Raw genomic sequence first — 60,848 nt, forward strand, 5'->3', positions numbered from 1 at the left:
ATTTAAAATTTAGTTTTTGAACCTTTTAAGAAAAACTGTAGAATTAAAAAAATCAGGGGTATTAAAAAACACCCAAAACGCAGAAATAATAAATTTTGTTTCTTGGACCCATTTAAAAAACTCCAGAATTGTATTTTTTTTTAATATTTTTATTTTTGATTTTTTGAAACTTTTAAATTTTGAATTTCCAATGCTATTTTTTTATTTTTTTTTTGATGTTATAAATTTTTTGAGTTACTGATTTTTTAGTTTTTTATTTTTAAATTTTTCAAGTTTGTTTTTCAATTTTGAAATCCTGGTTTTAAATATTTTTTTAATTTGCTAATTTGTGGATCTCTAACACATTTGTTTCAAATTTGTTTAGTTTCCGATTTATTTTCTATTTTTTCTGTCAGCAAATGTAGGGGCAGGGGGGGCAGAATGGCCCGCCTAAGTAAAATGCGCAAAAAACCATAGATAAACATGCAAATTTATGAATTCAGTGTAGTAGGCTTATGCTTTGGGATGTTCCCTTCAATGTTGTATACTGGGTTAATGAAAATTTTTAGATTAAAACTATTTTTGGTGCACTTTAAAAAAAAAGTTTTTTCGACTACTTTCCAGGGTGCGGGGCAGAATGGACCACCCTGCGGGGCAGAATGGGCCACCTTAGAAAACAAGCCATTTCGTCTAATACAACGTTGAAGGGAGATAAGAAATGACTTAAGGAACCTTTCTAACATAGTTTCCATGAAGTTAGACCACTTTCATAAAAATAGTCACTTACCAAAACAAACATTTTTGAAAATAGTGTTAATATGTTGTAATAAGACATTATTTTTTAAAAAAAAGCATCAAAACAACTAAAAAATCAACTAATGTTGCATTAAACGTGATTTGTGAAGCTACCAGGAGCGAAATAATCCAATTAGCTCGAATTTCGTAACTTTTGATTGTTTTTATAAGGCAGAAAAAGGGTGGTCTATTCTGCCCCCAAGTGGATTTTAATTTAACACTTCCACCACCAAGCCTCTAAATGATTTGAAGGTTCCGTTGTTGTTTGCATACCTTGGTAGTAACATGTAGTAACATTATTAGCATTGTACAAACTTTTTCAAACAATCCAACTTTTCAGAAAGCTTATTTAAAAACCTCGAAAAGAACAACATTTGCGTGGTTTTGTCAATAATTTACATTTTTGCTCATAATTCGAAAAATACAATGAATTCAAACGTCGTTTTCAGTATGGTGATGTTATTTGACGTCCTTTATAAGACCCTTGCCTTACGTTTGGTCTAAATACATTCTAAAGCCCAAAACCAAGGGTGGCCCATTCTGCCCCCATGGGCCATTCTGCCCCCCCTGCCCCTAATGATAATTTTCAGGCTTGCTTTATTTAATTTCGAGCAAAAAACAAAATCTGTCCTTTTGATTTCAGGATTCTTTGCTTTGTGAGTTGGTATTATAAGGCAAATTTGCAACGGCCTTGAAATGCATTCAAAATATTGCGTCGTTTGATACCCATTACCCAATTGTTGGTGTTAAAAAAGAAAATGCTGTGTTTTATGGAACTTCAAGTATCTTAAACTCAAAGCACGTATGCTATAATTTTTTTTTTTATTTGAGTTATAAAAATAACTATTCAAGGAAAAATATTAAATACAAATTCATTTGATTTTGGGAAGAGATTTTACAGTGTAAAAGGCCATTGTTTGAATAAGTTTTATTAATAGATTGTATTTATAGAATTATCCTGAATTTTTCTTTTCGTTCTTCGATAATGTTACGTATCATTGAAGAATGTTACAATTAGTGAACTCTCTGGTTTGTGATATTTGACTTTCCTGTATATTGAAATTGAAAAAGAGAAAAACAATTTTTTTGCGTAATATCATTTCAACTGTATTGTCAAAAGTTGCAAAGGTTAAAACTAAAACATTAGGAATGTCGTAAAGAGTCCAGAACGGGAACAGATCTTTGAAAGCTTTGAGGATTAAAATTTGGAAACATTTTGCGTAACAATATCACTTGAAAACGTGGAATGATCATCCCTACAACTACACACTAGATTTGTAGTATCAGTCCGGCTCCGGAGATATTATCGCCCGCTCCGGCCGTTTGCTTGGCCACCTTACAGATCAGCACTGGTGCCACGCAGATTTCGACCTCCACCTCGTGCTGCTCGTTGATTGTGATGGTTTCGTCCCAGCAGGACACCGGATCCTTCACGGCGAACGGAATTCTCCGAGACCCTTCCTGCGTGGAAGTGGCAAAGCTGTCATCCAGCAGCCGGTACGAAGCGTCCGGATTTACGATCGAGGTCGCACACACGTGCCGATGGGCCGTCAAGGACGCTTTTGCAGCCGCATTTTTCGTGTGCTTCCAGCTGCTGCCCTTGGCCACCAGAATGGCCTGGTAGGCGAGGGTGTGCAGATGGATGCGGGAGATCATCCGGCGGTGAGGATCCTCTAATCGGTGCCGGAAGAAATCGTCGTTCAGCATCCGGAACACGGTTCTTGCTTGGTCGAGCGATGCCGCCACTCGGGGATTGCAATCGGCCACCAAGCTGATCTTGCAAGTTTGCAGCACCTGTCCGAGATTGTCCAACTCCTGCTCGTTCATCCCCAAAGAATCGCTGAACGGAATAACGTTCTTGAGCAACTGCTGTAGCAACTCCAGCTCAACGAAGCTGGCCATCTCAAAGTGGACCAGCGTTTCCCTCGACTGGGCTTGTATTTGGTGGCGAACCTTCATGATGCGACCCTCGCGAATGCCAGCTTCGTACTCGTAATTGTCCATCATCTGGAGGCCACTAACGATAAACAAGTGAGGATTGAAGTTGGGCAGGGCCTGTTCAAACTCCTCCAGCGAAGTGATGAACGGATTGTGGTAGTCGCTGTGCAGGATGTAGCGGTTGGCTCGCGGCGATTCGAGCGTTCCCCATCGGTCGCCGGTCTTGTACTCCAGGATCAGATGGATGTCATCTTCCTCGATGAGGCTACCGGTTAGGCGGACGTCCGGCCGCAGGTGGGTCTTCAACCTGGAAGAAGTGGGATTGTTAATTTAGGCTGGTACAAATTTTATTTGATGTTTTTGTGTTGAGACTATGGCTTGTTATTTCAATTTTTATATTTTTTTGTTTTGCTTTCCTTTCGACCCCGGCCAGAGCCGAGGGACAAAAACTTTGAAAAATATTAGCATCGGCCTAATGTAGACTAAAAAATCGAAACCCATCTAGAATTTTGGCTCGAGCCTCGAGTCGATTTGGCTCGAATTCGCAGATACTCAAAAAAGTGTCCACGTGGTTTATGGATGGTCCCAACTTGAGAATGTTACATTCTATGGTACAGTCCAGCCTTGGAAAAAAAAAATCTTTTTTCGTTATCTAATTTTTGATTGTCGAGCTTAAGTATGACCCCTAAACTACGCTAAATTGATTTTTATTTTTTTTGGGAGGGTGATCCAGCCGCACATCGTTGATGTCGAAACCTCTAAACTGGGCCCTCGTCCTGTCACGTCCGTCAGTAGTCTTGTCGTACATTACAACTAGAATCAGATCTGCCAATGAATAAGTACACTTCGACCAAATAAACACTGACGCTGTATGGATCTGACTCTAGAATAAATGCACAGTTATGTGTTATTCATAAGTCCAAAATGTTCAATTATTCATATAAGTCCAAATATTCATTCGCGGATAACTACCTAACTTGAATTAAGGGTGCACAGCAACGAAGGAAGTTGTTGTCTTGTTATTCCAAAATTTTCAAACTTACGGACCCAATCCTGCAACAACGGAATTGTAAAATTAGTCAAACTTTGTTGTAAATTACTTTGTGGACAGTACTTTAGGGGATGAATAAAAAAATATTTCGGTAGTACCCGTAATTTTGAAGATACTAAAATGTCTGTAATAAAAATCTGGGTGCAAAAGCTGTGGTTGATGTGCACCGTTAAATACAAAATTTAAAGCAACCTATCAGAAACCTACTCTTATCTAAAATCTCCGAAATTTAAATTTTAAGCCAAAAATTCTAGTACGTACCTCTTAAAACCTGTCTGGCTTCTTTTAAAAACAAAAAAAAAAATAGATTAACAGGTCATATTTTAAAAGTCGCTAATTGAAAAAGAGACGACTATTTGATCGTTAGAATTCCGGTAGATCCTCGATTCGCAACAATGGTCGATACAATCATAATCCGACAACCGTTAGTTCAACAGATCAACGAATTTAGTCCGATATCATTTCACTATTGATTGATCGAGACTCTATGGAAATTTTGAAAAATCATAATGGTTTTTTTTGCTACTTGAATGAAAATCACCAATTCTGATAGAATTACTAAATTCACTATTCCTAATTTTGTCCCTAAATAACTAAATGCAAAGTATAAAAAGTGGATATTTATAGTTAAAATCCTAAATTAGACAAAAACTATTTTTTTAAAAACCCGCATCCTAACCTGACACCCACATTAAGATAGGGAAAAATCACATTTATACAAATGTGATATTTCCACTATCGGAGAACCTCCTTGTCTCGATGACAGCTTACCGGCCATCGATAAAGCCCTGAGACTGCGTCAAAGTGGGTTCTCGTAGCATGAAGTGGTGTCCATGTGTAAAAATGGAAGCTTCAGCAATAAACTGAAAACTTCGATTTTAATTCCACATCAGATCAAATCATACTCTTTACCAAACAAGCATCAAACCTATGATACTCATTATGACAAAGCCCAGGGCCCTAAACTACGCTAAAGTGATTTAAAATTTTTAAACTCCTAAAAGGCGGCCAATATGGCGGTGGCGAAGTATGGAAAAAAAATATTATTATTTATTAGGCAATCAGCTAGAGGTGGGCAAAAAAAGAGCGAGCCGCTAAAAGAGCCGGTTCACTTAAAAGAGCGAAAGAACCGTGGCTCACAAAAAAAAAGAACCACGGTTCTTTTTTAAACTTCGGTCTTTCGAAAGAACCGGCTCAAGATGGCATGATTTTTGTTATAAATATAATGCATTGAATCTCAAAAAAAAATTTGGTCTAAATTTGTTTTTGAGAGTTGAAAATGCAATTTTAAATATTTAAATCTTTATAAAAATCAATCCCAAAAGTAAATGATTTTTTAAAACAATATGAAAAAAAAACTTTTTACTTTACAACTGATTGAACATTAAAATATTACCGGAATACAAATTTGAGAATTTCAAATTTCATAGTTTGTGAAATATTTCCAAAAATCTACTGAATAGTTTAGAGATTTCGGAAAAAATAAATCCTTTTGTCCGATTAAACTTTAGCGTTTATAGACTTTATCGATTCAATCAGAATGTAGGATAGAGTTCAAAGAATGTTTTCTCCAAATAAAATATCAGCAGTAGTTCAGTTCTTGCAGAAATAAACGCAATTTTAAAATTAATAGATTTAAGTTTGGATGCCATTCAATTACTCGAATGTTTAGTTTCGAGTAGAAATCTTGACATAGAGACCGCCAAGACCTATGGTGTTCAAGGACAACTTCTCGTTTTCAGTTTTATTTTTTTTATCAAATAATTTGTAAAAGTCCAATGTGAAATAACTTATAAAATCACACGAATCTTAAAAAAAACCTTTTTAACCAAATTTTGAAAAAGAGCGAAAGAGCCGTTCAAAAAAGCGGCTCTTTTTTATGAGCGAACGAAAATGAGCGGCTCCTAAAAAAGAGCGGTTTTGCCCACCTCTACAATCAGCTATTCAAATTTGACCAAAACAGGGTCGCAGAACTCGCATTTGATGTTTAAACATTAAACAAGAAAAAGAAAACGATTTGAAAAATATTTGATTATTCGAAGTCTCATACAAACCTTCGGATAATCGAACCTTCGGATAATCGATGCTTCCGATAATCGAGTCTGGACAGTAATGATTTAAGCTTAATGATTTTTTTTTAAATTTTTGCCCGGTTTTTAGGACATTTTCAAAATACATATTTTTTTTACAAAAAATCCTATCTCCGGAACCAAATTTAGCATTATCATGCACTATGACTTCTTTATCATGGCCAAGTCCTACCAAGACGGGGGTACACAGAAAAAAATATTGAATTTTGGAATGTTGAAAATTTGGTAGGTTGAATATTACCTCTTTTTTTTGAGTAATATTACATACAAAATGTGTAAAAATGTGAACCTGATGAATATTCATCAAAATCTGATGAAAATTCATCATTTTCTGGGGTAAAATTAATCTTTTTTTTTGTCACGGGACCATCCACAAACCACGTGGACAATTTTTTTGGTAATCGCAACCCCCCCCCCCCCTCGTGGACAATTGTCCATACAAAAAAAATCTTTTATGTATGGAGCGTGGACAATCGCCATACCCCCTAAAGTGTCCACGTGGTTTATGGATGGTCCCCACAAAATCTGTCACCATTTCCTGATGAATATTACCATCATTTTTTTTTTTCTGTGATATTTATATATCCATTTTGTATGACTATCGAGAAATTAAAAATGAGAGTGTGTGCGTGCAACATGGAGTTAAACTTTTTGAAGTGCCATGGGAACCTTCACAGCAACTGCACAGAAAGTTTAACTCCATGTTGCACACACTCTCACTTTTAATTTCTCGATAGCTCCTTAAATTGTATGGAGACTTGCATGGAAAAAATAATAATAATGATGCAAAGTGACTTCTTTTGACAAGAACGAAGTTTCATCCAAATCAAAAAATACAAAGAAAAGTTGATTTGCAAAAATGAAGGAAACTACTCTTTTGTGAAAGTTTCTGCTATTTTTATAAAAAAAATCGAAATTTAAAAATCTAGCCTACGATTTTAGAAACGTAAAAAAAGCGTTTTTAACCCTTTCAAAAGGTTACTCTTGAGAATTTTAATTAGGTACAGAAACAGGCAATCAACGCAACCGCCCGTCCGCACGCACCGTCATTTGCTCGGAATTTGATTCTGAGTCGATATGTATACGTTAAGGTTAGAGAGCCTGGAGCTTATTAGAGAACGGACATCTCAAACCAAAAGTACCAATCGAAGCACGAGAACTGTCAAACGGAGGTACCAATCGAGCATAAGACAAAAGATTTTGCTCGATTGGTACCTCCGTTTGACAGTTCTCGTGCTTCGATTGGTACTTTTGGTTTGAGATTTTCGTTCTCTAATAAGCTCCAGGCTCTCTAGTTAAGGTGGGTCCACGAGGCCTATTTAAGAAGTTCATTTTCGAGTGATTTTAAAGCCTTTCCTCAGTGAGGTAAGGAAGACAAAAATATCACAAGGAAGAAAAACATTTGTTAAACTCAATTAAAGAGACATCTCGTCTCTTTGTTTTCACAGTAATGCAGACCCGTGCAGCTAGTGAACTGTTCCCTTTTTCATCTTCCCTATTTTCCCCCATACTCACTTGGACGACATCTTCGCTGCGAGCACCACTTCGGCTCCTTCCGCAGCCAGACGGGATCCGATGACCGGCGCATTACCTCCCAGTGCCCATCGCGGTTCGGCCGCTGGATGCTTTTTCGCCACCCGAACCAGCTTCTGGAATAGCTCCTTGTTGCCGGTGAACCTCCTGAAATACAAGATTCGGATAAAATAACATTCTTGGACTTTAATTGAAGATGTTATACTCTGCGGCGGCTCCTCGCTGAAAGTAGTACGCAAAGCTCTGCAGGAACTCGTCCTCGGTGGTGATGTCGTCCACGTTGAAGGGCGTCGTCTGGTCCAGCGAGCGCTGCAACGCCTCCGTAAAGTTCAGGAAGTCGACGGCCTTCACGTACAGATCGCTGCACGAGCCGTAACCGATGGCGACGCGCGGTTTCGACACCTGCACAGCAAACTCAAGGTGGTTCAGATTCTTCAGGATGTCGGTGAGGCTTCGCAGGTCCAGCGAGGCCAGGTAGCCCTGGTAGATGATGGCAAACAGGGCCGCAAATACGCTGAGTACGGTCAGCAGCGAAAAGTACGAGGACAGCGAGCCCATCGCGAACCAATTCAGAACTAAACCAACCGAACTAGAAACTACTGGAATGCATTAGATTGCGACGAGAGAACGGTCGCGACAGTCAATTAAGAGTATTGATTAACGTTTAAGCCGGTTTTTCGGGCGCAGAGAGACCACCGAAACGAAGTGAGTGTGATAGGAGAAGATGACAAAACGAGACTGAATGCATACGTAGAGAGTTTTTCTGTTTATGTTTTGAACTTGGCAGAGGAGGCATGAATGGATCTCTACCTCTGCAATCGTTGTCGTCGTCGTCGTTGCCGGTATATGGGCATCATGGGCAATGTCCGCAGAGAATGTTCCCTACCATCGCCGGGTGTTATGAATGGTTACGACGTTAGCCCTGATTGAAATGTTTCCAATATGATAGGGTTGTTCATTTTTGAAGAAGATCGTTTTAGGGCTCTGTATGGGGTAGCAATCCAAAATTTCGCAAAGTGAAATGAAACGCCTGAAGATGAAACACCCTTTCCCATCTCGGGACGTCAAGTATCTAAAGTTCTTCGTCATGATGGTTATTCTTGTAGCATTAACACGGCACCTTTTTTGAGTTAACAATTCAAGGTTTAGGTAAAGGAAAACAAACTGCGCAAACTGCGGTGGAAATCATAATTTCAATTGGGTCCTAAAATGAAGCTTAGATTGCTGATATTATTGTTTACAGCGAACAAGCTTATTTTTCTGAGTACAATGACCCTTTGTACGACCACAAAGAGTTTAAAATGTAAAATGTAAATGGATTTTTAAATCAATTTGGAAAAATTGACCTCGCGGTCCTTCTTGACAGAAAAGCTCCTACTTGACAGCTCGTTCCAAGGGGACCATATTTGATCCATCGAAAAAATGTTGTCTTGTCAATATTTTTTTTTGCATTAAAATGAGAAAAACTGATCAGAAATGGTTTTTAATCGTGTTTTTTACCGTTGTACATACAAATTTACATAGGGCTTTAGTACTCAATTACTGTGAATAATGTGATAATGAGGAAAAGCAAGTACATAGTGGATTTGTTCGAAAAAGCACTCAAACGTCAAATTCAGTTGTCAACCGATCATAGATATTTCAACCACATTATTCGATGAGTTTCGAGTACCTACGTGGTTTCATGCTTTTGGCAGCTGTCAGACTTTGCTATACAGTCCAGACTCGATTATCCGAAGTTATTGGATTTCAAATAATCTATAAATCAGGAACAAAAAAAAGTTTTTTTTATTTTCTTACTTTTAACATAAAATTCGAGTTATACAAGGTAATTTTAGTCAAATTTAAATTGTCGATTGCCAATTAAATTACAAATGCATTACCGTAAACTGGGGTCAATCGGGACACATGGGGCGAATTGGGACAGCAGTTTTAACCATGTTGGAGCACAATATTTTGATTTTTCTGGTTGATTTCGGTTAAAACAGACTCAGGCCAACAAAATGTGTACATCCATTTCCAAATTTAAATGCTTTAAGTGCTCTGAAAACTGCTGTCCCTATTCAGACTGTAGTCCCGATTCACCCCAGATTACGGTATTTAAATATTTCATCCCCGCCATATTAGCCGCCAACTTGGATTTAATAATTCTAAATCACTTAAGCTCGACAATCGAACATAAGACCGCGAAAAAAAATATTTTTTATATATTTTTGCGGGATTCGATTATCCGAAGTGATATATTTTCCTAAACCTTCGGATAATCGAGTCTGGACTGTAATAAATAAAGAATTCACTTTGTAATAAATATAGTTTAAATGTTGTTTCATGCTCCTTAGGGAGTTTTAAATGATTAAAAAATTCCATGAATAAAAAAATGAGTTTAAGAGATTTGAAAATCTGTACAATCCAGACTCGATTATCCGAAGTTCGATTATTGGAAGGTTTGTATGGGACTTTGAACAATCGAAACATGAACAAAATCTTATTTTTTCTTGATTTCTTTTTTTACTTTAAAAATCCAATTCGAGTTCTTGAGAAATAAAAATCGTGATTCGTTGATCCGAAGTGATTTTTTTTTCCGATGCCTTCAGATAATCGAGTCTGGGCTGTATCTTGAAAAAAATTCTGATCCATTTGGTGTTTTCGTAAATGTTGAAAAGAAAAAAGGAACACAAAAAAACCTAAATTGCCAAATTTATTTCTTTTGAGTTTTTTTTATGTTTAAGTTGAACAAAAATGCAGGCCAAGGATTGATACCTCAGAGCATGCAATGGTATTGACCTTGTTGCGTGCTCTTCGGTTGACGTCCACGTAAGGAACATCCTGGAAGGAGCGTAACTAACTACATCCGTAGTTCTGTTAGATCTTCCGAATTATCTTGATCAGAACAGTATAGCTCTGGTTCCTTGCGAGTGTCCTATTTTCTTACCTCCACGTTGGCTTGGTTTTCATGATGACCTAGCTGGTGGCCTGTGGAAACGGATCGTAAACCTTTGACCACCGCGGGTCAGAGTCGAGACGGCTAAAAGAAAGGGGCGCGACAATGTGGGAAAGGGAAGTAATTTGTGATTGTAGACGGTATTGTTTCGATTCGCAGTATGTTGAGTCAACTGCTGTGGATGTACCTGAAACATCGCACAACGGGGTTTCTATTCTCTTCATTCTCAGCTACCACCTATCTTTTTTTTTTTTTTTTTTTCTTTTTGCTCTACTGATTCGTACTTCTTCACTAATTCTTCTGTTTACCATTTTGGTTTTGATTTATTAACTCTTGATTCTCGTATCTCTCAATGCTTGCACTCTTTTTTCCAAATAATGCTGCTTTAACAAACTGTGTGTTTTCTTTAAAATAAACCTTCCCCTAATGTACTAGTAATACCAAGTCTATTTATCATTTGCCTATTCTTTGTTGATTTACTTCTTTATTTATTTATTTGATAAATTTTTTATCTAGTCCATCATAACAATAATCTAAGCTTGTTTGTTATCTCTATTTATTAACTATTGCCTATTTCTAGATCTACTACATCAAGCTTATACTTTTTACTTTTTTACATACAATTATGATTCTCTTACTATTGATTCTTTACAAAGTATATTTCCTTCACTGTCCATTGTTTTGTAACTTCACCTTTTTCTTAAGCAAGTGTGGTTCGAGCCCTTACTCAATTTAAGGAATGATTAAAGTATTAACACAAATACTACTATTGTACTTTTGGTAAACTTTTGAATAACATGCTTAGGTCCAAAAAATTGTAACAAAACACCGTGACATAAGAAATATCAACAGATAACACGACTTAACATTAGGGAAGATTTCAGGAGAAAACAATACACAGTTAGTAACAATTAGTTTTTGAATTCAAACTAAAAATAAAACAGTTTTTGCTTTAATGAACGTTGATAGGCACACTATAAATGGTTAGGCGCTTGTACTTACATCAAACCCTACGTAATGTACCACCCCGGCCGAGTTAAAATGCGTAACCGGAAAAGAAGGTGTGCATGCCTGGCACGAACACTCAAAGCGTGTTCTAGCGTGCTGCTCGTACTGACTCAGAGCAACGGTGAGATGTAGGTGTAAGGGCAGTGCGTGTTCGTCGGGAACCTGGTGCATAAGATCGGTCAAGGCCCGTTCTTACACTGAAAATTGCGAATTGCGAATGTTTAAGTTGAACAAAAATGAATATTTCAAAGCTGCATGACGATTTTGACAATTAAAGTGAAAAGTGAAAATGAAGAAAATTAATATCAATAACAAATCCAAACTACCAAAAATTTAAAGATCAGTATGATAAATAATGAAGATTCATCTGACTAAATAGTATTTTTGAATTATAATTTAATAACAAGAAAATGGCGCATTCATACATGCTGTTGATAAGGGAAACACTACTAGATAGTCGAAGCCTATGATCAGTAGTGCTGAAAGGATATTACGGTTCTGTTCAGCAACGGAGGGGCAACCATGGGTGATCTCTCATGCTCATGCTCATGCTATAATTTAATAACAAGAAAATGGTGCACGTTATCAAAAAGCTAGAATAATTTTCGTTTACAAGTTTGAATTGTCATCAAGAAAAAATACTTTTTTTATCTTTTATTTGTTTGTTATGCATTTTACAATCCTGCAAATTTCACAAAATCAACAGGGGAGGAAAGATGCGTGGACATACCGTAGCTAACACTACGCAAACATACGCAAATAACACTGACCAACTGCACAAGCTCAACTCGAGGGGAAGCATGAACTTTGAGGTCCCCAGAAACACGTGCACTTTGATTTTTTCCAAAATATTTAGACAGGGCCGAATGGTTTATCTCCGAAACTTGTATAGAGAATTAGGGCGGTTCGTCGCTGTTACATACATGCAAAAATTGCGCATGCAATATGTGGGAGTAGCGAACAGCACTAATTCTCCGTACAAACTTTGGAGAAAATCCATTCGGGTCTCAAAGTTCATGCTTCCCCTCGAGTTGAGCTTGCGCAGAAATTTTGTTGGTCGGTGTAATTATATTCAATATATTTGTACAAATTTGGGAAATATTAATTGGTGAAAGGGAAGATATGGAAGGGATTTTAATTTGATTATGAGAATATAATATGAATATGAAATATGAATTATAAAGCAAATAATTATGGAAAGCTCTCACCAAAAATATGAAATCTTTAACAAAAAGCTCCAACCTTTAATAAAATAAAAAAATCACATTAAAAAAATAATAACGCTGCAAATATTTTTAAAAATGTATGCGCGTCCACCCCCCCTTCAATATTGGCTAAAAATCAGGCGGAGACTGTGATTTTTAACTTCAAAATTTCAATGAAAATAGACGTGCAATGAACTTAAGCAATTTAAACTGCATTTAATTGCATCGATGACCATTTTAAGCATGATATACATATTTTCAGTAAATTATTTTTGCCTTCCTCACCTTACTGAGGAAAGGCTATAAAATTACTCGAAAACTGAACTTCTCAATTAGACCTCCTAGACCCACCTTCATGTATACATATCGACTCAGAATCAAATTCTGAGTAAATGTCTGTGTGTGTGGTGGGATGTTGATCAAAAAATTGTCACTCGATTATCTCGACATTGGCTTAACCGATTTTGTCCGTTTTGGCGTCATTTGATCCGTCTTGGGGTCCCATAAGTCGCTATTAAAAATTACGCAGTTTAGTTAAGTACTTCAAAAGTTATGCTAAAAAAAACGATTTTTACAAAAGTCTGTAAGATTGTAAAAAGGGTGGTTTTTGTAAGAAATGTTTCCAATCTTTCCAATCTTTCCAACGCGTCTAAAACATTGAAAATCTGACAGTTATATCAAAAGTTACAAGCACTTAAGTGTTATTCATACACTTTTTCGAAGCCGGATCTCAGATATTTTGATGAAAACGTTGTCCGGAACTATCATGCGATCTGTCGTTGGATAAAAATCAAAAGACCTTTCCAACGCGTTCAAAATATTGAAGATCTGACAACCCTATCAAAAGTTATACGCACTTAAGTCTTATTTTTACACTTTTTGGGGGCCAGATCTCAGATATTTTGATGAAAACGTTGTCCAAATATATCATGCGACCTATCTTTGGATAGGTAAGACCTTTCCAACGAGCACGAATTAAATTGGAGATTTGACTACCCTATCATAAGTTGTAAGCACATAAGTGCCCTGAAATATGAAGATCTGATTACCTAATCTGATGGTACTAATAATGAGTCCAATTGATGGAACACTGAAAGGTCCGCCCTATTGTGTCTATTTTGGATAGCACCCTTTAAATGTGAGGGAGGCACCAACCACCTAAGGGTGGATTAAGTAACGTTTTTTTTTGTTAAATTGTGATGTCCCAACAATTTAATCAGCTATCCGAAGTGAATTTTTTTCCAAGGTTTTCGGATAATCGAGGATTTACTGTACACAAATATATACATTTTTTAATCGCGAAAAAATGCGAAAAGGTTGGAAGTTGCTCTATATGGACTTACAAATTTGTTAATGACAAGGTTTCTCACATTTCTAAATGATAACGTTTTTCATAATAAAACAATAATTTTAAAAACTATCGAAGTATCATGTTTATTTTTCTGAATCCATAAACAATAAGTTTTCTATTGACCTACCTTATTGAGCAGTATTTATTCCAAGTCTTATTTTTAAAGAACAATTTATTGATGAATAGCTACCTTTTTACTGAAAATGTACGCTCTAACATTTCCCAAGCGTGATTGTTTGCCGTCGATGATTGAACCCCCTTAACTTTAAACTGACCTAAGCTGACTTACATTTAAACGGCAAAATGACAGTCTCTTGATAGGATTGCTATTGCACTAAGTTTGCATTTATAACCTGACCTCCCTATTCCCCTTTTCAACTTCGCAGCTTAGAAGTCACTCTCATTTCACCTCTATCACAGATTGTTCACTGAAAATAATTGATTGCCCCGAGGTTTCCCCCCTCCTAACTGTTACCCCTGGTGCGAATGTACGGCATTTCCGGCGTGGGACAGATGAAGCGCGCAAATTCCTGCTCCCAGTCGTGGGCCTTCCGTCCGACCGGTTCGAACATGTTGTTCCAGAGGGCGTTCGCCGACCGGGCGTAACCCTTCTGGCTCAGGTGGAAGCAGTCGTAGGACATGTAGCTAAAGTCGGTGTCCCCGTTCGGCTTCTTCGGGAAGCTCAGATCGTTGATGAAGGGCTGCACTACGACGCTAAAGTCCGGCTTGCTGTGGAACTCGGTCCGGTTGGCAATGTCCTCCTGCAGCCGGTTCCAGCGCTCGATGATCTTGATGTACCGCTGGCGCTGGCTTGCGAACCGCGTGGCCATGAAGCAGGGACATTCGAGGACGTGCAGCGTGACGCACTCTTGCGGCTTGCCCCGGAACTGGGTCAGGATGTCGACGTCTGTTGGAGGGAGGGAAGTTGATTGTAAGTGTTTTGATATTCAAGCAAAAAGCGATTACAAACTCACTTGGACTGGCGACGATGTTAACCAGGGTTCGTGGTAGATACTCGCGGAAAATACGCAACACGGCAAGCAAATTTTGCTCGTGATATTTGAGGGCCTTCTCCGGTGGGTTCAGATAGCACATGTTGGAGCAAAAGTCGTTTCCTCCAATCAGCAGCGTGATTAGCTTCCAGTGGTTCTGGATGTCCACTTTGGGATCCGAGAGCATGCGCTTCACCAGGTTCTTTGCCATAGTGGGGATATCCTGGCTCATGCCACCGGCCTCGGCGGCGTTGAAGCTGAAATGATGATTAGTTTGAATGTTGAGCTGTTTTGGTGATTTTTTAATGTTTGTATTTTTTCATAAGAAAAATTAACAATGTTTTAAAATATTGCTATCATGACTCGAAAAGCAACAAAAATCGCATTTTCGCATTTCTAATTCTTCTAATCTAAACTAACCCTATTGCAGCCATCCTTTCGGAAGCATCCTGGAGAATGTTGGGGCTATTACTTCCAAAATCCTTTTTTTCTAAACGGCCAGGCCAACTGTGTAAAGTTAACCCTCTACTGCCCAAATTTTTTTTCGAAAATATTTATTTTTCCCGTGTTCAGGAGGTTATTTTGAGCAACTTTTGTTCTACGAAAAACTTTACTTCTCTTGTTTTATGTTTTTCTTGTTTTATTTTTAGTATTTTAATTTGCATTTATCTTGTTTAGTTTATGTTTGTTTTTGGTAGTATTTGGCCTATTCTACCATCTAATATAATTACATTTTGCCTATCTAATTTTTTCACGTTTTTACAGTCATTTTTTCAATTTTTTGCATGTTTTTCACATTTTCTGCTATAGAATGGCACCATCATCATTTAAATTGCGAAAAAATGCGTAGAGGCATAGTCTGGGACACTTCTTTTTACTGAAAGTATAGGAAATGTTAGTATAAACCAAAGTTGACCCCTAAAAAAATGTCATTTTTAAAAATAATGCCTAAGTCACATAAAACAAGTTAAACTCCCAACCCTGAAATTTTCTAAAATTTTAAGAGTTCTTCTTTCCAATGCTTTTTAAAGATCAAAAATCGGTTGGAAAATGGATTTTTGGCGATTTTTTAGATTTAAGCCCGTCTAGAGGCGGGGTTAGGTTGTAGAGGGTTAACCGTAAAGATGATTCGTTGAAGTGGATTGAGTCACACAACAACACAATTCTGAATGTACTGGAATGGAAGAAACGTGGGGATCCCCTTTTCACGTTCCTGTTTGTTTGAGCAATGAATCCTTTTTTTTTTTTTTTTTTTTGGAATCTGGCTTGTAGTGCGCGCTTGTTGTGCCTCGATACGGCTCCGCGAAAGTATCCTCAAAACCACGGTTACTCGGTTTTATCGCGACCCAAAGTGATACTAATCAACGCGGGAAGGTGCCGGGAATCAGTGCAGTGAATTATATTTCGATCGCGGTGTGTCGAGAGTGCAATTTTTCTGAGAAAAAAAGTGGTAAAAGTTTTTGAAATTGTTGAAAATTTAGAAAGTGATTTCGGTAGCGCAAAAGCACACAAGCACAAAGCAGTGTATTTATGTTTTGCTGCTACGTTCTCTTCCGGATATGAAGACCGTTAGGCTTCGAGACAAAAGCCCCCGTTACGGTATCGAGAGAAAACCGGAGCTAAGTCTCGGTAGCTCGTAGGCGACCTCGTCGCCCCGAGGCTAGGTAGCGCGGCCCTGATAAGGCTGCCTACCGAAAAGAGGATCGCGAATGGCAAGAAGATTGGAAATCCGGAGCAAACGGCAGAAGCCCATTAAAAGCAGATCACCAATTGGCGACTCGGTTCTTGGAACTGCAGATCCCTGAACTTTTGGGTTTCCAGTTCGCATTGGCGAATGAGTTGCAACCTCGCAACTTCGATGTTGTGGCACTGCAGGAGGTGTGCTTGGAGGAGGAGCAGGTGCTCGACTGGCCAGGTCGGCAGACCGATTCCCGTTTTTTTCTGAGCGGCGGCAAGGACAAGAAGCTGGGTACCGGCTTTATTGTGCGGGGCAAGATGCAGGATCGCGTGTTCGGCTTCACGGTGATCAGCGAGCGGATGTGCAAGTTGAGGATAAGAGGCCGTTTCTTTAACTACAGCATAATCAACGTGCACTGCCCCCACGAGGAAAAGTCCGATGATGAAAAGGAAGCATTCTACGCGACGCTGGAGGAGGTGTATGACGGCTGTCCGCGGCAGGATGTGAAAGTCATCATTGGGGATATGAACGCTCGGTTTGGGAGGGAGGAAATGTATCGGCCGACAATAGGCCCAGAAAGCCTGCACTCGGTCACGAACGACAACGGCCAACGCTGCATTGACTTTGCAGCCTCCCGAGGAATGGTGGTCAGGAGCACCTACTTCCCTCGCAAGGACATCCACAAAGCCACCTGGACATCACCTGACCAACGGACGAAAACGCAAATCGACCACGTCCTGATCGACGGCCGATTCTTCTCGGACGTAACGCACGTGCGCACCTTTCGCGGTGCGAATATTGACTCGGACCACTACCTAGTTGGAGTTGACATGCGCTCAAAGCTGTCGACGGTGTTCAACCAACGCCGAAGCCGGCGGGCCCCTCCGTTCAACACCGCATGTCTGCAGAACGGGGAAGTGGCCCACAGTTACGCGCAGCAGCTGGAAGCGAATCTGCCAGGTGAGGAGGAACTTGGCGCAGCCTCGCTCGAAGATGGTTGGAGCCGTATTCGCTCAGCCATCGGCAGTGCAGCGGAAGCCACACTGGGTAGTGCGATCCGAGTCAGCCGAAACGATTGGTACGACGACGAGTGCCAACGGATTACCGCCGAGAAGAAGGTAGCTTACGACAGGAAGCTGCACAAGGCGACGAGAGGGAACGTGGAACGATACAGGCAGGCTCGGAATCGGCAGGTCGCGGTCTTCAAGCTCAAGAAGCGCCAGCAGGAAGACCGGGATTGTGCAGAAATGGAGCAGCTATTCCGAGCTAACGAGTCGCGAAAGTTTTATGAGAAGGTGAACCGGTCCCGCAAAGGCTTCGTGCCGCGAGCCGATGTGTGCAGGGACAACGAGGGAAACCTGATCGTGAACAAAAGCGAGGTGTTGGACAGGTGGAAGCAGTACTTCAACGAGCACCTCAACGGCGATGAAGCGGACGGAGACGGCGTTGGAGTCAACCTTGGAGCGCCCGCAGCTGATGAACAGTTCCCGGCGCCTGATCTAGAAACGGTGAAGAGGAGATCAGGAAGCTGAAGAACAACAGAGCTGCCGGCAAGGATCGGTTACCCGGTGAGCTCTTCAAATATGGAGGAGAGAAACTGGCGAGGGCGCTTTACTGTGTAATCTCCAAGATCTGGGAGGAGGAGAAGCTACCGGAGGAGTGGATGGATGGTGTCGTGTGCCCCATCTACAAAAAGGGCGATAAGCTGGACTGCGGCAACTACCGCGGCATTACGCTTATCAACGCGGCCTACAAAATCCTCTCCCAGATCCTCTGCCGCCAGCTGTCACCCCATGCAAGGAGGTTCGTGGGGCCCTACCAAGCGGGCTTCACTGGCGCGCGCGCCACCACGGACCAAATATTTTGTCTCCGACAGATCCTCGAGAAATGTCGTGAGTACAACGTGCCCACACATCACATCTTCATCGACTTCAAGGCAGCCTATGATACAGTCGACCGCGAGCAGCTATGGCAGATCATGCACGAGAACGGATTTCCGGATAAACTGATTCGGCTGATCAAGGCTACCTTGGATGGTGTGATGTATCACGTGCGTGTTTCGGGGGATTTAGCGGAACCCTTCGGATCACGCCGAGGGCTGCGGCAAGGTGATGGCTTATCCTGTGCGCTGTTCAACATCGTCCTTGAGGGCATCATTCGAAGAGCGGGCATCGACACGAGTGGCACGATCATGAACAAGTCCTACCAGTTGCTTGCTTTTGCCGATGACATCGACATTGTGGCAAGAAACCTGGAGACGGTGAAGGACGTCTACACCCGACTGAAGGTACAAGCAAGGCGTGTAGGACTTGGCATGAATACGACGAAGACGAAGTACATGAGAGGAAGGGGTTCGAAGGATGTCGGCTGTGGATGATGATGAGTTGGAGGAGGTGAGCGAGTTCGTGTACTTGGGATCGCTGGTAACCGCCGACAACGACACCAGCAAAGAGATCCGGACTCGTATTTTTGCCGGGAATCGTGCGTACTTCGGATTACGGAAGACTCTCACATCAGATCGAGTGCAACGCCGCACGAAGCTGACGATGTACAAAACACTGATTAGACCAGTAGTCCTCTATGGCCACGAGACTTGGACGATGCGGCAGGAGGACGAACGTGCCCTTGGAGTTTTCGAACGGAAGGTGCTACGAACGATCTACGGTGGAGTGCAGGTGTCTGACGGAGTGTGGCGAAGACGCATGAACCACGAACTGCACGCGTTTCTTGAAGAACCGACCATCGCCACCCAGGCGAAGATCGGGAGGCTCAGGTGGGCCGGCCATGTCGCTCGAATGGACGAGAGCCAGCCTGTCAGACTGCTTTTGACCGCGCTGAACCAGCTGGCGGAACAGGCAGAAGAGCAGGGAAACCGCGCGCACGGTGGGGAGATCAAGTGAATGGTGATATCCGGAAGATCTGTAACCTGGGAAATTGGAGAGTAGCAGCTCAAGATCGAGAAAGATGGAAGCGTCTTCTTGCTACAGCACGCGTACCTGGTGCGCTATGCTGATTGGTATGGTATGTATATCGTTGGGAACAGAAACTGCTCCGGGTCCCTCGAGAATAAGAAATTTGATTTTACTTTTTATAAATAAAATCAAAAAAGTTTTTAGAGTTTTTTCCACGAAGTTTTTTTTTAACTTCTTCATACTTCTAATTACACTTTATTTAACACTTTCAATTGCTCAAACATTAATTTCGATGCAATACACAGCTGAAATGAACTCAAAAACTTCATTTCTAGTATTTGAATTTGCATTTGTCTTATCTTGTTTATGTTTGTTTCTGATAGTATTTGGCTTACTTTACCACCTCCTATCTTTACCTTTTGCCTATCTTGTTTTTTCATGTTTGTATAGTCTTTTTTTAATTTTTTGCTTGTTTTTCACATTTTCTACTATAGAACAATTCCGTTATCATTTAAAATGTAAAAAAAATCTTTGAGGCGTAGTCTGGTACACTACAAAAATAACTGCATACTTATGTTCACATAATATAGACGAAATGTTAGTAAGAAACACAGCCAAAGTTGACCCCAGAAAAAATGACATTTTTAAAAACATTGGCAGCCATACTTCCAACCTTAGAATTTTCTTAAATTTTGAGAGTTTTTCTTTCCAATGCTTTTTCAACATCAAATTTTTTTTGAAAAATGGATTTTTTGCGAATTTTTACATCAAAGCCCGCCTAGAGGCGTGGAGGGTTGTAGAGGGTTAAAAGATAAGTTGCTCAAAAGTGAAAGGGTCTGTTTTGAGCAATTAGGGCCAGCGATGGAATAATAATCATCAAAAGAAAATCATTGGACGTTCATCAAGAGAAAAAATCCGAAGGGAGCATGGCTCTCCTCTCTCGCGCACGAAAGATCGGTAAAAGGAATCTAAAAAAATCATCATCTTGATTATTCGGCGGAACAGCTTATTCACTACTACACGTGCAAGTGTAACGTCACAAGTCAAAAAACGACCTGTCACATTTTGTAGATGGGCAATGTGTGTAAACAAAGTGAAATAAATACTTTTAAGTGGTGCTGATAAGGAAATTCACAAAAAATCTTCAGCAGATTGATTTTCTTGAAGAATTTCGGGAGCGATTTTCTTTTGCGTGATTTGCCTCCTCTCTCTTTCGTGGGTGAAGAAAGTTCGCTTGCGATATTGATTTTTTTGCGATTATTCCATCCCTAAAGGGCTCTTTTTCCTATCTTTGCAAAAGTGTTATCAAAATATTTGAAAATCTTGAGTGGGAACTTTTGATCGATTTTTCGTCTCCAGCAAAGTTGTACGGTACCATCAAAATGGATTATATTGATGGAAAGTATTTAATTTTCAATATCTAGGAGTCAAAATTCCTTGAAATTTCCACATCTCCTTTTAAAAAAATACAAAACGACGAAAAATTTATGAAACCTATTCTGTAGCCCTTTTGTGAAAATTTGAGATATCGTCGATTGACTTTGAAAGCTTAACTTATCACGCATGAGAGCTAAACTAGTCAAGGCCATAGGCCATCTTAATAAAAAATCATAGAATAACAATGTAAAATAAAAAGAAATTGCATAGAATTTTCAGGGAATTGGAACACTGCAAAATTGTGCAAAAAGAGATTTTGCTAGATTTATCTCGAAAACGGTGTACTTTTTAAAATATAAATTATTTTTCGATTCCATATTGCAAAAATTTGCAAAATTCATTATTAAAAAAGCGTTTTTCTTATTTTGTTTATGTAAGTTTAGAAATATTTATTAAGTCGCTATTTTGTGTTTTTTTTTTCAAAAATCATGACTCTTAAATTTTTTAACTTTTTTATTTGAAATCTGAACCCGTTTAACGTTTAAGTTCAGTCAAAATATGTTTACATGAGTTCAATGATTTTTGAGAAAAGACTTGAAATTTGATTTTTTCAACCCTTCTACTGCCGTTCTACGTAAATTGTCCCATGTTCAAAAAAGGGCAACTGAGAAAAACGGGATTGAAATTTTTCGATCGATTTCTGTGTTTCTACGCATAATTGTCCCGTGGGTCACTATTCGCCCTATATGTCCCTAATCACCCCGGTTAACATTTTATCACCCTTATTTGTAATCCTCTGGCAGGTTAACAGGAAAACAAGATGAAATGCTTCGTAAAACTCATGATTTCGTGATAGAAAATACTTGGTGGGACAATTATGCGTAGAAGTTCAACGATGGGACAAACAGACTTGGTGTTGTTTTCAATGATTTTCTGAACAAAGTCCTACATTTTATGAGTTTTTCTGAAAGTTTACGTAAAACTAAGCTTAAAAATGATAAAAAGTCAGAATCGTCCAAAAATGACATGGTACAATTATGCGTAGAACGGCCGTCTATTGACCTCAAATCATAATATAAAATTTGAAATGGCCTTACCATAAAAAAATCAAAATCATTGTTCTGTCACAAATCGACGCTTTCGTGCTATCTTGTCGCACGCCGCTTTTTGACGTTCCGAGGAAAACGCGTGTCAACCTTGAATAAACAAAAACGTTTTGTTTGGTTGACCATTCTGTGCATTGGTTGAATTTGAATGCCTAAGTACCGAGTTATAATTACAAATGTTTACGGTAGTCGGACTTATACGTATGTCAAACGCGTTCTGACCTGAAAACATCAATTTTCAGGGTGAGTCAAGATAGCACGACAAGATTGAAACTTCTTTCATATGAAAACTGACAAACATGCACATGCAAAAAAAGTCCTTACACAATATAAGGGTTTTTAAAAGAATGTTTATTTTTTAATATGGAATTAATTTCAAAATTGATAATGTTTCATTAAAATTGGGTACTAAAGCCCTATGTCAATTTTTATGTACAACGGTAAAAAACACGATTAAAAACCATTTCTGATCACTTTTTTTTCATTTTAATGCAAATTTTTTTTTTGACAAGACAACATTTTTTCGATGGATCAACTATGGTCTCCTTTGAACGAGCTGTCAAGTAGGACCTTTTCTGTCAAGAAGGACCGCGAGGTTAATTTTTCAAAATTGATTTGAAAATCCATTTTAAAATCTTTGTGGTCGTACAAAGGGTCATTGTACTCAGAAAAATAAGCTTTATCGCTGTAAACAATAATATCAGCAATCTAAGCTTCATTTTAGGACCCAATTGGCGCTAATTTTTAAAATAGTGCTATGTCTCACGCAAAACCTATGTGTGTGCACCTACCGCGAAGCCTTCCGCGTCGAAAGCGTGTCCATGATCGGATACCCGTACAGGGCCGGGTTGTACTCCTTCAGTATGTTCGGCACCGTCAGGAACTGCCGCCACGTGCCCTGTCCGCCAATGCTCCACGACAGTCCCTTGTTCTCGACAAACACCTCCAGCAGGTTCGTGGCCATGGCACCGTTCCCGGCCGTCAGCGAGTCGCCGATGGCCCCGACGACGTCGATATCGCCCGGCCGGAGTGCGTCCACCGAGGTCGGTACCGTCGGGCTACGCATTCCGGTCGTGTTGCAGAAAAACGGCGCGTCCGCTGGAAACTGGGGTTGCACTTTCTGAAAGGGTAGAATTTTAAGTTGATCTTCAGTTGAACCACGATCTTCTTACCCCTTGCCGGTAGTTGGTCTTGAACTTGTTCGCATTGTCGCCGGTGGTGCCGATGAAGTTGAACGCCAGGTTGCGGAAGTTGCGGAACTGAGCCACGAACAGTGGCGAGTCCAGTGCCGTGATCTGGGCCTGGCCCGAGCAGTGCTGCACGACTGCGGTGAGCAGGACGAGTGTGGTTGAGCGGAACATTTCTTATCTGAAAAGTTAAAATAAACTTACTTTTAGTTTTCTAAAGATTTTAACTTGATAACATGAATTAATAATGAGTTTAAAAATCTGTCTTTTGATCTAATCATCGTAAATATTTGAAAAAAATCAAAGCCGGAAATACCCGGAACCTCTGTGACATCTCATGAACCCTCAATGATTGATTGAAGAGCAAGAAAAATCAGCAGATGAGCAGCGGAGAACAAGTTTTAGATAAATAACAGTTTGATGATCCGGTAACGCCCTTCCACTTCAGAAAGGTGAATCACATTAGTCTATCCACTTGGCAGCTGTGGTTAGCTGAGGTGATAATGTCTCGAGAAACTTTGACGTTTCTATGGTGTTATTTTGTTTTAAACGAGGAATTCGAATGATGTCGAATGATGACATTTTTGAAATCTTTGAATAATTGAGAGTTATAAGAACACTCACTGAGTCAAGTTTATACCAAATTTGCTTTTTTTTAACGGTGACGGCGGTAAGTGTGCTAGGTTATTTTTGTAATATTTTGCTGAATTTACAATTCCAGTCACGTTTCGAGCCCAACATTTTACGCATTCGGAATATTAAAAGGCTCAAAATTTGAATGAAACTGTCATATCAGCGAGATATGAACTAGATGGTACTAAATATGGTTTGATACCAGTTGACTCTTTGGATGTATTTTTGCTCTTGTAACCAAATAAAGACCATTAATTTAATTGTGCCTTCTTTGCATGACTAACGAAAAGCACTTATGAGGAAACATTTTCTGTGGGCAGAATAAATTAACCACAAAGAGAAATAATCTCACTGTTTATACGAGAGATCTTCGGACACGTTTGCAACACAAAAGTTTCACCTCGAACGTTGGTTCTTTCTCCATGAAGATGACTTGTGACCAATTTGTACGCAAAAGATGGGCAAAGGTTCAACGGTCAGATCGCGCGCGACATGGGAATGATTTATTTTGCTCGTTTAGTGTGCACGGTAAAAAAAGCATTATTATTAGCAGTTGTCTGACTCTTTTTTCTTTTAGAACTAATTGTTGTTTTTATTTCTACTGTGTGGCGCTATGCGTTCAAGTTCAGGAAATAAACCGTTGGTTGCTCTTATGCTGCTTGAAACCGTAGTAAACGATCAGTTGGAATCTTGAACAATGCACTCGAGTCACGACATTGCGGTTTCTTGCCTTCCGACAGCTAACAGAGAAATTTGCTGTCCGGTTTCAGACTGGATAATCATTTCTCAAAATATTTGCTTTCTGTGTTGTGTTTTATAAGAAGTAGGTGGATTTGAGTGAAATTATTTACGTGAACAATTCTTTCAAGATTGAGGAAATTTTATTTCAAATTTAATTTTTACCAAAGAAGACACTTTTCATCATTAGTTCTGCAAATTTGAAAAGGCCCTAACATACTGATTTGGATCCTATCAAATGTTAGGGTTGAATCAAACATTTTGAAAATATATTTTTTTCAAATGAACGAAAATGGTTATGATAGTCTTCATTTTCCTGTTGGATGGTCTTTCAGAAGCTGCACGATATCAAATTTCATGTAAAGTTTTTGGGACCAATCATAAACTACGTGGACAATTTTTCGACTTTTTCCCATGCACGTTTAAAAAAAATGTGATTTTTTTATTTTTTCGAAAAGTTGGCAACACTTGAATGAACAATGAATTTTGACAAGTGCCATAGCTCAGAAGATGCAATATTTTGTCATATCCAAACATGAATTTTTTTTAAATATGTTATTGTGTGAAAAGTAGAATAAAAGAAAAAAGAAAAAAAAAGAATGAGACCGGCCCGTGGCTTAATGGGTACGGCTCCCGCCTCATAAGCGGAAGGTTCTGGGTTCGATTCCTGACCGGTCTCCTTGAAATTATTCGACTATAATTGAACTTTGAATATGAACAAAAAAAAACGCATGGAATCAGGTGGGATTAGAACTCACACCTTTGGATTGGTAATCAGATGCTCTAGCCGCTCGGCCACCGAGGGGTTGACACACCTTGAGTGAATTAATCCGTAGTTGTGAAATAATGTCACAAGGTCATTTACTAAATAATACAACAATCCCTCTCCCAACCATTCCCCTACACACACCACACACCATATTCTATAAATAACTCGAAGTGGTTGGTACGGTATGTCCCCACTTCTTCTTCTTCCCCTGATGATTCCATGAAATGTGGGTTCCGTTCATAGAATCTGTCTCTTGCGGTTAATGCAACGCAGTAGGCCGGGCCGCTTTAGTGAGTGTAATACATTTCGGGGGTTCTCGAAAGTACTGCAATCATTAATAATGACAAGAAAGAACTTGAGGCGTAATCTAACCATAAGTTCTTCCCGGATGCTTTCTTCGGACTGGCTGCGCTTGTGTTCGATTAGATTAGATTAGATTAGATTAGATTAGAAAAGTCGAATAAAATAAGAATAATTTTGTTTAGAGTGTAACTATTTATTTTGAGAAATCGGAAGCAAAATCTTTGCCTTCGACCAGAAAATCCGTTCACCGTTCCGTTTTTTTTTATCCCAAAAAACATTAAAATCTCTATACAGTCCAGACTCGATTATCCGAAGTTCGATTATTCGAAGGTTTGTATTAGACTTCGGATAATCGAATCATGAATAAAACAAAATGTTTTCGTATTTTTTTATTTTCTCGTTTTTAACATCAAGTTCGGGTTCTGCGACCCCATTTTAGTCTTAATCGTCTTTAATCGTTTGGTTGGTATATTACAGTGAAAACACAATTTTTGAAGCTTTAATCGAGCAACAAACTCTCCATATGGCGAAGATAGGTGTTTGATTAGAATACATATATTTCCCCTTAAATTAAATTAGAATAGTTAATTGCCTATACAATTACAAAATGCATTTTTTTTATATTTCATCACCGCCATTTTGGCCGTCATCTCCGATTTAAACATTTTAAATAAATTTAACGTTTTATTTCGTGGTTCGATTATCCTAAGTGGAATTTTGCCAAGGCCTTCGGATAATCGAGTCTGGAATGCATATAGATTTTTTTATAATTACTGTGTTCGACATGATACGAATAAAATATAGATTTATAATCAGGAGAATACAGATCACCCATAAAATAATCTGGCATCGTTGATCCCACCTGTTGATTTTCGTTTTTGGTTATATTCAAAGTTCATATTCCTGATTCCAAATTTCAAAGGCACCGACCCGGATTTGATCCCAGAACCTTCTGCTTGTGAGATAGAAGCCGCAACCATTAAGCCACGGAGCCGGTTTTCATAAGATTTCATTACATTTTTTATATTTGACAAAAACTTTCCTGCACAAAGAAGCCATTGTGATTGATCTGATCGTGTTTGTGTCTTCGATAAACTTGTAGTTGTTAGTTAGGAATTTTCTGTTAAAATAGTTACAATAAAAAACCCATTTCTTATCAACTTTTTATCACTAAACGTTGAATTTCCACAAAAATATTATTTTTAGACTGGCATTTAAAAAGGGCGTAATATATTGAAAGTTTTTGCTCTTAAAATATCATGATGAATGTTTTTTTTTTCCTTTAAAATTTTTAGTCTTAAAAAAATTTCATGTCATACAACTTTTTTTTCGAATAAATCGAAGAGTTTTACAAATGATTAATTTTTGACATTGAAAAAACCTTTATTTTCTGAGATGAAGATATTTGAAAATTTATTGCTGTTTAGGTGACACTTAGAAAACTGTTTGAGGAAATATATATTAAACTTTTTAAATATCGAAAAATTCACGATTTTTTTTTCAAGTTCGAATTTTAAGTGGCTATTTTATGTATCTATTTCTCAAAAAAGACTCAATTCTTTAAAAAATATTGTCAGGTGGTTTTCGATTTTAAAGTAAGTTTTTTTTTAATTTAGGGTTTTGCTTGCAATCATTTTTATGGTAATAGTTGACCGTATGTTCACAAGAGCATTGCCAGATTTATCTGGTAACCTGGCAACACTGATTTTGCCCTATCCAGGTTTTTAAGCGAAAATGGCGTTCGAATTGTGAACGCCCGAATTGTCAAAATCGCACAGTAGCACCAACATTAGAAAAAAAAGTATGGCTGTCATGCCATGGCAGCCTTTTTTCGTAATGTTGGTACCACTGCGTGATTTTGACATTTCGGGCGTTCAACATCTTCGCTTAAAAACCTGGATATGGTCGTCTTGCTCCACTTTCCCAACTTATTATCTTTCTAACACTTCTTTCAAGTCTGATTTCAATTAAAGTGGATATTTCTACCGAGAAAGATATTGTCTATACCTCTAGCACGCGGAAGTCATCCGTTTCGCCGGCTGTGCCTTTCATGCAGATGTACGATAAACAACGCGGGTGTAATTCATGTAATCGTCTCGTTAGCAAGAGGTACAGGAGGTTACTCTATTGAGCGATGTTACCGGTGAGTGATGCCGGTGTCAAGTGCATGTGCCTTTTCAGTTGCAAATACGATCGCATCTCTCACGACACGACTTTTCTTCCTCATTCTTGATGGAAGATGCTGTTGATACGCTACCGGATAATGATGTATGATTATTGAATTACATGGGCGATTTCAATCGGAAGTTAATATTCGTAAATAGATTTGATGTAATAATAAAAACAAACTTGTTTGTGCAGCGGCCGTGGCTGACTGGTTACGGTGTTCGCTTTCTAAGCGAATGGACCTGGGTTCGATTCCCATCTGCTCTCAACGAGAAAGTATAGGAAATATAAATCTTGAAACTCTGAACATGAACGAAAAATCAAAGTCGCCCGAGTCGGGGTTCTTCCCCCGTCCTTTGGATTGGTAAGCAAAAATGCTAACCACTAGGCCATCACGGCTTGGTGAGCTATGACTGGAATTAGGAATACTGTTACTATCAACTATATACGCGCTGGGTCCTTGTCCATTTGACAAGGGTTCGGAAGTTCTAAATAACGTTTGAACCCGATTGGTGCAAACGTTCTTCAGGGCGGGGCTTGTCGATAAAAGCTGAAGTACCTCGCGCTAGCCAGCGTAGAAATGGGTCACCGAAGCTCGGCAGAGCTAACACCTTCCAAATGCCTATGCGAGTTATTTGCATGTATAGAATGTAGATGAGCAGTTCTCTACGGAATCGGTTTTTTTCTTTAATTTTAATTTTTGTATTTTTTAATCCGGCTGAAACTTTTTTGGTGCCTTTGGTATGCCCAAAGAAGCCATTATGCATCGTTAGTTTGTCCATATAATTTTCCATACAAATTTGGCAGCTGTCCATACAAAAATGATATGTGAAAATTCAAAAATCTGTATCTTTTGAAGGAATTTTTTGATCGATGTGGTGTCTTCGGCAAAGTTGTAGGTATGGATATGGACTACACAAAAAATGATACACGGTAAAAAATTTTTTGGTGATTTTTAATTTAACTTTTTGTCACTAAAACTTGATTTGCAAAAAAACACTATTTTTATTTTTTTTTTATTTTCTGATATGTTTTAGAGGACATAAAATGCCAACTTTTCAGAAATTTCCAGAGTGGGCAAAAAATCTTTTACCGAGTTATGATTTTTTGAATCAAAACAGATTTTTTCAAAAAATTGAAATATCGGTCGCAAAAATTTTTCAACTTCATTTTTCGATGTAAAATCGAATTTGCAATCAAAAGTACTTTAGTGAATTTTTGATAAAGTGCACCGTTTTCAAGTTATAACCAATTTTAGGTAACTTTTTGAAAATAGTCGCAGTTTTCATTTTTAAAATTAGTGCCCATGTTTGCCCATCTTTGAAAAAAATATTTTTGAAAAGCTGAGAAAATTCTCTATATTTTGCTTTATTTAACTTTGTTGATACGACAAATAGTTGCTGAGATATTGCCATGCAAAGGTTAAAAAACAGGAAAATTGATGTTTTCTAAGTCTCACCCAAATAACCCACCATTTTCTAATGTCGATATCTCAGCAACTATAGGTCCGATTTACAATGTTAAAACAAGAAACATTCGTGAAATTTTTCGATCTTTTCGAAAAAAAATATTTTCAAAAATTTAAAATCAAGACTAACATTTCAAACGGGCCAAACATTTAATATTACGCCCATTTGAATTGTTAGTCTTGATTTTAAATTTTTGAAAATATTTTTTTCGAAAAGATCGGAAAATTTCACGAATGTTTCTTGTTTTAACATTGTAAATCGGACCTATAGTTGCTGAGATATCGACATTAGAAAATGGTGGGTTATTTGGGTGAGACTTAGAAAACATCAATTTTCCTGTTTTTTAACCTTTGCATGGCAATATCTCAGCAACTATTTTTCGTATCAACAAAGTTCAATAAAGCAAAATATAGAGAATTTTCTCAGCTTTTCAAAAATATTTTTTTCTAAGTTGGGCAAACATGGGCACTAATTTTAAAAAATGAAAAACTGCGACTATTTTCAAAAAGTTACCTAAAATTGGATATAACTTGAAAACGGTGCACATTATCAAAAATTCACTACAGTACTTTTTGATTGCAAATTCGATTTTACATCGAAAAATGAAGTTGAAAAATTTTTGCGACCGATATTTCGATTTTTTGAAAAAATCTCTATTGATTCAAAAAATCATAACTCGGTCAAATATTTTTTGCCCATTCTGGAAATTTCTGAAAAGTTGGCATTTTATGTCCTCTAAAACATATCAAAAAATAAAAAAAAAATAAAAATTGTGTTTTTTTGCAAATCAAGTTTTAGTGACAAAAAGTTAAATTAAAAATCACCAAAAATTTTTTTACCGTGTATCATTTTTTTTCAGTGTAGTCCATATCCATACCTACAACTTTGCCGAAGACACCAAATCGATCAAAAAATTCCTTCAAAAGATACAGATTTTTGAATTTTCACATATCATTTTTGTATGGACAGCTGCCAAATTTGTATGGAAAATTATATGGACAAACTAATGATGCAAAATGGCTTCTTTGGGCATACCAAAGGCACCAAAAAAGTTTCAGCCGGATTAAAAAATACAAAAAAAATCGAATGACCGAAATCTCAGAGAATTGCTCAGATTTAAAAATACATGGAAACAACTCAATTTGTAAGAAGCGGCCGCGTAGTCCCGTTTGGTTGGTTGTACACACACACACACACACACACACATACACACACACACACACACACACACACACACACACACACACACACACACACACACACACACACACACACACACACACACACACACACACACACACACACACACACACACACACACACACACACACACACACACACACACACACACACACACACACACACACACACACACACACACACACACACACACACACACACACACACACACACACACACACACACACACACACACACACACACACACACACACACACACACACACACACACACACACACACACCGTGAACCGTGGGGACAGGTGAGGGTCCCTGCGGAGCTTAGCTGCCAGCTACCGGGCGGGTTGCAGTAGGCGGATAGCTGTCGGCGATTGCATACATTCATTGCATCGCCCCGGACCAGCAGCGGGAGGATGTCTAGGACGTGGCGGAATTGAACAAGGGCTCTGTTTAATTTCTTCGAAAAAACCACATGGGTCCGTAAACACCTCTGTCAAGCGATCGAACGCCGCTATAAGTGTTTTAGCCCAAAGCCTCACCAAACCCCGAATCCAAGATGTGACGCGACCCGTGTCGAGGATGCATGGCTGGGGGTTCAACAAATTCCCAGTCGATAACGGAGCCTGTGGGGCACAGGGGCGAACCCCACACGTAATTTGCCCTTACTGCGTCACGGCAGGGCACTGGCGCAGCGGACCGTATTTCCCTAGCGACTCGTGGGATTCAAAATGAAGACAAGTGAAACAAACCAACAAAGGGTCCCGATGCGCCCCAAGCATCGGAAAACACGGAGGTAGAAGAGGACGCAAACGTCGAAATGGCAGGAGGCGAGTCAAACGGCGGAGACACAGCAGGCGGGGTGGCGAGCGCGTTCCGTGGAAGCGGGAAGGTGTTGAGATCCCCAGTGTTGAACCAGGCGGCTGCTTCGAGTCAGCAGATAGGAGTAATTGGAGAGGAGACACCCAAGTCATCCTTGTTGAACTTCGCCGGCAGTACCCCTCAGGACGGAGTCCTGCTCGGAAGGACCGCGTTGCAGGAGGTCAGAAGGAGGGTTAACGAACTCTTTGATTTCATCAAGGACAAAAACAACGTCCACACCAGAATCAAGCAGATGGTGAATGGAGTCAAGGCAGCCATGAATGCCGCAGAGCGCGAAAACAGCTCGCTGGTGGTGACGCGGAATTCACTGAAGCTCAGAGCTGAAAGAGCCGAAGAAACGCTGAACGCAAAACTGGAGGAGGAAGCGCTACGGGAGAAAGAACCGAAAACGCCGCCCGGCCCAGGCTCTAAAAGGGACAGGGAAACGCCTGGAGAGGAGGAGGACGCAAAGAAGCAGAAGCAGGGAATGGAGACAGTCCGGACCCAGCGAAGGAGCCAGAACCAGACCCAGGGAAGGAGGAATGGGAGAAGGTCAAGAAAAAGAAGCGGAAGAAAAAGGGAAGCAGAACGAGGACACCCAAAACCCCAAGTTTCGCAGGAGCGTAACAAAGGCGAGGCTTTGGTGGTCGAGGTGAAGGAAGGTGTTTCGTACGCAGACCTCCTCCGGAAAGTACGAACCGATCCGGAACTCAAGGAGCTTGGCGAGAACGTGGTTAAAACCAGGCGCACACAGACCGGAGCGATGCTTTTTGAGCTGAAGAATGACCCCGCGGTCAAGAGCTCAGCTTTTAAGCCCCTCGTCGAGAAAGCCGTAGGCTACGAGTCGAAGGTAAGGGCGCTATCGCCGGAGACAACGATTGAGTGCAGGAACCTGGACGAGATCACGACGGAGGAAGAGCTAGAAGATGCGCTGATCGTTCTTCTGGATGACCGCACGACACCGATGGCAATCCGGTTGAGGAAAGCCTACGGCGGCACGCAAATTGCGTCGGTCCGACTATCGACGCCTTCGGCGTCTAAGCTGCTGGAAGCCGGCAAGGTCAAAGTAGGGTGGTCGGTGTGCCCACTGAGGCCTGTTCCTCGAGTGACCCAGCAGATGACGAGGTGTTTCCGCTGTATGGGTTTCGGCCACCAGGCGAGAAATTGCGACGGTCCCGATCGAACCAACAGTTGCAGAAGATGTGGTAGAGAAGGCCACATGGCAAGAGACTGCAAAAATAAGCCGAAGTGCGTGCTCTGTAAAGAAGGCGATGGCAATAGCCATGCGACGGGTGGCTTTAATTGCCCGGTGTACAAGAAGCTGGCCTCGGGCAAAAGTAATGGAGGTGTCCCAGGTGAACCTCAATCACTGCGACACTGCACAGCAACTGCTGTGGCAGTCGACCGCGGAGACGGGGTGTGACGTGGCAATTATTGCAGAACCGTACCGAGTTCCTCACGACAACGGAAACTGGGCCGCGGATACAGCAAGAATGGCGGCGATACACGTGATGGGGCGGTACCCCATACAGGAAGTGGTCTCGAGGGCGTTTGAAGGATTCGTGATCGCCAAAGTAAACGGAACCTTCTTCTGTAGCTGCTATGCTCCCCAAGATGGACCTTGGAGCAGTTTCAGCAGATGCTGGATAGTCTGACCGATGAACTGATCGGACGAAGCCCGATCGTTATCGGAGGTGACTTCAACGCGTGGTCGGTCGAGTGGGGTAGCAGATGCACCAATGCTAGGGGCATAGCCTAATGGAAGCTCTGGCAAAGCTAGACGTTAGGCTGGCGAATCGCGGAACCAGCAGTACCTTCCGCAAAGACGGTCGTGAGTCCATTATCGACGTTACGTTCTGTAGCCCGCGACTGGCGGCCGACATGAACTGGAGGGTGAGTGAGGACTATACCCATAGCGATCACCAAGCGATCCGGTACAGCATCGGGAGACGAGCCCCTGTACCAGATAGGAGCAGCCGGTCCTACGGAAGGAAATGGAAGCTGCAGTACTTCGACGAGGGTCTCTTCGTGGAAGCGCTCCATTGGTGTGATGGTCCCCAAGACTTGAGTGCCGACGTGCTAACAGCACAACTGGTGACAGCATGCGACACAACCATGCCGCGGAGACTGGAGCCAAGGAACTGTCGTCGTCCAGCTTACTGGTGGAATGAAGAACTCGGTACCCTTCGGGCAAGTTGCCTCAGCGCCAGAAGACGAGTCCAGAGAGCAAGATCCGAAGCAACTAGAGAGGAGCGCAGAGAGGAGTACCGGTCTGCAAAGGCCGCGCTCAAGAAAGCGATCAAATGCAGCAAGACAAACTGCTTCAAGGAGTTATGCCAAGACGCTGATGCAAACCCTTGGGGAGCGCATATCGTGTCGCGATGGCGAAGATCAGAGGCCCATCGATGGTGGCTGAAACGTGTCCCGACAAGCTGAAGGTCATTGTGGAAGGGCTCTTCCCAAGACATGACCCAACGACATGGCCTCCTACACCGTACAACGACGAAGGGGTAGCAACGCCGAAGGTCATCTGATCACCAACGAAGAACTTGTGGCAGTAGCGAAGAGATTGAAGGTGAAGAAAGCTCCCGGCCCGGATGGAATCCCGAATTTCGCCCTGAAATCGGCGGTTCAAGCATTCCCGGATAGGTTTCGAACAGTCCTGCAGAAATGCCTGGACGAAGGACACTTCCCCGACCCGTGGAAGGTTCAAAAGCTCGTGTTGCTGCCGAAGCCAGGCAAACCACCGGGGGACCCATCATCGTATAGGCCTATATGTTTGCTGGACACCCTCGGAAAGCTTCTGGAACGGATCATCCTTAACCGGCTGACCAAGTACACGGAGAGCGAGCATGGCTTAGCAGCGAGGCAGTTCGGCTTCCGTAAAGGGAGATCCACGGTGGACGCCATCCGGAAAGTGGTCGAGAAAGCCGACGAAGCGCGGAGGAAAAACGCAGGGGAACCGTTGCTGCGCAATAGTCACGATTGACGTCAAGAACGCGTTCAACAGTGCGAGCTGGGCGGCCATAGCAGCAGCGCTGCACAAAATGAAGGTGCCTGACTATTTGTGCAGGATCTTGAAGAGCTACTTCGAGAACCGCGTGCTGGTCTACGACACTGCCGATGGACATAAAACCGTTGTTGTTACCGCGGGAGTTCCGCAGGGATCCATTCTGGGTTCAGCACTGTGGAACGGAATGTATGACGGAGTGTTGACACTGGGGCTACCCAACGGCGTAGAGATTGTTGGCTTTGCAGACGACATAGTGCTGACGGTAACCGGCGAAAATGTCGAGGAGGTCGAAGTGCTGGCTATGGAGGCAATCGCAATGATCGAGAACTGGATGCTCGAGGTGAAGCTGCGGATCGCTCACCACAAGACGGAGATGGTTCTGGTTAGTAACCACAAGAAGGTGCAGCAGGCCCAGATACACGTTGGGAACACGTAGTGCACTCGAAGAGAGCGCTCAAGTACCTCGGGGTGATGGTGGATGACCGGCTGAACTTCAACAGCCACGTCGATTACGCCTGCGAGAGGGCGGCTAAGGCGATCATGGCACTGTCGAGGATTATGCCGAACAACGCTGGACCCAGGAGCAGTAGGCGCCGCCTCTTGGCAAGTGTCGCGACGTCCATACTTAGGTACGGCGGACCGGTATGGTGGACGGCGCTGGGGACGAAGCGAAATCGAGCGCTGCTCGACAGAACGCAGAGACTGATGGCCATGCGGGTTGCAAGCGCGTACAGGACCATTTCGTCGGAAGCAGTTGGCGTTATAGCCGGAATGATCCCCATCGGCATCACACTGGAGGAGGACACCGTGCGCTACACCCGGAGAGGCACGAGAGGTATCCGGGAAGCTGCGAAAGCCGAATCGCTGGCAAGGTGGCAACGTGAGTGGGACACCACGGAGAAAGGCAGATGGACGCATCGGCTTATCCCGTCCGTATCCACGTGGGTGAGCAGAAGGCATGGAGAGGTCACCTTCCACCTCACACAGTTCCTGTCGGGCCATGGCTGCTTCAGGAAGTACCTGCACAGGTTCGGACATGCAGAGTCTCCTCTGTCCGGACTGCGTCGATTGCGAGGAAACACCGGAGCACGTGGTGTTCAGCTGCCCTCGCTTCGAGGCAGCGCGAAGCGAAATGCTGGCCATTATCGGAGCAGACACCAGCCCGGATAATGTGGTGCGAAGAATGTGCAGCGACATCGCCAAGTGGAATGCGGTCGTCGGAGCGGTGACGCAGATCACTTCGGCTCTCCAGCGGAAATGGAGAGACGACCAGAGGAGGAACGACTAGAAGCCTAGTCGAAAACCCACGAGTGTGGCTGTGAAGGAGAGCACGTTATGATGGTCGGCTCTACCAAATCGGTACACGTCTCGATGGTCACAGGAGTTGAGAACCCACGAGTGTGGCTGTGAAGGAGAGCACGTTATGACGGTTGGCTCTACCAAATCGGTACACGTCTCGATGGTCCAAGGAGAGGGCTGCATATGACTAACCGATCAAAAGCAACGCGATTCTTGGGCGCGGTTAAACCCTCGCATGGACTCATATGTATGTAGAACAGGAAATGGTTCTAGCACCCGGCATGGATCCTGTAAGTAGACTAGTGCAGAAAATGCAACGCCTCCCCCCGAAGTTATACCGAAAGGTGGTCCCGGGGGGAAAAGGGCACGGCGTTCAAGGACTGGTTTAGTGGGTCGGGAAAACTCTTTTGGTTTCCCAACCCCACTACCTGAGAAATGAATTCTCAGGTGTCTGATAGCAGATTCCGACCTTGTAAAAAAAAAAAAAAAAAAAAAACACACACACACACACACACACACACACACACACACACACACACACACACACACACACACACACACACACACACACACACACACACACACACACACACACACACACACACACACACACACACACACACACACACACACACACACACACACACACACACACACACACACACACACACACACACACACACACACACACACACACACACACACACACACACACACACACACACACACACACACCCGTGAACCGTGGGGACAGGTGAGGGTCCCTGCGGAGCTTAGCTGCCAGCTACCGGGCGGGTTGCAGTTGGCGGATAGCTGTCGGCGATTGCATACATTCATTGCATCGCCCCCGGACCAGCAGCGGGAGGATGTCTAGGACGTGGCGGAATTGAACAAGGGCTCTGTTTAATTTCTTCGAAAAAACCACATGGGTCCGTAAACACCTCTGTCAAGCGATCGAACGCCGCTATAAGTGTTTTAGCCCAAAACCTCACCAAACCCCGAATCCAAGATGTGACGCGACCCGTGTCGAGGATGCATGGCTGGGGGTTCAACAAATTCCCAGTCGATAACGGAGCCTGTGGGGCACAGGGCGAACCCCACACGTAATTTGCCCTTACTGCGTCACGGCAGGGCACTGGCGCAGCGGACCGTATTTCCCTAGCGACTCGTGGGATTCAAAATGAAGACAAGTGAAACAAACCAACAAAGGGTCCCGATGCGCCCCAAGCATCGGAAAACACGGAGGTAGAAGAGGACGCAAACGTCGAAATGGCAGGAGGCGAGTCAAACGGCGGCGACACAGCAGGCGGAGTGGCGAGCGCGTTCCGTGGAAGCGGGAAGGTGTTGAGATCCCCAGTGTTGAACCAGGCGGCTGCTTCGAGTCAGCAGATAGGAGTAATTGGAGAGGAGACACCCAAGTCATCCTTGTTGAACTTCGCCGGCAGTACCCCTCAGGACGGAGTCCTGCTCGGAAGGACCGCGTTGCAGGAGGTCAGAAGGAGGGTTAACGAACTCTTTGATTTCATCAAGGACAAAAACAACGTCCACACCAGAATCAAGCAGATGGTGAATGGAGTCAAGGCAGCCATGAATGCCGCAGAGCGCGAAAACAGCTCGCTGGTGGTGACGCGGAATTCACTGAAGCTCAGAGCTGAAAGAGCCGAAGAAACGCTGAACGCAAAACTGGAGGAGGAAGCGCTACGGGAGAAAAACCGAAAACGCCGCCCGGCCCAGGCTCTAAAAGGGACAGGGAAACGCCTGGAGAGGAGGAGGACGCAAAGAAGCAGAAGCAGGGGAATGGAGACAGTCCGGACCCAGCGAAGGAGCCAGAACCAGACCCAGGGAAGGAGGAATGGGAGAAGGTCAAGAAAAAGAAGCGGAAGAAAAAAGGGAAGCAGAACGAGGACACCCAAAACCCAAGTTTCGCAGGGAGCGTAACAAAGGCGAGGCTTTGGTGGTCGAGGTGAAGGAAGGTGTTTCGTACGCAGACCTCCTCCGGAAAGTACGAACCGATCCGGAACTCAAGGAGCTTGGCGAGAACGTGGTTAAAACCAGGCGCACACAGACCGGAGCGATGCTTTTGAGCTGAAGAATGACCCGCGGTCAAGAGCTCAGCTTTTAAGTCCCTCGTCGAGAAAGCCGTAGGCTACGAGTCGAAGGTAAGGGCGCTATCGCCGGAGACAACGATTGAGTGCAGGAACCTGGACGAGATCACGACGGAGGAAGAGCTGGAAGATGCGCTGATCGTTCTTCTGGATGACCGCACGACACCGATGGCAATCCGGTTGAGGAAAGCCTACGGCGGCACGCAAATTGCGTCGATCCGACTATCGACGCCTTCGGCGTCTAAGCTGCTGGAAGCCGGCAAGGTCAAAGTAGGGTGGTCGGTGTGCCCACTGAGGCCTGTTCCTCGAGTGACCCAGCAGATGACGAGGTGTTTCCGCTGTATGGGTTTCGGCCACCAGGCGAGAAATTGCGACGGCCCCGATCGAACCAACAGTTGCAGAAGATGTGGTAGAGAAGGCCACATGGCAAGAGACTGCAAAAATAAGCCGAAGTGCATGCTCTGTAAAGAAGGAGATGGCAATAGTCACACGACGGGTGGCTTTAATTGCCCGGTCTATCAGAAGCTGGCCTCGGGCAAAAAGTAATGGAGGTGTCCCAGGTGAACCTCAACCACTGCGACACTGCACAGCAACTGCTGTGGCAGTCGACCGCGGAGACGGGTTGCGACGTGGCAATTATTGCAGAACCGTACCGAGTTCCACACGACAACGGAAACTGGGCCGCGGATACAGCAAGAATGGCGGCGATACACGTGATGGGGCGGTACCCCATACAGGAAGTGGTCTCGAGGGCGTTTGAAGGATTCGTGATCGCCAAAGTAAACGGAACCTTCTTCTGTAGCTGCTATGCTCCCCCCAAGATGGACCTTGGAGCAGTTTCAGCAGATGCTGGATAGTCTGACCGACGAACTGATCGGACGAAGCCCGATCGTCATCGGAGGTGACTTCAACGCGTGGGCAGTCGAGTGGGGTAGCAGATGCACCAATGCTAGGGGGGCATAGCCTAATGGAAGCTCTGGCAAAGCTGGACGTTAGGCTGGCGAATCGCGGAACCAGCAGTACCTTCCGCAAAGACGGTCGTGAGTCCATTATCGACGTTACGTTCTGTAGCCCGCGGCTGGCGGCCGACATGAACTGGAGGGTAAGTGAAGACTATACCCATAGTGATCACCAAGCGATCCGGTACAGCATCGGGAGACGAGCCCCTGTACCAGATAGGAGCAGCCGGTCCTACGGAAGGAAATGGAAGCTGCAGTACTTCGACGAGGGTCTCTTCGTGGAAGCGCTCCATTGGTGTGATGGTCCCCAAGACTTGAGTGCCGACGTGCTAACAGCACAACTAGTGACAGCATGCGACACAACCATGCCGCGGAGACTGGAGCCAAGGAACTGTCGTCGTCCAGCTTACTGGTGGAATGAAGAACTCGGTACCCTTCGGGCAAGTTGCCTCAGCGCCAGAAGACGAGTCCAGAGAGCAAGATCCGAAGCAACTAGAGAGGAGCGCAGAGAGGAGTACCGGTCTGCAAAGGCCGCGCTCAAGAAAGCGATCAAATGCAGCAAGACAAACTGCTTCAAGGAGTTATGCCAAGACGCTGATGCAAACCCTTGGGGAGCGCATATCGTGTCGCGATGGCGAAGATCAGAGGCCCATCGATGGTGGCTGAAACGTGTCCCGACAAGCTGAAGGTCATTGTGGAAGGGCTCTTCCCAAGACATGACCCAACGACATGGCCTCCTACACCGTACAACGACGAAGGGGTAGCAACGCCGAAGGTCATCTGATCACCAACGAAGAACTTGTGGCAGTAGCGAAGAGATTGAAGGTGAAGAAAGCTCCCGGCCCGGATGGAATCCCGAATTTCGCCCTGAAATCGGCGGTTCAAGCATTCCCGGACAGGTTTCGAACAGTCCTGCAGAAATGCCTGGACGAAGGACACTTCCCGACCCGTGGAAGGTTCAAAAGCTCGTGTTGCTGCCAAAGCCAGGCAAACCACCGGGGACCCATCATCGTATAGGCCTATATGTTTGCTGGACACCCTCGGAAAGCTTCTGGAACGGATCATCCTTAACCGGCTGACCAAGTACACGGAGAGCGAGCATGGCTTAGCAGCGAGGCAGTTCGGCTTCCGTAAAGGGAGATCCACGGTGGACGCCATCCGGAAAGTGGTCGAGAAAGCCGACGAAGCGCGGAGGAAAAACGCAGGGGAACCGTTGCTGCGCAATAGTCACGATTGACGTCAAGAACGCGTTCAACAGTGCGAGCTGGGCGGCCATAGCAGCAGCGCTGCACAAAATGAAGGTGCCTGACTATTTGTGCATGATCTTGAAGAGCTACTTCGAGAACCGCGTGCTGGTCTACGACACTGCCGATGGACAAAAACCGTTGTTGTTACCGCGGGAGTTCCGCAGGGATCCATTCTGGGTTCAGCACTGTGGAACGGAATGTATGACGGAGTGTTGACACTGGGGCTACCCAACGGCGTAGAGATTGTTGGCTTTGCAGACGACATAGTGCTGACGGTAACCGGCGAAAATGTCGAGGAGGTCGAAGTGCTGGCTATGGAGGCAATCGCAATGATCGAGAACTGGATGCTCGAGGTGAAGCTGCGGATCGCTCACCACAAGACGGAGATGATACTGGTTAGTAACCACAAAAAGGTGCAGCAGGCCCAGATACACGTTGGGGAACACGTAGTGCACTCGAAGAGAGCGCTCAAGTACCTCGGGGTGATGGTGGATGACCGGCTGAACTTCAACAGTCACGTCGATTACGCCTGCGAGAAGGCGGCTAAGGCGATCATGGCACTGTCGAGGATGATGCCGAACAATGCTGGACCCAGGAGCAGTAGGCGCCGCCTCTTGGCAAGTGTCGCGACGTCCATACTTAGGTACGGCGGACCGGTATGGTGGACGGCGCTGGGGACGAAGCGAAATCGAGCGCTGCTCGACAGAACGCAGAGACTGATGGCCATGCGGGTTGCAAGCGCATACAGGACCATCTCGTCGGAAGCAGTTGGCGTCATAGCCGGAATGATCCCCATCGGCATCACACTGGAGGAGGACACCGTGCGCTACACCCGAAGAGGCACGAGAGGTATCCGGGAAGCTGCGAGAGCCGAATCGCTGGCAAGATGGCAACGTGAGTGGGACACCACGGAGAAAGGCAGATGGACGCATCGGCTTATCCCGTCCGTATCCACGTGGGTGAGCAGAAGGCACGGAGAGGTCACCTTCCACCTCACACAGTTCCTGTCGGGCCATGGCTGCTTCAGGAAGTACCTGCACAGGTTCGGACATTCAGAGTCTCCTCTCTGTCCGGATTGCGACGAGTGCGAAGAAACACCGGAGCACGTGGTGTTCGCCTGCCTCGCTTCGAGACAGCGCGAAGCGAAATGCTGGCAATTATCGGAGCAGACACCAGCCCGGATAATGTGGTGCAAAGAATGTGCAGCGACATTGCCAAGTGGAATGCGGTCGTCGGAGCAGTGACGCAGATCACTTCGGCTCTCCAGCGGAAATGGAGAGACGATCAGAGGAGGAACGACTAGAAGCCTAGTCGAAAACCCACGAGTGTGGCTGTGAAGGAGAGCACGTTATGATGGTCGGCTCTACCAAATCGGTACACGTCTCGATGGTCACAGGAGTCGAGAACCCACGAGTGTGGCTGTGAAGGAGAGCACGTTATGACGGTTGGCTCTACCAAATCGGTACACGTCTCGATGGTCCAAGGAGAGGGCTGCATATGACTAGACGATCAAAAGTAACGCGATTCTTGGGCGCGGTTAAACCCTCGCATGGACTCATATGTATGTGGAACAGGAAATGGTTCTAGTACCCGGCATGGATCCTGTAAGTAGACTAGTGCAGAAAATGCAACGCCTCCCCCCGAAGTTATACCGAAAGGTGGTCCCGGGGGGAAAAGGGCACGGCGTTCAAGGACTGGTTTAGTGGGTCGGGAAAACTCTTTTTGTTTTCCCAACCCCACACTACCTGAGAAATTAATTCTCAGGTGTCTGATAGCAGATTCCGACCTTGTAAAAAAAAAAAAAAAAAAAAAAAAAACACACACACACACACACACACACACCAAGTACACGGAGAGCGAGCATGGCTTAGCAGCAGTTTGGCTTCCGTAAAGGGAGATCCACGGTGGACGCCATCCGGAAAGTGGTCGAGAAAGCCGACGAAGCGCGGAGGAAAAAACGCAGGGGGAACCGTTGCTGCGCAATAGTCACGATTGACGTCAAGAACGCGTTCAACAGTGCGAGCTGGGCGGCCATAGCAGCAGCACTGCACAAAATGAAGGTGCCTGACTATTTGTGCATGATCTTGAAGAGCTACTTCGAGAACCGCGTGCTGGTCTACGACACTGCCGATGGACAAAAAACCGTTGTTGTTACCGCGGGAGTTCCGCAGGGTTCCATTCTGGGTTCAGCACTGTGGAACGGAATGTATGACGGAGTGTTGACACTGGGGCTACCCAACGGCGTAGAGATTGTTGGCTTTGCAGACGACATAGTGCTGACGGTAACCGGCGAAAATGTCGAGGAGGTCGAAGTGCTGGCTATGGAGGCAATCGCAATGATCGAGAACTGGATGCTCGAGGTGAAGCTGCGGATCGCTCACCACAAGACGGAGATGATACTGGTCAGTAACCACAAAAAGGTGCAGCAGGCCCAGATACACGTTGGAGAACACGTCGTGCACTCGAAGAGAGCGCTCAAGTACCTCGGGGTGATGGTAGATGACCGGCTGAACTTCAACAGCCACGTCGATTACGCCTGCGAGAAGGCGGCTAAGGCGATCATGGCACTGTCGAGGATTATGCCGAACAACGCTGGACCCAGGAGCAGTAGGCGCCGCCTCTTGGCAAGTGTCGCGACGTCCATACTTAGGTACGGCGGACCGGTATGGTGGACGGCGCTGGGGACGAAGCGAAATCGAGCGCTGCTCGACAGAACGCAGAGACTGATGGCCATGCGGGTTGCAAGCGCGTACAGGACCATTTCGTCGGAAGCAGTTGGCGTCATAGCCGGAATGATCCCCATCGGCATCACACTGGAGGAGGACACCGTGCGCTACACCCGGAGAGGCACGAGAGGTATCCGGGAAGCTGCGAAAGCCGAATCGCTGGCAAGGTGGCAACGTGAGTGGGACACCACGGAGAAAGGCAGATGGACGCATCGGCTTATCCCGTCCGTATCCACGTGGGTGAGCAGAAGGCATGGAGAGGTCACCTTCCACCTCACACAGTTCCTGTCGGGCCATGGCTGCTTCAGGAAGTACCTGCACAGGTTCGGACATGCAGAGTCTCCTCTCTGTCCGGACTGCGTCGATTGCGAGGAAACACCGGAGCACGTGGTGTTCAGCTGCCCTCGCTTCGAGGCAGCGCGAAGCGAAATGCTGGCCATTATCGGAGCAGACACCAGCCCGGATAATGTGGTGCGAAGAATGTGCAGCGACATCGCCAAGTGGAATGCGGTCGTCGGAGCGGTGACGCAGATCACTTCGGCTCTCCAGCGGAAATGGAGAGACGACCAGAGGAGGAACGACTAGAAGCCTAGTCGAAAACCCACGAGTGTGGCTGTGAAGGAGAGCACGTTATGATGGTCGGCTCTACCAAATCGGTACACGTCTCGATGGTCACAGGAGTTGAGAACCCACGAGTGTGGCTGTGAAGGAGAGCACGTTATGACGGTTGGCTCTACCAAATCGGTACACGTCTCGATGGTCCAAGGAGAGGGCTGCATATGACTAACCGATCAAAAGCAACGCGATTCTTGGGCGCGGTTAAACCCTCGCATGGACTCATATGTATGTAGAACAGGAAATGGTTTTAGCAGCCGGCATGGATCCTGTAGGTTGACTAGTGCAGAAAATGCAACGCCTCCCCCCGAAGTTATACCGAAAGGTGGTCCCGGGGGGAAAAGGGCACGGCGTTCAAGGACTGGTTTAGTGGGTCGGGAAAACTCTTTTTGTTTTCCCAACCCCACACTACCTGAGAAATGAATTCCCAGGTGTCTGATAGCAGATTCCGACCTTGTAAAAAAAAAAAAAAAAAAAAAAAAAAAACAATAATAAAAACAAACTTGTTTTGACAAAAGAAACCTAATAAAACGTTACGACCACAGTTGATACCGCTAGATAACTGCAAATCATGACGCTGTTATTCTTCTACAGATGTAACAACAAATTTAGAAGGACATCTAGGACATGCATTTTGCTAGCTGCTTAGGACGCCTAGCCTCAGAGGAAGACATTAAAACTCAAAGTACAATTTGAACAAAAAGCTGCGCAAACAAATCGCACACCGGCGAAGTTCTCGCAGGTCACTCTGGTATGGTTCACTCGTAGACAATAAATTATATTAACTTGACGTGATGAAGGGGGATTCTCCATCCGCTGGGGGTGTGTACGAGCACTTGTCGTGAATTCATACGAAACCGGTAAGGTGTGTTTTGTTGACATTACAGTGCGTACCGTTTCGTGCAATGTAACGTTTATTGTTATAAAGGTGTGATTTGAAGGGGCTGGAGATGATACTAACATAAAGTACCGTAATGGTTGCACCGAAGGGCCTTTATATCATTATAGGGTTGCCAGAACTTAAATATTAATGACTCATCAGAATGATCAGTTAAATTTTTAACCAAAAAAATTCAATTACTTTGATTTACTTTGAATATATATTTATTTTACTAAAGTGCTTTCAATGTATGGCAGGGCTGCCAGAAATTATTTTTAAGCAGATTTACGCAGTTGTTTTCTGACTTTTTCTAGAAATTTCCATAACTTACATTTTTCAAGTGTTAGCAAGTCACTGTACCACAGAAGAACCCGCAAATGAATGCACGTGGGGGGGCTATCAAATTTGCTTGTCATGTGGATCATACTTTGCAACGTGAGCTTTTATTGAGCATTGATCCTTTTGATAAGTGATTGACACGTACAGCGTTTCAAGACGCCATGAATTTGCCCCTCAGGGTCACTGCAATTAGAGGCGGTTTATAAATCAATTTGAGCTATTGTAATTGCACTCTCGATAGTTTTATTGGTGGTTTGAAAATTTGAACCACCGTTCATTGAACCCGGTCGGTGAACGGTACCGAGAAGTTCAAAATTTGACCAATTGATGGTGGCGTTCAAAGTATTTTATTACAGGCTGGGTTGGGACACTCTCGGGTTTGTTTGCTTTCCGCGGCAGAAACTCCAGGTAGGTGTGCCGATCCATCAAACGTCATTTTTTTGACGGGTAAAGCTGATCAACCGGTTGTTGGCAAATTTTGCAATTTTTTTTGCGTATTTGGGTTGGTTTGGTGGGATCAATATCTTGACAATCGACCGTCCTCCTGAATTCCAGATGATCGGGATCTCTAATTAGTAAACAAGTTTTTTGTATGCTTATGAAACGTTGTTAGAAACAAATTTATAATATTGCGTACAACGAAATAGCGATTTTGGACACTAGTGGCGTTTACGTTAGTTTTCGAAATCAGCCAAAAAGAGATGCGGTCAAGGTCGAAATAACCTTCTAGTTTTTGGCATCAACCGGTTCAAGGAACTTACTGAACTGGATTGGCAGGTTTGTGTAATGCAAAGGGATGGTTTTTCATATTTCATCAGATAAGAATGGTACCATAAAACACGTTCAAGAATATGCTAATGAGCTAACAAAAACCAGTGCTAAACTTTGCATGTTTGGTATGTGGAAGTTCTTTTTTTTTGTGTATTTTATACTCCAAATTCAGACTTATGTTCTCTTGCTTGCTTCAAGTTTTTTTGCCTTATTTGTGATTCAGAATGAAAAAAAAAAAAAAAAACTGTTCTAGACACTTACCAATTTGATATTTGACATTGATGCCATCATCAGAAAATTTTTTTTGTCATAAATGTTTAAATTTACAGATCGAGATTGTTGACGATCATTGCGTGAATTGGAGGGTTGTATAATCGCAATTATAGCAATTACCGAGCTCACGTTTCAATTGATTTGGGGAGCTTTTGATGTTATGATTTTTTTGTACAATTGCCACATAAAATAAACCGATGTTTTAAAGTTTAATTTACCATAGTTAAACTTCGTGGTACTCCTCAAAACGGTGATCAATTCCAACACGGAGATACCTGTCAAGACAAATTAGTCGGAGGAAAATATTGTTTTTTTGTTCCTTGGCTCTGGCTGTTTGTCGTTAAGAGGGTGGAGAGCAAAAAAAAATGTTAAAGTCATGGACTTAGTTTTTTGTTATTTTTTTTTTGCGAATTTTTATTGTACATTGAAATTTATTTTTTCTATCAAAATTCACAATATTTTTATCCGCTGAAAATAATACCAGCTTAAAAAAACACTTTGAAATAGTTTTCCTGTTGAATGCTTGTTTTTTTTTGTGTTGCATGATCTTTCGAGCCATTATTGAATGGTAAGAGAGGCACATCAAATTTGAAAATTATTTGCAATGGCTAAATTATTTAAAAAAATAATCAACAGGAAAGTACGATTATTGAAATGGTTAGAAATAGTAGTAGTAGGTTTACAGAGTTGGATAAATACGACGAGTGCTGAAAAACTCATGTTTTGTAACAAGTTGCTTACAACATTTTTTGTCAATCATGCATGTGTTAGGTAAATGCACAGATAAAAAAAATGAAAAATGTTACTTTTCGATACAAATGTTGAAAATTTCAACTTTTCAGCACTGGTATTAAAAGGTATTAATTTTCCATTCTGTTATTTTTGGCAAGGAAAAGTAGGCCGTTTCGTTTCTTCAGAAGGACAGGCAAAGTTGACAGTTTCACAGCCTAATTGCAAAAAATAATGTCACTGGGAATTAAAATTTAAATTGCAAATGATGTTGTACTAAAGCCGTTGCAAATATTTCAACAGGAAAGTACGATTATTGAAATGGTTAGAAATAGTAGTAGTAGGTTTACAGAGTTGGATAAATACGACGAGTGCTGAAAAACTCATGTTTTGTAACAAGTTGCTTACAACATTTTTTGTCAATCATGCATGTGTTAGGTAAATGCACAGATAAAAAAATGAAAAATGTTACTTTTCGATACAAATGTTGAAAATTTCAACTTTTCAGCACTGGTATTAAAAGGTATTAATTTTCCATTCTGTTATTTTTGGCAAGGAAAAGTAGGCCGTTTCGTTTCTTCAGAAGGACAGGCAAAGTTGACAGTTTCACAGCCTAATTGCAAAAAATAATGTCACTGGGAATTAAAATTTAAATTGCAAATGATGTTGTACTAAAGCCGTTGCAAATATTTTTCAAAGTTCAATATTGACTCGTGAAATCAGAGCACAAATTTTTTTAAAAATTGCTGTGGAAACAGATCAACTTTGACGGTGTTTTTTAAAAAAAGGTCAGATTTTTTGCTTTGTGGGTGATTTAGAAACAGTTTTAAATCAGCCAAAATTTCAAAATGTTGTTCATTGGACCCTCTGACAAAAAATATCTGGTACTGAAAATTATTGAAAATGTTTTTTTTTCTGTATTGATAGTTGTTTTTAGCATAAATGAATCAGTTTTTTTTTGTATTTTAGTGAAATTTTCGTGTATAGTACCGCAAAAAGTATTTTTTTTGCCAAAAAAAATGGTTTCTGAAAAAAAGGATTGCAAATCAAATGTACTAACGTATGAAGCATTTAACAACACTTGTTTCATTGGAAACATGGCTTGTAATATTTTATTAAATAATCGTTTCAATAACAAACAAAGTGGTCGAAGCGTTAAAGGATGCAAATAGTGAGCTTAATACATAAAAAAACATTTTGAATGACATGTCACAACAAAAAGAACCTAAATAAGGACTTTTATAAATAAATGTTTTTGTTTTTGGCCAACTTCAAAATTCAATTACCTCTAACCAAAATTTTAACGTACGTGTGAAATTTTGTGAGAAATGAGCTGGCGGGGTTAAACGTTAAATTTAACATTTTAATATTTAAAATATGAAATCAATTTTAACTTGACACTCATTTCCTTTTCATTTGCGTAACGCACACTGAAAAGGATTAGCCTCAAAATATCAGAGAATACAGCGACCGTCACTGCAGCTTGCAAGAATTCTTCCGTTGTCTCGTGATTCCCAGCAAGGGCATTCTCTTTCCTCGATCACACGCTCTCACTGCTGAGTTTTTCTTTCTCTCAAAAACCCGGCGGATTTTGTGATTGAACACTGTTGCGGGGGGATGATTGTGAACGTGCGAATGAGGGAGCAGAGGAAAATGTCGAAAGCGAGTGTGTAAACATAAAAACGAGGTTGGCTATATGCAGCGCTAAGAGTATCAGGACGGAGAGAATACTAGTGATTTGTTTTGATTTTCTAGGATTTGTTTTTCCCGAGATACCACATTTTGAAGTGCAGTATATTTTTTTTTTAATTTTCGCGTAACAGGGTTGAGGTAATGCCAATAGGATTGGGGGTGTCCAATTTGGATGAAAATTGGGATTGTTTTTTTTGTTGTGATAGTAACAACAGCCAAACCAAATTTGAACTTGATCAGATAAAATTGACTTCTAGTATTAATACATTTGAGATGGAATGATCCACATAAAAAAATAGGATATCTAATGTTCTAAAGCCCAAGGAAGACTCCGTCAATAAAAACATTGACAACAACTTAATCCAACCTGTTTGGCAGCCTAGACCTCCTGAACTACATTAAAAAAAAGATTGATTCGTTCCTCGCTTTGTAGCATTGCCCTGCCCAGTACAATTGCCACTCTTACCTGGGACATAAAACATACTAAACAACGTCCGCATAGTAAAAACTAGATGATAGCATCGAGTTGTCTCCACCTCCACACAATCATGGCTTGCCTTTTATGTTTTCAATCTTCGTCCGTTCCGCGCGTTCAGAATTTGGAACAAGTGCTAATTGTCCACGCTCAATTAGTGTGTCGATTCTGCAAATCATGGTTTCCAACCAAGAAGCCCCAGTCAGCAGCCACTGAAGAGGCAACTTGAGGTGTTTGATCTATTGTTGACATGCGGTGTAATACTTTTGGGGTTAGGGTAACTATTTTGGATCTAGTGTTTTTTTTCTCAATTTTAGTTAATTCTGACAATTTTTCGATTATTTTGTTCAGAATTGAGTAAACATTCTGATTAAAAAATCGAAATATGCAAAACATAAATTAAATTTAGAAACGTGCGTGTTCTTCCAAGAATTTGAGTTATTTTTGAACTTATTCGAATCAAAATTAACAATAGGTCATCTTACTCCATCGCTTCCGAGAATTAGTGGGAACGTTGATTCAACGTTGTTCAGCATTTCCAGCAGCAGTTTCTCTCGGTGTGAGATCAATCAATGAATTTCAGGTCCCTCGGCGGCGCAGAGGAGGATGTGCCTGGCAGAGAGCACTTAAAGTGTGTGTTTACACATGGTTTTGGCACGTGTCGGTCGACATGCCTTAATCGATACAAAACTTTTGAAAAAAAAATAATCAAAATTACGTGTGAATAAAACAATCATCTTTTTTAAACCTAATTATTATTTTTTGTATAGTTTGGTCACAACTAACCCCTATATTTTTTTGCTGTGTAATGATGCTCTGACAAACGGTAGGGTTTGGGCGGTGATGGAAGGTGAGCCAGCTACATCGGAACTAACCTGAGATTGAGTAGGGAGGGAAGAAGGTGAACGTGCTCCTCGTATTGCATCATTGTGCGGCTAACGGTCTGCCGTGTGACCAGACCAGCCGGCGGATCGTGTTTGTTATTTATTTATTTATTTATTTATTTGTCGACACCTCCATCAATATGATGCACAGGCTACTTTCTTAAAAAACTATGAACTAATTCTAGATTTAAACACATTTTTAGACACAATAAAATCAAAACACGAATGAACGTCATTAAACTTTCTCAAACAAACATCTAACGGGTTGTGATGTCCATAAACCGTTCGGTGCCGCGGGACACTAAGCAGTGGTGGGTTGTTCCTGAGTCCTTGACGTGCTGGAACGTAGAAATGGACCAGTTCACGGATGCTGCTACAGTCAATGTTGTCCCTAAGAACGTCGAAGACCAGTAGACGCTGGATAAAAACACGGCGGCGGGCGAGCGTAGGCAGGTTGAACAGCGCACAACGTTGCTCATACGGTGGCAACCGCAGGGGATCGTTCAGCGAAGTTTTCGGAAGGCGTACCGTACGAAAGCCCGCTGTACTCTTTCGATTCTGGCGACTTGAGTTTCGTGGAACGGGGCCCATACAACGACTGCGTACTCCAAAACACTTCTTACTAACGAGCAAAACAGTGATTTTAGCGAGTAAGGATCGTCGAAGTGCTTAGTACACCTTTTCAGGAAGCCCAACATGGCAAAAGCTTTGGCTGTCGTTAGGGCGATGTGCTGGTTGAACCTCAACTTACTGTCAACAACTACTCCCAGGTCCTTGAAGGTTTCCACACGATCTAGTTGTTGTCCATTCATGCTGTAGTCCGAGATTATTGGGTTCCTCGAACGGCTGAATGACAGAACCTTACACTTCTTTGCGTGCGCAGTCATCCCGTTCCGGTCGCACCAGTGCAGCAAGGTGTCCACATCTGCTTGTAGAGCGAGGCAGTCGACGTGAGATTTGACAGTTCGGTAGAGTTTAAGATCGTCGGCGTACATAAGCGTACTTGATCCCGTCAAAGTGTTGAGCTCATTCACAAACAGTATGAAAATGAGCGGCCCCAGGTGGCTACCTTGCGGGACGCCAGAAGGAATATCGAAGATATCGGAACGAGTTACCCGGAGATTAACGAAAGCCTTCCTGCTCGTCAAATAGGAGTGAAGCCAAGCGACGATCCAGTCCGGGAGGCCCAGTTTTTCAGCTTCTTGATGGTCAGCGTGTGCGGCACCTTGTCGAACGCCTTCTCGAAGTCGATATACACTGCGTCCACCTGTCCTCCACTCTCCAACACGTTGATGGTAGGTGAGACGAAGGAAAGAAGGTTCGTGGTAGTTGACCGGTTCCGCATGAACCCGTGTTGGTTTGCCGAGATAATCCGTCGCACTGCTGGGAACAGCCTGTCGTAAACGACCTTTTCTAGCACTTTTGCTAAACAACTTAGGATAGAAATAGGCCGGTAGTTTTCGACCTTGCTTACGTTACCGGATTTATGGATTGGACTAATCGACGCAAGTTTCCAGATGTCGGGGAAGATTGCATGTTCCAGCGATTTGTTGAAGATCACCGAGACCGGCACAACAAGCGAGTTTGCACAGCTTTTCACGAATACTGGTGGGAGACCATCGGGACCAGGACCTTTGCTAGGATCGACGCTCGAAAGAACCTTGAGGATGTCATCATCTGCAAGGGTTGGGCGAGGGATTGAGATGTTAGAGGTAGGAGCCCCCTCCAGGTGGCTGTCCGGGTACACCGTAGAGTTTGTGTTATACACAGATTTGAAGAAATCAGCAAAAAAACTGGCTGACTCTTCGGGCGACGAACTGTTGACATCACGGTAGGACACGTCCAGCGGAGTTTGTTCAGTCTGCTTTTTTGCGTTCACATAGGTCCAGAATTTTGACGGGTTGCTCTTCACGGTACTTTGCAGATCATTGATGTAGTTCTGGAAGCTCTCTTGTTGAAGATTCAGGTACTCTTCTTCGATGTTACGCGCGACGACTTTGTCCCACGCTGTTTTAGTTGATAGAAACCTGCTGGTTGCTTTCCGCAGACGATTTCGGAGCAAGCGCAAATCGTCGTTCCACCAGGGCTGCTTGTAGCGGTGGCAGATGCGTACTGACTTCCTTGGTACAACCTCGTTGAAGATTTCAAAGAGTTTTTCGTAGAACATTTCAGTCACAGAGTTGACACAGGGAGCATCCAGAAAGGTCAGCCAATCGACAGCAAGGATTCTCTCGTTCAAAGTCGTGTAATCACACCTTTTGAAGTCAAAGACAGCATCGGGTTCAACAGTGTTGTCGTTCAACGCAGTTCTGTACTCCAGCTGCATAAGAAGCGGGTAATAAGTGTTGAATTAATGGATCATTCATCGCGAAAAATCTCAATCTGAACAGAGAACGGAAGATTATGGCAATGTTTTGGTTGAGATGCAGACTGGTTCAGCTGTTTTTTGAATTTCCATGAGATATAACTTCGTTCGATTCGTATTTTTTAGGTTCCCATTGAACTAACATTTATTTATTTTAAACTTTGTTGGCTCATAGGAACTTTAAAAGAAAACCCCAGATTTTAAAATGTTTCAAATTTTTTGGTTTAAAGTATTTTTAATCTGTTCACTGTTGGATAAGCCTATCTGTAATAAATTTTAAATATTGCTTACACAGAAAAAAATCAATGCCAGAAATCGTGAATTGTGTTCATGAATTTATGAACCACAAAGGAATTTATTCATTAGTATGGTGCATTTGCACTATAAACGTGCATATATTACATCGTGGTTCTCAAATTCATGAACACAATTCACGATTTTGGTAATTGACTTTTTTCCGTGTAGCATTAGTTTAAATTGATTCTTAAATAGAACCTAGGTTTTTTGCCCTAGCCATACCTGTGCATGGGTTATGTTATCTGGTTTAGCACATAATAGAACATTTTATAAAGATGGCATCCAACACAAAATAACCTCAGCATTGCATGTCTTTTTTATGCTCTGTCAAAATTTTATTACATATCCTGTTTTCTGATGAATTTGAATCAACCAAATTTGAGCAGTTCTGAAAAAAAAAACAGATTCGGATATGGAAAATTGTATTGTAAATTTTTGTTGTCAGCGGAGCCCAGAATCAATAAAAGGTTTCATATAAAATCAACACTCAAAAAGTCAAAATGTAAAATAGTGCTTGAAAATATTGCTTGAACATTTTCTTTGGTTCATTCACCATAAAAAGTGCTTGCTCCAAGAAACCATAAAATTCATATCATAAATTATTTATGAAAGATCACTAAAAATCGAGGAAAACATGCTCTTATTCATAAAATTTTCATTTAAATGCACTAAAAGACCTATTAAGTAATTTCTGCAATATTTGATCATTAATAAAAGTTTCCGAAACTAAATTTATCAGATTTCTATAAAGCATAAAGCAACAAGAAGACCGGATAAAAACTTTTCTATGCATAATCATAGGTAATAATATTACCTCATGATAAAAAAAATCACATTGGATGCCATTTTACATCACTTTATATCCTTTTTAAAACAATCGGGATGTAGAAAAAAGTTTGCCAAAGAGTTACTTAAAGAAAATATCTTCTTTGGTTGAATTTTAACAAAGTTATTCCTGAACTCAACGCCCAACTTCAACTTCAAGTTGTAAAGAATTGGATTCAATCCAATTGAAATCGATTTAAAAAAATTTTATTGAAAAAATAAATATTTAAACTTTATAAATTGCACCGATTTCAAGTTATTTTGTCACTAAATTAAAATTTCAGAAAAAATATACTTTTGTTTATATACTATGCATTATTTGCATTTCTGATTTTTTTTTCAAATAGCTTAGAAGATTCTCGCCTAATTTCAAATTAGGTTTTGAAAATCGAACCAATAGAGATAGAGCATTACAAAGAATTTAAATTAAGAACGTGAAATTTCAAAATGTCTGCAAACAAGCTTAATTTTCTAACTGACGATTTACCAATTTTCAATATAAACAAATAAAACCTCTTCGAAATTTTAGAATCATTTTAGTAAATATGTTAGAAAAAAACCTTTTTCGAACACATAACATTTGAAAAGGGATAAAAGCTTATATTTTGTGACTCTTGAAATGTTTTGCTTAATTTTTGGATTTTAAAAATACTTTTTCTTTAAATATTGCAATATTTTACATAGATTTCAATTATTGAAATTGAAAATGCGACCAAAAGTTGCCGAGCTGGGAACTATTTTTAAAAATAATAAAAAAAAAATCTTTTACCTGAAATTAACTCAAGATGACAGTACATTTCTGGAGATTTTTTTTTAAAAGTGTAAACATATTTTTTTGGGTGGTTTTGAAAACCTCTTTGAGTCAGGGTTGTTCAAAAACACACAAAAAGCAAAATATGAAAATTATGTTTATTTGAACCCTTTCAAAAACAAAAAAAAAGATCTGTAGATTTTAGCTAAAAAACAAACAAAATTATTTTTTTTATTTAAATAAACGCATATTTAATATCCAAGTAAAAAAGTACGATTCAAAAAAACATATCTCTGCCTTGTTGTTTCCTAAAAACATTTCAGAAATTTTCGAACTATTTTTGTATGGATGGCAGCGAAAACTTTATGGAGACTTCACAATGTTGCCAAATGCCGTTTTTGGTTTTATGGAATTTCCTCAAAAAGTTTTTGCAAAAAAAAAAAAATCAAATGAAATTTAAATTCCGGATTTTGTGAAGAATTGATCATATTGTTTAAATAATGTTTCGATAAATACTGGTGGGACAAATTTGCCTTCGTTTTTCTCAGCTAGCTGTTTTTGCATATGGGACATTTGTGCGAACATGGTCAGATATCTGAAAAATATTTTTTTTCGAAAACAGACTATATTTTTAAAGCACTAATAAAAAAGTAAACCTGCTTTAAATCTGAACACATACTCACTTCTTTGGACACGTCAACCTAATCCATAAAATCAATGCTTGCTTCTCCCTAACTCTTGCCTGTTATCATATGCTTAGCTACCGCAGAACTGATCGTGTGATTTTCATGAAACAGGTGTGAAGTGGCTCTATAAACTTCTGTATTGTCAACATTCCGGTTCGTACAAGAATATATTTTGTACATTTGTTTCACCACTATTAAACGAAAAACACATTAAATACCAAGCATGACAAACTTTTTTCCACTAGGTATTTTAAGTGTTGAATGTAAAGTGCTAATTAACTGCTTTATAATATTTTTGTGTTTATTAAATGCTGCTGGAATTTGAAAATGGTTTGGCTTTTTTTATGTTTAATGATTTTATTGGCAAAATTAAAGCTAAAACTATGTGAAATATGCATATTCTTTAGACACTTTTTCAAATTTAAAACTGATGATGATGATTTTTGGAACTAATGTTTCCACATAACGACGAATCTTCTCACTAAATTTATCACTAAGACTCACCTTAAAATTTGATATCTTCACTGATCAATCATTCACAAAATTCCTCAAATATTCCCTCCCGAGCTGTTTGACGTCAAATAAAGCAAAATCTTCACATTCACCGTCGATGGTCCAGAATGTCTGCCGGGTCAGCAGCAGCAGTTATGCTAAGTCCATGAAGAATGACAACAACAGCACCAGCCAATAAAGTCACCACCCGCGCAACACCAGCTGAATTCACAAACGACACTCTTTCGACGCGCGCGCTCGAAACGCAGGACGACGACGACGCAGGCAGAACGATGCGAACGGTGCGCGTGCTCCGTCGAGAATAAATTTCCCAGAACGCTCGAGCCCAGTGGAAGCCTCAACTCTTTCGAAGTCAGAACTTATTCCGGCTGAGCATCAAGAACTGGCTGCTGCTGCTTCTCCCGTGTTGAAAGCGAAATCAAGGCAGGCTGTGAGCGCGGGATTTGGTAGGGTGACCGATTTTAGTTTTTAGTTTTTAGTTTTTAGTTTTTAGTTTTTAGTTTTTAGTTTTTAGTTTTTAGTTTTTAGTTTTTAGTTTTTAGTTTTTAGTTTTTAGTTTTTAGTTTTTAGTTTTTAGTTTTTAGTTTTTAGTTTTTAGTTTTTAGTTTTTAGTTTTTAGTTTTTAGTTTTTAGTTTTTAGTTTTTAGTTTTTAGTTTTTAGTTTTTAGTTTTTAGTTTTTAGTTTTTAGTTTTTAGTTTTTAGTTTTTAGTTTTTAGTTTTTAGTTTTTAGTTTTTAGTTTTTAGTTTTTAGTTTTTAGTTTTTAGTTTTTAGTTTTTAGTTTTTAGTTTTTAGTTTTTAGTTTTTAGTTTTTAGTTTTTAGTTTTAAGTTTTTAGTTTTTAGTTTTTAGTTTTTAGTTTTTAGTTTTTAGTTTTTAGTTTTTAGTTTTTAGTTTTTAGTTTTTAGTTTTTAGTTTTTAGTTTTTAGTTTTTAGTTTTAGTTTTTAGTTTTAGTTTTTAGTTTTTAGTTTTAGTTTTTAGTTTTAGTTTTTAGTTTTTAGTTTTTAGTTTTTAGTTTTAGTTTTAGTTTTTAGTTTTTAGTTTTTAGTTTTTAGTTTTTAGTTTTTAGTTTTTAGTTTTTAGTTTTTAGTTTTAAGTTTTTAGTTTTTAGTTTTTAGTTTTTAGTTTTTAGTTTTTAGTTTTTAGTTTTTAGTTTTTAGTTTTTAGTTTTTAGTTTTTAGTTTTTAGTTTTTAGTTTTTAGTTTTTAGTTTTTAGTTTTTAGTTTTTAGTTTTTAGTTTTTAGTTTTTAGTTTTTAGTTTTTAGTTTTAGTTTTTAGTTTTTAGTTTTTAGTTTTAGTTTTAGTTTTTAGTTTTTAGTTTTTAGTTTTTAGTTTTTAGTTTTAGTTTTTAGTTTTTAGTTTTTAGTTTTTAGTTTTTAGTTTTTAGTTTTTAGTTTTAGTTTTTAGTTTTTAGTTTTAGTTTTTAGTTTTTAGTTTTTAGTTTTAGTTTTTAGTTTTTAGTTTTTAGTTTTTAGTTTTTAGTTTTTAGTTTTTAGTTTTTAGTTTTAGTTTTTAGTTTTAGTTTTAGTTTTTAGTTTTTAGTTTTTAGTTTTTAGTTTTTAGTTTTTAGTTTTTAGTTTTTAGTTTTTAGTTTTTAGTTTTTAGTTTTTAGTTTTTAGTTTTTAGTTTTTAGTTTTTAGTTTTTAGTTTTTAGTTTTTAGTTTTTAGTTTTTAGTTTTTAGTTTTTAGTTTTTAGTTTTTAGTTTTTAGTTTTTAGTTTTTAGTTTTTAGTTTTTAGTTTTTAGTTTTTAGTTTTTAGATGTTTCGAGAGATTTCATGCCCATTCCTCAGTGAGAAAAGCAAAAGCTTAGCATTATTTGGCTATACAAATATTTATTAGAATAATAAATAATAAATAACAAATACTTGTTCACACAGTAAGTAACTTCTATTCCGACAGTTTTCAAACGATCGCAACCATGAATTATATTCCCTGCCGTGACCTCCAGAGTGTGTTTTTAGCTGTCATGAAGTGTTTTTTCTTCTCCTTAGCTCAGATACTCCAGATGCCTGATTAATGATATGGTGCTAGGGTGTCAGCTTCAAGGAGGTCCTCGATCTGGGGGGGCAGGTCAATCGATGATTATTAAGAATCACAAAACTGCAATTGTCGCACACGTGTCCGCGTCCGTCCTAGGATCGGCACAAATGATAGACATTGCCCGGTTCAAGTGATGCTGTTGAACTCTTTGGCATCAGAATCTTCCAGGCTGAAAACGTACAATTATCCTGCCTGCACACCTCATATGTGTATCATCACCATCATCATCAGCATGACTCGGTAATTCAATTAAGAATAGCTTTGCGTCTGATTGCGATGGTCTGGAAATATGATGCGAAAAGGAAGTTCAAGAGTGATAGGTAGGTGAGTAAACAGCTCCTTCGTCTGTCGCAGACGCAAACACGTCTGTCAATAACCGTAACGAGAATTTCACGACGTCAGATTGAATGCTTATGCTTTTGTTGAAATCTTTTCTAATGGTGATGAAATACATTTCAAAAATTGTACGAAACAATCAGCTAAAATCATGAAATCGTTCACTTTTGCCAAATTTGAACAAACTTCTTACTCATTACATTTAATTGTTTCACCGGTTTAATGAAGGTGAAGGAAGTATCAATCACCTCGATTGTACTAGTGCGTTCCACGTTGAGTTGGAAAAGAGAGAATATTGAAAAACTCTCTCACGAAGCAAAAGCCGAACGAGCACGTGGTGGATACGAATGACTAACGATCGCGAATATGAATCGAAAGCATTCATTCAAACAGCTTCGTATAAACTTGTGGAACTGAAATCCACTGAAATCCACGAATGAATAACATCGTTTATCGGTGTTGTTGTGGTTCTTGTTTGCAAGTTTTACATCACACACGAACACTACGTTTATACTTCGTACGTAACAGCAGCTTGTGGATTTCGACGTAGTTTTTAAGTTCGACGTAAACGTGCTATCTTGTCGAACGTCACATATATTTATATATAACACACATTTTTGTTTGGCTGACCATTCTGTGCATTGTCCCAAAATTTGGTTGAAGTTGGTTGCTAGGTTCTCGAGTTACAATCAAAAATATATATAGCAGTCGCGCAGTTACATGTGGCAAAACGTCCTCTGACTGAATTCCCTTTGACTTGTTGTCGCAAATGCAGTGTGTGACAAGATAACACGATTAGATCGCAATTCCTTTTTTTTATGAAGAGTGACAACATTGCACTAGATGCAAAATAAAATTTGCAATCAAAAATAGTTTTATTCGATTTTTTCATAAATGCACCGTTTTTAATTTGTGGCTCAAGAAGAAAAAAAAATCGAATAATGTGTAATTTTTAGCAATTTAAAAATATTTCATGAAAAAATATATTCTAAAGCTAAAATTTTATTTTTTTTAAACTGTTGATCGATGGCTGAAATACAGCCAATTATTGTAAAAAATTGTAAATTTTAATTTATTTTTCTCAGTGCCATCTTGTTAGCTCTCATTTTTCAACTCGCGATATCTCAGAGCTATAGAATAATCTTCGTGCGTATGTATTGTGTGTTCGTACACGAAAATAAAGTGAGGTTAAATTTTGTCAGCCAGAAAAACCAAATGATGCGATTATGATACGATTTTCAATGCTAAAGAATGAAATTTTGTCTATGAATAAAATTGCATTCTTTAACATTGAAAATCGAATTAATAGAGCTTTATGACGTTTCGCGTTTTTGTATAGAAAAGGCAAAAAAAATCAATTTTTCAGTTTACGCTGTGTTAGGGAGGTCCAAAAATGACAATTTTCATCGATTTTTGCAAAAAAAAAAAAAAAAAACGCAAATCCGCACCATTTTAACCGAATTTAACTCTCTTGGATACAAATGTAAAGTTATTGGTTGGGTTTCAAAGCAATAATAATTTGAAAAAAATAAACCTTATATTTTGAAAAGGTCTTATTGAACATTTTTTTCGGCACTAAACACAATAATCGTCCAAGGGGTCATTGTTATGCAAAATTAGCTGAACTTTCCGAAAAAAAATACTTTCAAAACACGATTGAGTTTTTGGGGTTAAAAGTTGGGTAATTCTCTACCAACTCACACGAAATCAGGAAAAGTTGCCCCGACCCTTCTTCGATTTGCGTGAAACTTTGTCCTAAGGGGTAACTTTTGTCCCTGATCACGAATCCGAGGTCCGTTTTTTGATATCTCGTGACGGAGGGGCGGTACGACCCCTTCCATTTTTGAACATGCGAAAAAAAAAGGTGTTTTTCAATAATTTGCAGCCTGAAACGGTGATGAGATAGAAATTTGGTGTCAAAGGGACTTTTATGTAAAATTAGACGCCTGATTTGATGGCGTATTCAGAATTCCGAAAAAACGTATTTTTCATCGAAAAAAACACTAAAAAAGTTTTAAAAATTCTCCCATTTTCCGTTACTCGACTGCAAAAATTTTTGGAACATGTCATTTTATGGGAAATTTAATGTACTTTTCGAATCTACATTGACCCAGAAGGGTAATTTTTTCATTTAGAACAAATTTTTTCATTTTAAAATTTCGTGTTTTTTCTAACTTTGCAGGGTTATTTTTTAGTGTAACAATGTTCTACAAAGTTGTAGAGCAGACAATTACAAAAATTTTGATATATAGACATAAGGGGTTTGCTCATAAACATCACGAGTTATCGCGATTTTACAAAAAAAAGTTTTGAAAAAGTTGGTCGTCATCGATCATGGCCGTTCATGGTCACCCGCGACAGACACGGACGACGAAACAAATGAACAAATGAAACGCAAAAAGTAACTTTTTCAAAACTTTTTTTTCGTAAAATCGCAATAAATCGTGATGTTTATGAGCAAACCCCTTATGTCTATATATCAAAATTTTGAAAATTGTCTGCTCTACAACTTTGTAGAACATTGTTACACTCTAAAAACAAACCCTGCATAGTTAGAAAAAACACGAAATTTTAAAATGAAAAAAATTGTTCTAAATGAAAAAATTACCCTTCTGGGTCAATGTAGATTCGAAAAGTACATTAAATTTCCCATAAAATGACATGTTCCAAAATTTTTTACAGTCGAGTAACGGAAAATGGGAGAATTTTTAAAACTTTTTTAGTGTTTTTTCGATGAAAAATACGTTTTTTCGGAATTCTGAGTACGTCATCAAATCGGGCGTCTAATTTTACATAAAAGTCCCTTTGACACCAAATTTCTATCTCATCACCGTTTCAGGCTGCAAATTATTGAAAAACACCTCTTTTTTCGCATGTTCAAAAATGGAAGGGGTCGTACCGCCCCTCCGTCACGAGATATCAAAAAACGGACCTCGGATTCGTGATCAGGGACAAAAGCTACCCCTTAGGACAAAGTTTCACGCAAATCGAAGAGGGGTCGGGGCAACTGTTGTGTGAGTTGGCGGAGAATTACCAAGTTCGAAAAACTGGTCAAAAATGGTCAAAATCATAACTTTTTCAATTTTTTTTTTTGTAAAATTCTGATAACTCGTGAAGATTACATGCAAACCCCTTATGTTTAGATATCAAATGTTTTGTTTTTGTCTGCTCTACAACTTTGTAGAACATTGTTACACTCTAAAATGTAACCCTGCAAAGTTAGAAAAAATGTAATTTTAAAATGAAAATTTTTTGTTCTAAATGAAAAAAATGACCCTTCTGGGTTATTTCAGATTCGAAAAGTACATTAAGTTTCCCATAAAATGACATGTCTCACGATTTTTGACAGTTGAGCAACGGGAAATGGCAGCGATTTTAAAACTAATTTTTAACTTTTTTTGATGAAAAATACGTTTTTTCGGAATTTGAATTTTGCCATCAAATCGGGCGTCTAATTTTACACAAAAGTCCCTTTGACACCAAATTTCTATCTCTTCACGGTTGCGAGCTACAAATCACTGAAAAACGTGTCTTAGTCAGGGTTGCCACATTTGATTCTGTATTTTTGAGGGTCAAAAATCTGTATATCTGTATCAGGGGGACGAAAATCTGTATTTGGCATCTGTATTGACATTTTTAAACATTTTTTCAAAAAACAAATTGTTTTTTAATGCATTAAAATGCCATACTTCATCATCCCGGTACGAGAATCGAACTCACGACCTCTGGATTGGAAACCCAGCACGCCGT

General features: G+C 41.0%; 3 protein-coding genes across 3 annotated transcripts; 1 reads left to right on the plus strand and 2 right to left on the minus strand.

The window, feature by feature from the left end:
• Positions 1-1,855: 1,855 nt before the first annotated feature.
• On the minus strand, positions 1,856-8,145 carry LOC6050358 (ADP-dependent glucokinase). Its single transcript, XM_001866943.2, has 3 exons — positions 7,592-8,145; positions 7,369-7,533; positions 1,856-3,019 (listed from the first exon to the last, which is right to left on the minus strand). The coding sequence occupies exons 1-3, from the start codon at positions 7,942-7,944 to the stop codon at positions 2,044-2,046; spliced, it is 1,494 nt and encodes a 497-aa protein (XP_001866978.2). The 5' UTR covers positions 7,945-8,145; the 3' UTR covers positions 1,856-2,043.
• Positions 8,146-13,995: 5,850 nt separating this feature from the next.
• Positions 13,996-55,008, minus strand: LOC6050356 (phospholipase B1, membrane-associated). Its single transcript, XM_038265325.1, has 5 exons — positions 54,714-55,008; positions 23,129-23,324; positions 22,748-23,076; positions 14,866-15,140; positions 13,996-14,798 (listed from the first exon to the last, which is right to left on the minus strand). The coding sequence occupies exons 2-5, from the start codon at positions 23,315-23,317 to the stop codon at positions 14,356-14,358; spliced, it is 1,236 nt and encodes a 411-aa protein (XP_038121253.1). The 5' UTR covers positions 23,318-23,324; positions 54,714-55,008; the 3' UTR covers positions 13,996-14,355.
• Positions 27,721-43,842, plus strand: LOC119769265. The gene is given in 7 exon segments (XM_038261215.1): positions 27,721-27,729; positions 34,659-34,722; positions 34,725-35,340; positions 35,342-35,384; positions 40,282-41,043; positions 42,289-43,017; positions 43,837-43,842. Coding segments are annotated over 7 exon segments (2,229 nt in total).
• Positions 55,009-60,848: the final 5,840 nt, after the last annotated feature.

Source organism: Culex quinquefasciatus, chromosome 3 (assembly GCF_015732765.1).
Source record: "Culex quinquefasciatus strain JHB chromosome 3, VPISU_Cqui_1.0_pri_paternal, whole genome shotgun sequence".
NCBI classification, from domain to species: domain Eukaryota; kingdom Metazoa; phylum Arthropoda; class Insecta; order Diptera; family Culicidae; genus Culex; species Culex quinquefasciatus.

Excerpts from the sequence above, each read along its gene's own strand:
- LOC6050358 (XM_001866943.2), bottom strand. The coding sequence starts at position 7,944 with ATGGGCTCGCTGTCCTCGTACTTTTCGCTGCTGACCGTACTCAGCGTA. Across the intron at positions 7,534-7,591 it reads CAGCGAGGAGCCGCCGCAGA|GAGGTTCACCGGCAACAAGG; the intron begins GTATAACATCTT and ends CTTGTATTTCAG. Across the intron at positions 3,020-7,368 it reads GCAGCGAAGATGTCGTCCAA|GTTGAAGACCCACCTGCGGC; the intron begins GTGAGTATGGGG and ends CACTTCTTCCAG.
- LOC6050356 (XM_038265325.1), bottom strand. The coding sequence starts at position 23,317 with ATGTTCCGCTCAACCACACTCGTCCTGCTCACCGCAGTCGTGCAGCAC. Across the intron at positions 15,141-22,747 it reads TCGACGCGGAAGGCTTCGCG|CTTCAACGCCGCCGAGGCCG; the intron begins GTAGGTGCACAC and ends TCATCATTTCAG. Across the intron at positions 14,799-14,865 it reads TAACATCGTCGCCAGTCCAA|ACGTCGACATCCTGACCCAG; the intron begins GTGAGTTTGTAA and ends TCCCTCCAACAG.